Below are 72,089 nucleotides of genomic sequence, written 5' to 3'. Positions count from 1 at the left end.
AAGTAAAATATAAATGTACTCAATGTGTGTAAAATGTAAATAATAAAAGCAACAATAATGAAATGCTACTAATAATTATTATTGGTATAATAAAAGCAATAATATTAAAAATGCACGAATAATAATAATAATAATAATAATAATAATAATAATAATAATAATAATAATAATAATTCACAGTGGTGATTTAATCCAGTTCTCACAAATAATAAACAATAAACAAAAGCCCCGCCGCGCACGTGATATTATTAAACTGGGTCTAAAAGTCTCGTCCAGATCTTTAAGAGCTTTTAAAACGGAGGATGACCCGTGGGTGTGTATGCGCGCGCGCGTGTGTGTGTATGTATCTGCTGTGACTTTCAATGCTTTTGCTCTGATTTATTTCCACTCAAACTCTGAAAATCCATAAAGCTGCTGTTCAGCCTCATTGGCTCTTTGATCACTTCCACACCAATTAGGCCGCAGAACACAATAAACCTGCACATCACTGTTATTATTTCATTATTCCGCTGTTATTCCTGTCGGCTATCTGACAACATGAGCAACAACATAGTCTGAGAGCGGCTGGAGCTGCGGTGCTCTTCAAAACCGCGCAGAAATGAACCGTTAGGAATGAAAGGAGGGATCGCTTTTACATGATATCCAGTATGAATCTCTCTCTCTCTCTCTCTCTCTCTCTCTCTCTCTCTCTCTCTCTCTCTCTCCACTCTATGCCCACCGGAGTCTCCACAACCTACTGAGGGACCCTTCATATTATTTGACACTAAATGTAGAACTAATGCAATAAATCTGTCGCTGATCATTAAATGCTAAATTTTAAGGGGAAAATCATTAAATGACCCGGATGTTCGCCCTGATATGGACACAAACACCAAATTAAACCTCGCATTTAGTACAAACGCTAACAGGATGTTTGATTTTCCTCAAAGGAAGCACCAACTCCTCTCACTGATGGTCGAATGTGAATAATTATTGAACAACTGAACCATATTTATTTATAAAAGGCGGGAAAACTGGACTGAATTGGAGAGTTTGAGAGCTGAAGAGGCTGAGTAACTTCAGGATCATATCAGATAAATGAAACAGAATGAGGTGAAAGGAGAGAGAGAGAGAGAGAGAGAGAGAGAGAGAGAGAGAGAGAGAGAGGGAGGGAGAGAGAGAGACCTGCAACTGATAACAAGGAGGGAAAGACCATAGCTTATTTTAACCCTCTTTCATCAAACCTCTTTGTAATTCATAGGCCAAATTGGTCAAAAGCGCGCGGTTGTATTTTATTATCATTATATTTTTAATCTTACGTCGTCTGTCAACTTCGAATAACTCTGCGATAAATTATCCAGCAATAACACACTCAATCAAACCTGCCAGACCCCCCCAAAATCCTCGCATCTAAACCACCAGCAGCGTCATGCAGCCAAAGAGCAGCCGAGCTAATTTAGAAAAATCGCAGACTAATAAATAATAAAAACAGAAGTGCTCTTACCTGTTTGGTCATGGAGTCGATTAACCTCACATAGAGATCCTGCTCTGTTCGCACTCCTGAAATCAGAGAGACAGATAGAGTTGGATTGAGAGAAAGTGCACATTTATCACAACAACACACAGCACGTTAAAACAACATAAAAACAACATCCGTCAAAAATTACAGTTTCAGCACACGAGCGTCACTGACGCAATACAGTGCAATATTACTGAACTTTATCAGCTAACAGGAAGAAAAGCGAAGTATTGATATTATGTACATTAGACTGTCACATAAGAGATTAAACTTCTCTTCAATCTAACCAGATTGTGTTTGATTTTAATTCCGCTTCCTCGCTGTTTGCGTGTAATTAGAGCTTTGACTCACCGTTGCTGTATAAAAGTTGTAGTTTGTAATGAATCCCATTGTTAGTTTTTTCACTGTTTGGTTCCTGAAAATAAGCAGTGGGTAAAATCAGAACAGGACTGTCGACATTTTCAAAAAGAAAAAAAAAGGCATTTATAAAATTTTAAAACAGGCGCTTTTAGCCTTGTTTATTTTTTGTGGCCTTTTTCTGCGTTTCCGAGTGAGTTTCTGATAATTATGATGATAATAACAGCAATAAGACTAAGGCGATAATAATAACAATAATAATGAAAATAAGAACAACAATAGGCACATGTTATGCTTTCATAAATAACTGGGTGCTATAAATAAATAAATCGCCCAAAGTTTCTCATCTACCAACAATATCTCAAAGTCAGTGTCAAATGAATGATAATTAATAAGTACATAGTTGTTTTTTGTCAGCCGCGCGCCAGGTCATTGTTTTCTTATTTTTACCGTGATTAAGTGTTAATTTTTCAGCGGGTTTTGTACAGCATGTTTATGTTTAGCGCTTTAGCGTTTACAGATGAATAATAAATAATAAACAATGAATAATAGCTCTGTAAAAAACTCTAAAAGCACCACAGAGCCGTGGCTTACTTTCTCCTTCTCCACAAAGTCCACGAAGGCCGTCCTCTCGATCTCCACCGGCTGTCCCTGCCTGTCGTACAGCGCCAGCACGAAGTGGAAGAAATTGGACTTTCTCAGGTTGGACGGAGGCTGTTTCTCATAGTGCGCTCGCGCCAGACCAACTCCACTAGAAACGCACACAAAAAGGAATAAAATGAATAAAAATAAAATTTAAAACACGTGGAAAACGAGAAAAAAGCGAGTGGGTGTATTTGTGATGGGGAAAGAAAATGCAAAATGTAGTCGGTGGAAGCACATCGTTCTTTTTTTCCTTTCATTATTTTTCTTTTTTTTCTTTTTGTGTTAATTCTGTGGAGAATTCCTAAACGGTCCCTTAAACAGTTGGCCCGTGGAGAGATGCGTGTGGGAGTGTAACTGATACGCTGGCAGTAGTGCTGGGATTTGAGAAATGCATTTTTAGGAGAAAAATAAATAAATAAAGTAAGAACTGAAAAACGCAAAGCTCAAGGCCGTGTGTTTGGTACCTCTGCGCGGCCGTGTTGGCGTCCACCACCCCGGCCGTGTGCATCCAGGACCTGACCGGGTTCATCCCGCTGCCCAGCGGCTCCTCCTTCATACTCGTCCCTCCTCGCGGTATGTTGTCCTGAATCCCGAACATGAATGCAGGCGGCGCGGTGGAAACGACGAGGAGAAAAAAAAACACACACACACACACAAACACGCAAAGCCCTAGGATCCTCCGCGCGCGGACGGCGAGAGGAGAGAAAGAGCGAGGGATAGAGAAAGTTTTGCTCGTGTTCTGCTCGCGATGGAAAGGAAAAAAAGTAAGAAAAAATATACAGAATTAAAAGCCCAGTGCGCGAAGTCTCGGCTCCTCGGATCAGCGCAGCATCAACGATCCCGGTGCAGAAGTGAAAAGTGAAGGCGAACAAACAGCTCTGCTTGGCGATGTGGTTGTAGTAGTTGTTGTTGCTGCCGTTTTCTTTTCTTTACTTCTTCTTTCTCTTCTTTTCCTCAATGTTCAACTAAACATTTCTTGCAACTTTGCGCCGCGGCGATGCTCTCAGTCTCAGGCTCGCTCCATCGTGCACAGAACGCATCAACGGCAGCAGCATCCCCGAGTGGAAACAAGAACAGTATAAAAAACAATGCAAAATAATAAATACAAAATTTTGAAAAAGGTAAAAGATGCAGGAGTTGAGAAGCGCGCCGCTTTGCTGTAATGGAGCACTTCTGGCTCCCCCTTTAAAAAAAAAAAAGACAAATAAAGGCGCGCGGGATGGAGGGATTTTTTCGCCGCCGCTCGCGTTTTTTCCCGGCACGCGGGGAAGAAGAGAGGAGGAGGATGATGATGATGAGGGGCCTTCAGCGTCTCGCGGACTGGATGGAGGCGCACTAAACTCAGCCCTCTTTCCCCCAGGACTGCAACCTTTCCCGGGAGCCAAAACTCCAGACCCGCGGGAGCCGCGCTGTCAGAGGATGACGCGCGCAGGAGGCGGGGCTTTGACCGTATAAGGGAAGGGGGAGGGGGGAGGAGGGCTGGGGGGTAGGTAGAAGAGTTGGGGGGGTAGTTGAAGAGGAGGGGGGGGGTTGATGCTTCCTGTCGCACGAGTTACCCAGGAGGAGAGAGAGAGAGAGAGAGAGAGCAACTGTGATTGCAGCGTTTCTGATAAAACAACGTGTGGAGTTTAGAGTTAGAAAGAACAATAATAACAATAGACTGAATAATAATAATAATAATAATAATAATAATATAAAAGTTGGTAATTAGTAGGCCTTAATACTGTTTAATGCATGCAAAATATTGTTTTAAAAAGTACCAGTAAATTAACAGAAACTGCAAAAACAAAAAATGTAAATACAACGTAAATTTACAGCATGACGCCCAAAATTCTCAAATTTAAAAGTGATGCAATTAATTTACAAAGTGAAGTTGTTCTTTTCATTTTTTAAGTAAAAAACAACAAAAAAAAAGAAAAATAAAGGACTGACCACTGATGTGCTCAGAGGACTCTCACTGGCTGCTCGCGCGCGTCCGTGCTTTCTCTCCCGTTCAGAGTGAGATCATCACCGTCCATGCATCGCTATGGAAGCAGCAGCAGCAGCAGCAGCAAACATGTGGATTAGCTTCTCCAAAACGAGCCTCACATCTCCAAAAAACCGTCTGGCGTGTTTAAGAGCCTCCACTGCTTCATGCACGCGCAAAGTTGGAAGTGTGTGAAGCGCTGCAGCGGGCTACTCACACTCTCACACACACGCGCGCGCGCGAACACGCGCACACGCTCACTCACTCACTCACTCACGCACACGCACGCTCACGCACACGCACTCCTGGTTGCAAATCGTGATCTGAAAACTGCATTTGAAAAAAAAGAGGGAGAAAGAAAAAGAAAAGAAAGAAACTGGAAAGGCTCGTGGGATGCAGTGCGTCCACCCCACGAGCTCCAAACCAAACCGAGCCTGTCTGAAAATAAACAAGAGCTTTTTTAAGAAGAGTGGTTATTATTTTTGATACGGGGTAAGGTGATTCTCCTCCTTTTCTCTCTCTCTCTCTCTCTCTCTGTCTCTCTCTCTCTCTCTCTCTCTCTCTCTCTCTCTTAGCCAGTTGTCAGGGTGTGTGTTCATGTTAATCTTTGAATTAATGGGCGAAAATTGAACTCCGATGTGGGTTATCCAGGGACCCGGAGGGTGGGATGGAGGGATGGAGGGATGGAGGGAGGAGGAGGAGGTGTGGGGGGGACGGAGAAGATGTGAGAAGAGAGATGTGTTTTAGAGAGCAATCTGTTTGGCTGGTGTTGGGGGTTAATGACTATTGCCAAAGATAAAGTGAATTAGCAAAGCTGTTGCTCCTGCCTCGCCTCCTGAAAGCCATTACTCTGCCTGGCCGTCTAATTAAATACGTAAGTAATAAAATTATTACGTTTTATGACAATTTAAATCATAATGAGATTATTTATCTTTGACGCGCGTGGATTTGATTCAACTATATGATCGCTTTTAATTTTTATTTTCACGTTTTTAATGTAATATAAAGAGCTTGTAGGTTCATATTTCATGCTCGTCTACATGATCTCGATGTTGTGTTTTGTAAGTTGAACGTCTGATCCTTTCTGTGACTTTTGTCGTTATAAATAACGCAATTTGATAAGAAATGTTTCTTTAATTTAGCGTTGCGTTTTTCCAAATGTAAAATTCCCGGTATTTTACATTTAAATAAAATACACATTAAAACGTAACTTTTATACACATCAATAGTCCTCCTGGTTGCTTTCGTGTAACTGTAATCTACAGTATCTTTAATACAGATTACACACCAAAGCGATTTCAATCTGATTCCCAAATTAGGGTTTTAGAGTAAATCCCCTTAAAGCTGATACTGTTGACTAGAGATGGCGAGGTGAAGGGATGGAGGGATGGAGAGATGGAGGGATAGATGACGGAGAGAGGCAGGGAGGGAGGGGTTGTGGGTGTGTGGGGGGGAGAAAAGTTCAACAATCCCATCGCGTAGGTAACGATCCCGTCCTAAAAAGGGGGACTTTTAAACCTTATTTGACAACAAATGCAGCTGCCCCTCTATTTTGGAAGATATTAGGCGAAAATGAATGCAAATCTGTGTTGAGGAGCCATCTGGCCGGAGAGGGAGAATCAGCTGCTGCCGCTGCGCCTGAATCCATCTCAGCTCATTTTGCAGCCTCATCTGGCCCCGCAGCCAAAGCAGCGAAAAAAAAGAGATTTTTAATTCGCCAACTTTAGCCTTTTCCAAAATCTATGGGATTTTTTAAAAAAAAATTCTATTTCAAATTCGTTCGGGATTTATGATTAATGAGTTTTGAAAGATTTCTAATGTCAGAAAAAATTCATTTCTTGTAAAAAGGCAAAAAACTTTTGTATTGAAAGAAATTTGTCTTTAGTGAAATGTAAACAGTGTTTTGCTCTCAGGGACAGTATGAAAGAAGATACCTGCTAATTTAAAAACAAACCCATTAGTCCATAATTATAGCGATTGAATAATAATAATAATAATAATAATAATAATAATAATAATAAATGTCTTCTTTGTTTATACTGGTTCTTGAGGCAATAACTGGTTTGTTCTGGCTCTGTAAAGTGTGCTGTGGATTTAGTTGTCCTGCGCTAGATCTTATGTGGAAAGTGTGCTAACAGCGAGCAGCGGACAAAGAGAAAGTTAGTCATGCAGAAGGTGTGTGTACGTGTGTGTGTGTGTGTGTGGCTTTGAATAAGATTTGCTTGGTGTTTGCCCGAGACCTCCCGAAGAAACGCGCCTCCTCCTCCTCCTCCTCCTTCATTGTGCGCGAAGTGTTTCCTTTTGTGTGAATTTATACGGGCCGAGGCTTCAATGATCCCCTGCAAAATTTGCATTTAAATAGCGACATCAGCCCATTCGCGTGCCACACACCGGCGGCTTTCCCAGATGTCAAAGGCGAAGTCAGTGAGATGGCCAGTGCCCAGCTGTCCTCCTCCTTCTTCTCCTCCACCTCCTCCTCCTCCTTCTTTTCTCTTCTTCTTCCTCGTGCATGCCATACCCGCGTAAAAACACGCGGGGTCCTCCCCTATTTGCCCCCCCCACCACCTCGGCCCAGTCCAGCCAGTCCAGATGAGCCTCAGGTCTGCCTCTGTGGACTCTGGAGGAGCTCCAGAGCTCGAGCAAAGCGGAGGAGGAAGAGTGCTGGGGAGGTTTTTCATCTTCACGTTGAGACATGAAACTAAATCACAACTGCGCTTTTAGTCCTCCAATGAGGCTCTGAAACGGACTGCAGTCCAGAGCACGTCCTAACATCCTAACCGAGAGCAGGAAACGAGCGCAGCTGACCAAACGCGCACTTGACCACACTATAGATACGGTGGGATGGTTGCAAAATGCAAGTCGGTCAAGTTTGAGCTCAGGTTGGTTTGAGGATGGATGGGCAGGCTAGGTGACCCCGTGTGGACGCGCATCTATCAGCGCCACATGAGCAGTCAGCTATCACAGACTCAGGAAGGAGACTGGAGTTACAATAACGCATTTACTGAACATCCAAACAAACAAACATCCAAGCGCGCTTTTTTTAAAGTGGAAATGTTTGCGCTAAAATTTTGACGACAGTAGCGAATTTGTTGAGCGTATATAAAGCGTGCTCCCGTGTTGTTGGCACTGTTGGTCTCTGATAGATAAAAATCAGACGGTGGGCTCCAGCACATGCACTAAATCAATCATTCAGCAGTGTGCTTTAAACTGTTGCATTCAGTCTACGGCTTAATGACACCTAATGGCATCTGTAATAAAGAGCAGAGTGCAGGTACATAAACAGGTAATTATATTTGACCGTCATAATTCAAATTTATTATTATTATGGAAGGAAAACAAATGTATCAGTGACGAATTAATTGGCGTGCAAAAACAAACCAAATACATATACACGTTTTACATATCTAACAAAATAGTAGCTTTGAATTTAGTCAATTTTGAGTCATAGGGAAAATTATTAAATACACGAAAAGCAAAAAACAACACAAAATAAAACATAAAAAGCGAAAATTCAAGACTGAAAGTGAAACAGAGATACTTTTTGTTTTATCAGTGTTGTAAAATAGACTAAGACACCGAATCTCTGTTTTAAAGCTGTGAGCAGCGTTTGCAGTATAAGCTGAAAGGGGGGCAGAAAGCAGAGGGGCAGGTCTGCACGGTTCTTTTACCCCCCCACACCTCCACCCCTGCAGCCCCTTTCTGAAATTTGTTAAAGAGCGCCTCCTATCGTCCCGCTGGTGGAGTGCAGCCCACTTACAGCGCTTCTCTTTACCCAGTATTGTACACGCCTGGATCAGACTTCTGTTTCATTTTAGTCACTTTAGTGGATTCTCATCCGTTTACATGCGATAGCTTACATTATATTTCAAAATCTTTTGGAAATTTATCTCATATTAAACGAAACTGCCTTCTGAACGCAGATTTACGCGGGAAAAAAACGAACAGAAAGTTTAGAGGAATAAGATGTAATAGTAATTTTTCGTACTCATCATTTTCTTCTATAGCTCAGCAGATCAGCGCTGAATCTGCTCAAAGCCCGCGGTGCAAATAGAACAAATTATAGCCAATGAAAGACGCGAATGAACAGAGTAGCCTTTGGCGCAGAGACATGGATCAAATATCACATGTTAGATCGAGCAAAATAAACGCCGCGTGGAGCCAAAAGAAGCCCTCAGAAATATCAAACACCAAACTGCGGTCTTAAGTGCGGTATTTATTTCACTCCTGAACAGCAGGAGCTGAGGGCACCTTCACTGAAAAAAAGCAGGTTTCGATTAGGTCATTTCAGATATTGTAATTGGCTTTAATTAAACATGCATCGTGCTAATTAACTCAGATTTTTTTCCTCAGCCACTGGGACTTTAGCATTGCCTGCTTTGATACACTCAGTCCAGATGTCCCAACACAATTCAGGAGGCAATAAGTTCAGCTACACAGTCACTGGAAATAAGTTAGAGGTCTTTGGTAAGCCATAGCAGTCTGAACAGATGTTGCTTTGAATGAGGAAATTGCATCTGGAGAAGTGTCTGAGTGCTTAACAGTAAACTACAGCCTGATGTAAACTGACAGTACAATAATAACACAGTGAATAAAAACAAGACCCACAAATAGGACACAAACACCTGAAAAGACCCAGAGATGCTTCAGAGGGAGTTTTATTCAAAGGGAGATTTGAGCTTCTATGTTATTATTATTATTATTATTATTATTAGTAGTAGTAGTAGTAGTAGTAGTAGTAGTAGAATAATGCTGATTATTATTACAATAACTAATATTACTGTTGTTGTTGCTGTATATTGTTATTGTTCGTTGTGAAAGTGATATAAATATTGTTATGTTGACTATAATTATATATTATTATTATTGATTGTGAATTTGATTATAATAATGATTATAATTGCTTTTGTTATTATATCACTGCTGCTGCTGGTGGTAATAAAAATAATTATTATTATTATTGTTATTATTATTGTTATTGTTGTTGTTGGTGGTGGTGGTAATATTATAGTTATTATGACATTATTAATGTTACTATTACCCCATTATTATCAGTAATACCTTTAAATATTAACAATAACAACAACACAAATTATAATAATATGATATACTACTAACTATAATACACCCTAATAATATGCTAATACTATATACTAACACTGTTATATATACTAATAATCATTATTATTATTATTATTATTATTATTATTATAAGTAGTGGTAGTAGTAATAATAGTAGTAGTACTTTTGTTGATATAGAATATTTGTGCTGTTATCATTATTATAGACAATGTGTTAAACAGATAATCTGTCTCAGTGTGTCAGAATATCCTTCCTGAGTCTCCTTTGTGTGGCAGTGTGTGAGCAGGAGAAGTATGAAGTGTGATGTGAAGTGAAAGTAGGGAACATGTGAGAATGGTGAGTTATATGTGAAGGGCCTCTGCTGCCATGTAATTAGCATTTTCATTCTGCTCCTCAAATGAAGAGAGGAGCTGGGGCGGTTGGGGGGCCTGCGGGCCAGCCTCGGGCTACAGCAGACAGAGAAAGAGGAGGAAAAAAAGACATGAATAAAGAAACCGAGACCCATTCGAGACAATTAACATGTAAAATATCCGGTGGAAATGGGGAGTGAACGGAGAGCGCGACGGTCAGCTCCACCTCACTCCAGATATGTGGGCTAAAGTCCGGGATTAAAAAGTTTTTTAGCCCAGTAATTAAAGGATCGAGGGCGAGACGAGTGTGTGTCTGCGCGTGTGACTTCCACGGAGCGCTCTCACACACACTTACACACACACCACCACACACACACACTCTGCCACCTCCGAGTCTGATAAGTTTGGTCTCCATCACGTCCTTGATGAGATGCCGCTGACCCACTTTCTCTCAGCCCTGTTCACTAATCACACTCGGCTCGGAAGGGAAACCATCTGACCAACAGGAAGAGCCGCTTGTGTGAGCGTGCGTGCGCGCGCGCTGGCCCTTTGTACAGGATCAGTCTCGTGGCCTGTAGGTGAGCAGTGTTGGGGTCTTGTGCGGTGGCAGTGCCCCACCTACAGGCTGAAGGAGGAAGAGCCTGGGAGGAACTCGGGGGTCCCTTCCGTATAAACAGACTGCAGTGGACAATCATTATTACCCTGAAGATTTATTAATACAGGGATGATCTTATTGTATAAGTCATGTTTTCACTACAGCTCTTCATAGAAGAGGAAAATAAGAAGCTACAATTTTGATAAACACCCAAAAGAAATACTAACAATGATAACCAAAAGAACATGAATAATTATCATATAATAATAATAATAATAATAATAATAATAATAATAATAATAATAATTAAACATATTATCTAATGTGGCATGTGTAATATTCTTAATGCATATTCAGTGTTTAGGACTGGCAGCCTCAAAACGTCTGATTAGTTTCAAAGCATGTTGAGTTAACTTTCCCTATTTAAACAAACATAAAGCATCAGTTGAGCTCATTAAATGTTTTCCTACAAAAACAACTAATGCAAATAATATTATGACTCATATCATTGTAGTCTGCAATCCAACATTATACAAATATACATTTCATCATTGTCCGAAGAAAAACACGTCCCCTTATTTTATTTTTTTGCTTCTGCATCATCTGAACATGGCAGGTGTCATTTACATTATGTGGAATTTCCATGGTGGATAGACCAATAGAAATGCTCCAAAAATCACTTGGAATAAAACCTTTGTACACTGACCTACATTTAAAGTTAAGAACATATTTGTGTTCTCCTGCAAAGTTACTATTTGGGACATACATGTTTTTCTTTGGACAGTGACAGTTTGTATGTGATGCAACATTCATATTTCTCCAGTAAGCCAAAGTAACTGGTACATTTCTGCAAAGTAAAATTTCATTGTTTGAAGAGGTTTGCGTTCAGGTATGACAGTCCGGAATCCCTCTTAGACCTGGCAGAAATCACCAGCATCAGGGTCTGTACATATGAGTTTTGACCACAACTCATTATTTCTAAAGGCTTTTTTTATATAGATGTAAGAATTAATAGCACAATTTGGTAGTTGAAATTGTTATTTGATTACATATTGTGCTCAGTGAATGTGTGAATATTCATCACCACACAGAGTAGGATTTGAAAGATCTAGCAAGTACAAAGATACTCTTACAATCAAATTAAGACACAAATCTTGCAGCCATTTGTTTACATTATACTTACAAGAATATCAAGTCTGTCACGTATACTAATGTCTTAAAACTACCTGAACTGTCTGCCTATGAACAGACAGCAGGAGAAGCAGGTTAGTGTGGGGCGATACAGATAAGAAGGGTAAAGGAGAATATCAACCTACAAAGCATGTTTGGTAATAATCACATATTTTCTACTGCATTGCGAACAGAAGTACTCTAATTTAGGCTGAAATTTTCATAAAAAAGGAAACAAACAAGCAAACAAACCACATTAAAAAGGAAGCATACAAAGAAACTGAACCACATCAGTCATCATGTGAGATGTTTTTGTTAGTTTAACCACATCAGCAAATCAACCAATTAGGTTTTGAGTGTTTGGGTAGCTGAACAGATTATGTGTGTCCTAAACATTCCATCAAATTATGGGTAATGAGTTTCAGGTCAGTAAATCTGAGCAGATCTGTTTGAAATATTTCACCATCTTGGCCATCTAGGTCATAGTTATCAAAAAGGAATTGTAACATTATTTTGATAGACACAAAACAGCCCAAAGGTTTATATTTTAGATAAAGTCTAATGTCCAAATTAGACAGACAGAATGTTGAGTAGTCTTAGCAAAGCTGCATGTTTTCACTGTGAATAAAAAATACATTTTGATTCTGTGTCCAGATCCAGGGCAGCCGCTCCTAGTAACGGTTGGTGAATGTTGTGCATTTTGCCCATGGGCCACAGCTATTTTGCCAGTTGAGTATGATGATGCTTGGCCAACACAAGTGATGGCAGCAGACATCTGTTAGCCAACAGATGTGACACTAGCCAGTTATCTAATGTAGGCTCGCTAACTTGGCAAGCCAAGACCAAAGAATTTGTAGTGCAGCAAAACAATCTCAACCATGTGACTTGGGATATCAACACATAACTGAGCTGGGTAGTTAATGACAGAATAATAGAACCATCACTGTTCTGCCATGCTGAAATATAAATTTGCCATTTTATTGCGTGATGTAATTAATTCACATACAGTGATGATATTTGTAATTTAAATACGCATAAAATGGTTGAGCTACTTTTGCAAGTTCACCTTATTCGCATTCTGATGAGTCAGAAAAGAAGCAATGTTTGTTTTAGTTTTTAGTTCTCATGAAAACAAGTTTTTCTGAAATAAGTGCAAATGTGTTCATATTTATTAAACCTTATTCATTTGCTTAAGCCTAGATGAGAGTGTCCTAAATCTGTGGCATTATGGGGAGATTAATGTAGACAATCAGCACACAATAATTTGAAAAAATATTAGGAAAAAAAAATGTTGAAATGTGTTATTTTTGAAGAAAATGTGCTGTTTGTTTTTTATTTGCATTTGCTTTTGTATTGATTATGCATGACTCAAAATCTGATAAACAAATGTAACACTAGCCTGTTACATAAAAGAATTGGTCCAGCAGCAATTGCACAATTTCCCCTTTTCCCCAAATGTAGTCAATCATCACAACATGTTTGGTATCTGAAGTTTACTTGCACTGGACCTACGTGGCAAATGTAGCTAAAAAGTCTGTCTTTTATCTAAAATCTTTATTAGCCTCACAGGTCCAGTGCAAAAAAGAAGGAAACTTCAGAAACTAAACATGCCTTGGTGGATCAACTATACTTGAGGAAAGGGGAATAGGTTCCAACTTTCACTTTTTGGTGAATTACTCCTTTCATATAGGTTAGTTACCTTTACAAGTCAAAACCAAAGCCTTTAAAGGGGAATTCCATCAAGTAGATGGTGGGTTAAAAACTTCATTCTGGAGAAACTTGCCTGATTCAGAATTTGTCTCAGAGTAAAGCAAAGTAGTCCCCAAAGAAAACTTATTTTTTCAGATTTTCCAGTATTTTTCCACCACTGGTGGTTTTGGAGAGTAAATAAAATGACTAAATTTGTGTTGTAGGCATGGAAATCTCTGGTTCCTAGTAACGCCACTGTAAAGAAAATCTGAGTCAGTAAATTACCCTATAATAAACCATTTCACAAAAAGTAGTCCGAATGATGTCATTTACAACTCGATGGCTGAATTACACAGAATTCTTTTTTTAATTGTTGTAATTCTTTTTTAAGCTGATAGTAGTTTAACATCATTATGCAGTTTAGAGACTGAGGCTGAATTACAGATATAGTTGTAGGTAAACAGAAATGTGCTGTATCATTTTATATGATTTTCTCTTTTCTCCCTTCAGAACACCACAACACACCTGACAATGCCAAACAGAGTCAGCATCTGAAATGGAAATGATGACGAAGAGAGATTGAAAATGTGAGAAATTACAATTATGAAGCCGGTCTATTAGTGGCTGTCCTGCTGCATCTAAATGAAATTCCCCAGCTGCACTACTGGGAGTGTTTGGGGAGGGGGGGTATTGGGGTCAAAGTTCACTCGTCCCTCTATTGCATTATTACGTTGTAGTTCATATCCCACTGGCTCTGACACGAGGGCAGAAGCGCTGAAATCACTTAGAGACCTGTATTACACGACCATTATATCAGGCCCGAATGTAATGATGTGCATTATGGGGTCATAAATGATTAATTAAATAACCTTTGTATATATGCAACCTTCAGTAATTACAGCACCCAATAATTATTTGTTGAATGCATTAATTGCATACCATGCCTCAACTGCTCACACACTGTTGCTCCGATTTACATCATTCCCACCCAAAAGGAGTTGATTTTTTTTTTATTATATTATTTATGTATTCATTTTTTTTATTTTTTTTTTTATTTCTTTATCCCACAAGTGAATTACAGTGCAGTTTTAAAATCCATCAGAGGAAGCAGAAGTATATGGGTTGTTGAATGGGCTGGTGTTGTGTAGTTGCTGGCTGGAAACTGCCTGCTGGACTGCCAGGTCCCTTAGCTGTAGTAAAGAGGAGGTTTTCTGATGGAGGTAAGGGTTACACCATGCTTGTGCTCTCATAGGGGGATTACTCTGTGTTCAGACCACTAAAGACTCCAGCAGAACGACAACAAAAATGCATTAAAGGATGCACAGCATGTGAGCATCGAGTTATGACAGCATTATGTGCAGTTGTGACTGTTTCCTGAAGCTTTGAAAAACATTTGAACAGTTTAAATGGTTAATTTAAAACCATCCAGTCAATATAGTAACAAATCCTGCTTAGCTTGTCTTTCATAACAAAACCTTGTACCTCTAAAATGGTGCCTCTATAGGTGAAGCAAAACATGTCCTAAACTTTAAAGCAATCATCGAAATGAGATTTTGTTTAGTAACTTAAATTACTTAATTAAAGATCATTTTACTTGGTCAGTCTGTCATGAAATAGTCCCAAAATGCAAATGGAAAAGGTCAGCTGGCATTTTCAAATAATGTAAACAATAAATACAGGAAAAAAAGTTTGACTTCATACAACAGTGACAAAATTCATTTTCCCTATAAGCTGTTATCATATAATGAAATATATTAAAATGAACATGAGCCATGGTCAGTTCAGACACTTAACTATTTCTGTTAAGTGTCTGTTAAGTTCCCCTTATCTGCATTCTGGTGGGAAAACAGACACTGAAATGCATGCAAAAAAGTGTAAAAGACTAAACATATTCATACTTACACACCACAGTTAACACATACTGATCTGGACAAGCACAGTTAAGAGTGACCCCAAATAGTAGTACTTTATTAGATTCAAACCACCTCATGGAACTGGCTAGTAACTCATTCACTCACTCACTTATGTTTAGCAGGATGAATCTTCCAGTGGGGGCGCTATTAGCAGTCAAATAGATTTTTCACAAGAGCAGTGCTTCTTATGAGTAGCCAGATTTCCATCAAGCTGTTGAATTAAATTCAATTACTGAAATGTCACAATAATTTATGTGAATTAGTTTATTAGCTCTGTACAGCTGATTTTTGTATTGTTTGATTAGATAATGTTTTAATTGCTATGCCCACCAGTAACTGTTGCCTTTTGTCATATTTTGTTATTATAAGCAAAAAAGACCTGATATAACTTATGCTTTTGCATTGGTATTAATGTTACTTTATTCAGAAAATGTTTCCATCATAATTTATCATTTTTTCCTCATAAAAAAAGATTAATCTCAAGCAACCATGCAAAACGTCTATGTAAAATCGATAGTCGCCATATCCATTAAGTCTTTTTCACTTGATATGCCAAAATGCAGATAAAATATGCTGATGGAAAAGCAGCAAGAAACACTATGTGTCTTTTTTAAATGTTAGTATGATCAAACCAGCACACAATAGCACTGGAAATATAACTACAGTTTTGAAATGTGCAATTTCTACAGAAAGAGTGACTTACATTTTCCCTGCATTAGTATCAAATGAATTTTCTATTGTATTCTATTCTATTCTATTCTATTTAACAACACCTCTTTAAATTGTTTATACTTGATTCTAAAGCCACTTTACTAGGAAAAGCACAATTATTACAGTGAGTGGGGCAGATGAGGTTTGGTATTGAAGAATTCTACTCTACAAGAAATCAAACACTGAGGATTAAAGATTGGTATATTGTATCTTACGTATGCAGGTGAATCTGCTTGTGGTCATGTAGCATTGTGAGATGCACTCCTTTCATGCTACCTGAGCATCTTCCCGCTAAGAAACTATCAATCTGAGGCGGCAAAACCCTCCACTTGAGTATTTGAACAATGGAAAACTAATTCTGATGTGTGAATCCTACATTATTAACACAGAGAGAGAAGAAGAGAGTTTCCTGTGAAAAAAAGCCAAGCAAAAGCTAAAAATAATCACTGCCAGCTTTGCACAGCGGCGTGGCGAGTGGCTGGGGACCACCGAGGTGGCAAAGCAGTGAGGAAGAGGGGGAAAAAAGCTGGGAGAATGTTTAAATTAAACAGTGAAATTCAACATCTGCGTTCCAAAGCCTTTACCCTCAATTTCACATCTATTGTTGTCTTGGGCGTGCGTGTGTGTGTTTGTGAGCATGTGTTATCTGAGAGATTTTAGGCACTCATTCGCACTAATCTCCATTTACTCTGATTTCAGCGTCTCAGAGATGAACTGTGGCATGAGCGTGGTGCTGAAAGCATCACCCGTGCACAGAGCTGTCCCACTTTCATACTTGGAGGGAGGTAGCGTGTTGGAAAAAAGCATATGGACCGCATATTCATTAGTGCGCTGCTGATAAATAGATTAATTGGCTAGATTAGGCAACCAAGGCTTTGATCACAGGGACCGAGCCAAGAATGTGTTTGTTGTTTATTGTGATTTTGTTCATTCAGAGGGAAACACAGCGCTGAAAACCTTGCTGTGCAGGCGTTTACGGGATTTATTTCCAGTTAGTGTTAAGAGGAGAGTATAAACACATAAACAACCGAACAGCAATGAAGGCTAATGAGTATGTGGGTGTGTACACATGTAAATAAAAGTAAAAAAAAAATAACAACAAGAACTGTAATGAGGGTTGTAAAATTAGTCTACTGATGTTGGCTAAATCCTTTCAATGACTATACTATACAGAATGCAGTTTCACTGGATTTCATCATCTGTGCAGTTCTGTCACAATGTCACTCCATTAGGATGAGGTTTTAAAAATGCTGCACCTGACAGGTCAGTTTTTGTTATTGCTACACCAACGCTTTCAAATGACAACAAAGCAGCCACCATTACGAACAATAAGCACGTTTACTGGGCTCTCAGATATCTGTGGTCTTCAGATGGTGATGGTAAAGCTCCTCATTGAAGCACTAATCTGTGGGTGAAACGTTTGAAATAGCACCTACTGTGGTTTATTTTCCTGAAGTTTTAAAATTTTTTTAGTACCTTTCCAATAATGTCATTCCCACTGTATGCCACTTGTTTGCTTCTCGACTGAGAATCAGATTGAATATAGCTGGTATCAGACAAAGGGACAGTTGATCTTGTCTGGTTCAATTCATAAATATGTTGCAACATTCAGTAATGCATGATTTCATTCAATGACAATGACATTATATTACAAATAAATGTGCAGTGTTCTTCTTTTATTTCTGGATGTAGTGTAGCGTTGGTGGACAGCTGCACACTGAATCATGGTGTATGACAATAGAGATAAAAGTTACAGGCAAGATAAAGTTATATACAAAATGAATATAAGATAAAGTCATGCACAGTACTGTCTTAATATTAAGTATGTTTTTGCCAGCAAAAACACCAAAAAACAGAATATGTACAAGTAAATTTATAATTTAACACATTTTTAAAAATCAAAATGTTATTGACATAATAGAAGAACACAGCTTAAAGAATACTAGTTTGGATCCTGATGTCTTTGTGCACAACATCGCATGGATTTGTTAAATTACATCTGCAGCACATCTGATTTGATTTAACAAAAGACTGATTAGTTAAAATAGGTGTTGGATGTTGACTGTTAATAATGGGTTTTCTTGAGAAAATCTTGGGAAAGTTTGAAGATAATGTAATTGCACACATCAAGTCACAGTGTATTGTAGTGTAAGTTACTCTAATGTTAGTTAGTTCTGTTTTTTTTGGACAGATAAATGCTTCCTGCTGAGATAAATGAGTATTATTATTATTATGTTTTTTAATTTTTTATTATTTATTTTTTTTTGCAGATGTTTAGGACTTTAGCACAAAATTTAGCATTTCTATTTCAGTCCATATTTTTCATGTATGATTAGGTTTGAGTCATTCCCACGGGCAACTCCAGCTATCTATAAGTCCTGAATCCTCCTGGTTTTGCTGTCTATTTTCTTAAAATAAATAAATAAATAAGTAAATAAAATCTTACACTTACAGTACAGATTTCACAACACTTATTTTGTGACGAATCTGATTGGCTGCCTGGCTCAGTCCATTTCCTTAGGCTTTTTTTTTGGCGTTTATATGTCCTCTAACTTTCAGCATGTTAAACCAATTATCAGAAACATCATCGTATGTAATTCTGATGACCTTTGGACGCTGCTGGTAAGTTCTAGCTGCTCAGAGTGAGCTGAATGAAGCTGATGAAGTGGGAGACGCCTGTATGAATTGACAGGAGTGTGAAGTTTCCTCTGCAGCTCAAGAGGACGTGTCTTAATTCTCTTTGCCCTTAGCTGTCTCCCAGGGGAGCCCCTCTTTAACGGGGGTTTGATTTAACCTTTAAAAGCAAGGTGTGCGCCGTTCTCCTTGGTAAACACATCCAAACACCTTTACGATGGGAAAAAAGAGGACTGCCAGATACAAACAAGTCGTGAGGCCACGCGTGAATGCTGCTAGCATTATTAATTCATAATATGCTTACTGTTCTTTATGGGGGGGTGGGGTGTGAAAGGAGATGAAACGCATGTGCAAGAGCTTTCTTCAAACCCGGCTGCTCTTCTGACACACAACCTGGCGTTAAACAGTTTCAGGAAAGGGCCTTTTGTGTGTGTGTATGTGTGTGTATGTGTGTGTGTGCACCTTAACACTTTCAACAGCGCAGCCATTAGCGCAGGCCTGCTGCTGACTGACAGGTCGACATGGCAGTCCTCCTTTCATGGCTTCATGTATGTTGCGCAGGTCTGTGGGGATTGCTTTGAGCGTCAGGAGAGCTCCGAGCACTGTCAAGGCTCAGGGAGAGAGCCAGAGAGGTGATCCAGCTAAGTAAATAACCTTAAAATATACTGGCATCAGTCCTCCTGCCATTGTTTTCCAGCGAGGAAAGAAATAAAATATTAAAAATAAAAGGTCTCGCTGAAGTCTCGGTATGCTCCCGGGAGAAAAAATGATACTGTAAAGAGGTGGTGCTAGAAAATATTTTTACATGATTTGATGTCTGTTTCACTTTAACATGTAGAAAAAGAAAAGAAGCTACAGATTTGTGGGCCCTGCTGGACTGTGATTTGTTTGCAATAACAAATGCAAACCAGGTGCATTAAAAAAAAAAACATCATTAACGTCTATTGAACTTCAGTGAAGTTCACTTGGACACGAACATTGCACTGCAAAAAAAGGTATCTTGTCAAGTGAAATGATCTTAAATCTAGTCGATATATCTAACATTACCCATTTTGAGATGGTTATGCACTTATTATAAGACTATCTAGCTTATTACCAGGAATTTTAAACTTGTTTTAGGACATTTTTTATTAAGCAAAAATTATCTCACTATACTGGCAGATACAAATTGCTGGTTTCAAGCAAGTGTTTTTTCAAAACGAGCAAAATGATCTGCCAATATATCTATATAGACAATTTTACTTGATAAAATGACTTAAAACAAATAAAACATATCTAGAAATAAGTTAAATAATCTAATATTATGCTTACAACAATCTCAAAAGGAGGAAATGTTAGATTTCTTAACCATAAGATCATTTTACTTGACAACATACCATTTATGGCAGTGTGTAAAAGTGAATTCAACACTACACCCTGAAAAAAGCACTGATTCAATAGTGTTTGTCATTTTCATGTGAATAAAATACATCGACACACTTATTGCCAAAAGTAACAAAAGAGAAAGACATAACAGCTAAATATGACATCACATTTTAAGTATGTAGTGTGTCCACTCTTTGCCTTTATTACAGCCTCCATTCTTTTCAGAAGACTTGCTTTCATTGTTTTCAAAGAAATCTGCAGGCATATTTTTTCCACCCCTCCAAAGTTCAGTCTTAGAAGTTGGTTGTATTTCCTTCTCCTCCTGATCCAAGTAACCCTGGGTGTTCAGTCCATTGTTCTGAGAACACCAGCAGATTTACAGATTTTCTTCTTTTCTGTTTATTTCCTTTTCTCAGCTTCTTGACAGCTGCACAGCCCTTCAGACCCATTAGATTGAGTTGTCTTCTCTGAAGCAAGAGTGGACCTCGATTTTCTCCTGTATCCCAAAGATGAAAGCTTTAAGTACTGATTATCTGATTGTGACTTTGGTAACTTTTTTTTTAACCTATTTTCCTTTAATTGAACATGCTAAGTGTAAGCTCTTAAAAAGCTGATTTGCATTGTTACATTTTTATTCCATTAAAGAAATGTTAGTTATTATATTTTGCAGAAGTCACATTGGCCACTGACCTTGACACCTCATCAAGCATCATTTCATTATGTTTACAAGATACACAATTACATGATGCAATTATGTCATTGCATCAGTGCATAAGCTACAAGTCAAATTCGTTATGCATCTTGTTTAAAGATTCACCTATCCAGCATTGTGCCATCACAAAGGAAACATTCAGAACCTGAGACGACTAGTATGCTTCTGCATTATTAGGGTTTTACATTGGGTTGAATATGCATATACAGTACCATGTAAAATCCCTAGTCACCTGAGAAAATGATGTTTCAAAAGCAATTTAGTAATTTTTTTTCTCAGACAAATACTTAAGTAGTGATTTTATGTATATTAGGGTTTTTGTTTGACCATTTCCAAACAGTCTTAAGTGTAGTTATCATCCAATCTCAGGTTTGACTAATGGAACAAAAGGGTACGAAACTGTCACTGGGGCAGAACCACTCTTGTCACTGGGGTGGTACCCTCAAGGGTACATTTCAGGGTACATAGTCAGGGAACATAATTGTACTATAATCCATTGAAATTATATATCCACACACCCCATCTCGTCTCCAGGCTTTTTATTTTATTGCTCTGTTTAAAAACATTAGGTTATGAAAATGTACAAATATGTACTTTTCACCTGGAAAAACTTATGTAACGTACACAATTGGACCTTAAAACCACTGTTGTACCTTCGAGGGAACATTTACATTGTTTATACCTTGATGAATGAAAAATGTACCACACAGAACCTTCATTTCTAACAGTGAAGATTCATAAAATTAAGTCAGATGTGCTGGTGGTGGAATTGAACAAATCTATGCAATGACTGGGATAAATAAATATTTTACACAGTTTGCTTAGGTATCTAAGACTTTTGCATTGCACTATATGCAGAGTCCAAAATGCTGTATATCCATTTGGAACAAGAAAAGGCTTGGAAAGATATGACATATTTTGTCACAAGAAAATCTTCAGGAAAGATGGTAATAATTATAATACATGCACTGATATTTTTTATTTGTGTAAAGGCCATTTCCAACAGCATATATGACAAATATTGAAAAAATATTGAAAAATTGAAAGTGGTGTTTAATGTGTTTGAAATGGTTTTCTACAATGTGTTTGTTGTATTGCCTTTTTATTGCTCATAAAATTTTGCTCATAAAACAAGACATGGCACTGTATTCTTTTGTAAATAAGGTTTTGATTCCAGCAAAGTGCAATTTCTAGACCTTACATTCAGGCATTTAAAAATCACTGCTGCTGGAAGAAAAACTTGTATCTCTGTTTTTGCCATTTTTCAGTTTTCGACATAATTTAAAAATGCCTGTTGCCCTTTACATTGTGTGTAAACTTCATGAAGAGCGGACCCAAAGAAACGACTTAAAATAACTTAGAAAAAAGTCTGGTTCCATTGGCTTACATTAACAGTAACAGTACATTAGCAGTTTTTTCCTTTTCCTGTAAAGTTATCATTTTTCGAGATACAAGGTTTTCTTTCACAAATGCAATTTAACAGTACCAAGAAACTTGTTATTGAATATATAGGGACATTTAATATCAAAGATCTACATTTCTGAAAATGGGTCAAAGGGCTTTTGAGCTTGAATGATCTGGTTCCAAGTGCACAATGTATCACTAAAACACATTCACTAGGCTGGACTTCTCTTGAACAGACAAAATGTACGCACATCTATAAGCCTTTATTCAAAGTCACAATAAGAAGACATTCAGTGAGGCGATACACACGGTAAAGAGTCACTTACAATAGCTACCTATTCATAATGAAGACCAGAAGATCTTCATCAATTACAGCAGCTCCCCTCATGTGTTACAGATGACAGTTTGCGACATTATCTGGAATCAATCGATTACACACATTTCTGAGGATCACACAAGCTCATGATTACATGACAAAATCTGCTAATGTATCTTTAAGCGAACACCGAGGCAGCATCTGAAAGGGAGAGCAAATTTGACTCATTAAAGGAGCATAAAATTGTGTCTTTGTGCGTGACCTTTTGTTCAGCATCTTTGGAGAATTCTGTTACTAAAGAGACTAGTTTTTTTGAGTGGAGCGAGGGAAGGCTCCACGGGTATTGGGTTCCTATAGGGAACAATGCCGATAGGTTCACCTTGCAGAGCATGGGTGTAACTTAGCCTGGAATATTGTGGATCAAAGCCTCATAAACAAAGTAGGTGGAAACGCTGTAAGAGTATATGGGATACGGCAAAGGACACAGGCATGAAAGAAGCAGGCCGTACTTTAGGAAGCGTAGGAGGCAAAACTGATTTTGTCATTCTGCTGTGTTTCCTTCACTCTTTTTCATTGGGAACCTTTAAACTGGTAAGAGAAAGTACACAAAGCTGAGCACAGTGAGCTACTTAACTGAGCCTATTCATTTATTCTATAGTCAGTGTAATACTTGTGTGATTATATACATGGCTATATGAGCTATATGACAATTATGACTATACATAATCAAATACATATGCATTGCCTGTCAAAAGTTGTGACACACACAGAGAAGGGCGTTCTTTATTTTAACTATGTTCTACATTTTAGTAACAACCATGAAATACACATATGAAATTACACAATAGTGTTAAACAAACTTCAATTCAACTTCAAACAACTTCCATTTTATATTCTTCAAAGCAGCGCTCTTCTGCCTTTATGTAGCTTTTCACTCTGTCGGTGTTCGCTCAACAGCCACCTGAGACGCGTTTCCAACAGGACTGAAAAACAGGACTGAAGAAGAAGTCACTCTCCGGACAAAAACTTACAACTACCTTTTCCTTTTTTTTTTTAATTATTTATTTACTTATTTTTGCGAACACTGACTGTCATGTACATTGTGTGACAATTTCATGATGAATGGACCAACAGTCATGCTAAAATTATTGGATAATTTCTTGTTCAGTTCATTTCATTCAAAGTTAAGAAGGTTTTTTCCTTCTACTGTAAAGTTACCATTTTGGAGATTGGAAGTTTTGTTCCAACGGCACTGAGATTTGCTGCTGAGCAGTACTGTAAAAAATGACTGGTAAATGGATTATTCCAAACAGTATATTTGTAAAATTAAACATTTTTTAAAGTAAATTCATACATGAACTTTGGTATTTATATTTTTCTTCAAAATCAAAAGGCAAATATTTCAAGCATTTAAGTATACACCTTTCAACCATAAAGTCTATCTATCTATCTATCTATCTATCTATCTATCTGTCTGTCTGTCTGTCTGTCTGTCTGTCTATCTATCTATCTATCTATCTATCTATCTATCTATCTATCTATCTATCTATCACATATCTGCATAAAGGGCCCATATTCTGTCTGGCATCTTACTTTTCCCTCTGGTTCAATTACAACATTTGTGCAGGGTTTATGGACCAAAAACAGATGTCAGGCTATTTTCGTCACTGTGTCTTTAAGGCTGACACATGTAAAAGGATATATTTTCTAATTGGCTGCTGCGTTTTATGATTCATTTAAAAAGAAGTCAAGACTGAAACACTCTGTATCACTTCAGCATGAATGGGAGGGGCTGTATAAACAGATATATGTAAATACATTGTTACGTTACGTATACGTTGTTTTGGTAACATTTGGTAACATTATAAATTAAAAGAAAGAAAACGTTTTTACACTATTTCTAGTTCACTATTACAGTTTTGGTAACATTGTGACATTGCAGGAAAGTTTAGTTTTATTTTACTCTTATCTCCTCTACTGAAACTTGTGTTCAGACATCTCTCAGGTGGAGCTGATCTTCTCATCAGATGCTTTTGCACAAACTTGTCATGTTCAGCTTGAGTGCACGCTCTCATTACAGCATACCAAATATGAAGAAATTCTGAAATTCATGTAGGTGTTTCAGATTCTACTTCGACTTTCACTCAAATTATCTTGATAATTTATACTGTTATGAAAACCTTTGTATTAAATCAGAAAAGAGTGCAAAATATAAGCAATTTCAGTAGAGGGGACCTTAAGACCCCACTGCTCTATGTGTGCATATATATATATATATATATATATATATATATGTATGCATGTATGCATAATGGGACAATTCTGAATACTTCATGATTTTCATCATCTTGGCTATGACTGGAAAACTACAAGAGCGGAAATGTTCTCTTTGTGTGTGCAGCATGCTCTGTGACCTGCTGATCTCCACAATAAAGCCATAATAGCCCCTCACCTCCCCAAGGAGCACCCCAGCAACCTGGCCCTCTTATGGAAGCAGCAGGTCACCACGAGTGCGCATGGAGAGCTGCGAGAGAAAGAAAATGCTGATACGTCTTTATGAGGCCAAAGGACTGACATCAAAATAAACAGATGTGCACCTGTCATAAACCTTCAGAGGGGATTCACATACAGCCCTTATTCATATCCAACATGTCAAATGGCAATTGTCAAGCTTGACCAGCATGAAAAGCTCTGGCTCTGCCTCAAGCCCCCACTCAACATCTCATCACTGTCCTTATGAAGTGTTCTTATGGGCCACACAGCCAAGCTTGATCTCCAAATATGAGTTTGGAAGATGAGGGTTTTTTTTCTCCCCTCTTTTTTTCCCTCATGCTCGCTGCCTCCTTTATTAGTAGCTAAGCTCTTTACACTTGTAGCATATTGCAGCAGGTTAGGAGCCTAAGCCTTATTGTCCCACATTATTGAAAATCTAGGCTGTGAGAGTCAGCCCCTGGAGGTCAAGCTTTGTCTGAGCGTACTCTCGCTCTCATTTCTCAGGCGACAAGAGGCAACACTGGGGGAGGACAGACAAGATTGAGCTGGTAATACACTTAAATCCATCTTGGTTGACTTACCACAAACTTCCACCTATCCCCACGGCTTCTCGTGAGCTGAAATAATTCCTTTATAACTTACAAGAGCAGAAACTATGACTTATGAATTCATAGCAACACAGGCAGTATTATAAGTCTGTCGAAGTCGAGGGCTGTTTTATGAGGTAGTCTGAATAGGCCGGTACTTGTCACAGTAAACTGGAGGAAAGATGCTCATGTCAAATTGAGGAGCTCCTCTGAGGTTTCAGATACAGATACAGATAAACAGCCATCCTTGCCTTTCATTAGCGCCATAATAAAGTCACACTTATGTGGTCTATTCAAAGCCTAGTTTCTTCTATGTGTTTATGAACAGAATTCATCATTACACATTATGTATGAATCCAAAACAAGGCAGGTTATTTCACAGAGGCTACTGTTTTTCTCAGCAGTAAAAATTGACCCTTTATTTGTTAACATATGTAATTTTGCAATTATGCATCAAATCACGCAATAAGGTCCTGAGATCAATGTGCCAATGTAATGCGGCACATCTCAGTGTGCAGGTGCAGTACAGAGTGGCACAGCACCACCTGCTGTTCACTGAAGAAAGTACTACACACTTAATCAATATAAATTAAAGCACCAAGACAGTCTTACTCAAATTAGACTTTATGTAAAATGTTACATAATTGTATCCGGTTAAAAGATGAGGTCATTACAACAAGAGGCTACTGACCCACCCCTTCCTTCTCACAAGGAACACTTCACATGGCAGAACTTAAAAGGGAAAGAAAAGAATATGAAAGAAGATAAATCTACAATATCTTCTTACGGAGTCTGTTGATAAAAGATATAAAAAGCTGAAAGAGGGTTTTACATTCTTGGTTTGAACTGAAAATATTTGTACATTACAGGTCCATAACAACAATTTGTCATTTACTTTAATAACAATAATGTGAAAAAACAATTTGATAAATCAACAATAGACCAAATAAATCTGTGAAAAAAACAAAAGAAATCATACTCGAAAAAGGTACAGGAATCTACAAAATCACCTACAAAAGGATCATTGTGTTTTGTAAAGGCATGGTAAACCTCTCAAACACACAATTGCATTTAATCTGTACTAAATAAAAAAGGAATAAGTCCCTTAGGCCAAGCAGTAGTATATGGCTTTTCATAAATCATACTGGTGGCATTTCCCTCAAACTACACTGTAGTAGTATCCAAATTACCATTCATATTGAATGTTAGAATATGAAATTAGTACTAATGTCCTGTGGTCAGCCCTTCCATTAACTGTGCAGTCAATCGGGTGCTAATATAAGCTACAGGTGACATTACCGTAATACAGTACTTCTGAGCAATAAACAAGGATAAACAAGGCACAACGTGTGCTGTGATAAGCGCTGGACAAAGTGCAGGCTACTCCTCCTCTCACTGGCCTGTTCCCTTCAGTCTCCTTCCTTATTCATCCTCTGCAGGACCCGCCTGACCTTGTGATCAATACCTCTGCATGATATGATTTATATGGCCCTGAGAGACACACATGGAGAAAACATTGATGTGACACAGGTCACCTTTCCGCAGCGCCAATGTCATTTCACACATAATGTTCATTAACCCTTCGCAAATTGATATTCATATATGCTGACTTCTGCTAAGGTGGATCTAAAGAGCCCAGCGGTGAGATCGGCCGTTAGCTGCCCCCGCCTCCAGGTAAACCGTTCGAAACGTGTATTTCTTTATCATCAGAAACATGTATTGATTTGCTAAAAGTGAGACATTTCCAAAGGCAATCTCACTGCAGTCAATAATGCTGTGGGGCATATGGATGCGCATGCTGAAAGCATACAGTTCCCAAATAAAGTATAAAGTTTGCAGCGAGTATGTGTGCATACAATTTGTGGTTATCATCAGACTGTATCATCATAACACTGCAATATTATGCAAGTATTGCGGCCTCTGGCCTTGTAAATGAGCTCAGAGAGATAAGTAAACTAGAAAGACAGCACTTTATATCTCACCGGTTCTCCTGCCATGCATCTGGGGCAACACTGTTGAGCACCGCCATTCTGAGTTGCCAGAACCTGTTAAAAAGCCCACACATATACAATTCAACATAGTATACGCACATGCACATGCACATACAATTCAAAGTCAATATGATAATGAATTCAGCTATAGGTTCTACATCCAATTGCACAAGTTGAACTTCTTCTTATAGAGCCATATCCTCAAAAGTAGACATGCACAGATCGTGAATTTTTTTGGCCTCCGATTCAGATTTCTTTACAGGCAAACTGCTAATTTTTATTATCCTTTCTTTCACTCGAACATACAGGGCCTTATTCATCAAAACTGTGTATAATCAAATCTGATAAATTTCACAATTGGACAGTTTTGGTATTTTTCACTTTCATCTCTTTAGCATATCTGTACAATCAAACTCACGTCCTGTGAGAGTGTGCGTAAATTTGAGTGTAATAATTTAGTAACCTGAAAAAAATGCTTGATTTGCAGTTAATTAACCAAAATTATTATCAACATCATCGATAATACCAATGACAAGAATAAAAATAGAAAGAACAATAATACTAATAGACTGTGCACATGGTACTCCAGTACAACTAACGCAACTGCTCCATGTTCCATTTAAAGACATATGACACTGCACTTTTATTTTATATTACTGACACCAACCAAAAAATAAAAAAGTACAACACAGCTAGTGCAGAAGCATTTAATACACTATGTAATAACAGTGTTCATATGTAATTTTAGGAAAATAAACACACTACACAATCACATCGCTCTACTGTCTTAGAAAAATGAAAATGCTTTGTTTATTTTACAATTTATTCTTTCCAGTGGTTGTACTTTTAACATTATAAAGGTTTGGTCAGTTGGGGTACCCTCAAACTCTGCCTAGGAGCACAGCTATGAGCTCACACGCTACTTAATGCTGTCATTTTTACTGGCTACCTAATGAAACATCTGCATGCTTCAAGCAAATGATATGTAAATGAAATGCTTTTAAGGTGGCGCTTGATTTCACACTCATTTGCACACAATTCACAATTTCCACTTGTTTCAACGTTGTACAAAAGTTTCATGAATCAGATGCAGAGAAGTTTGTACGTTGGTAAAGGCAGTCAAATTTGCACTCTTCTAACAGAACTTGTGAATAAGGGTCACCATGTGGGCCAAATGAACACATAAAACAGACCAACACATTTCCAGTACTCTCTATCTTACAAGCCACAATATAAATAACATTATTTGCTCTTTAATGGGCCAAACTGGCTTAACTGACACTTCCTTCTGGTAAAAGATTCAAGGCCATCAAAACCAGCACAACCAGACATGCTAACAGCTTTTCTCCCAGTGCTGTAGCGCTCATTTTCCACAGTGGACACCTTCCACTTTAAACTTCCACTAAACCAAACAAACCTCCTTATTTTATTACAGTAACTCTTCTGTAACATCATGCTTATTAGCACAACGGTACAGATATTGAATTTGCAAATGTTCATATCATTCTGTAATATTCTGTATATCGATCTCCATTTTTGTTGTTTTTCAGTTTTTGACATAATTTAAAGGTGCCTGTTACCCTTTACATTGTGTGTCAATTTCACGGTGAATGGACCAAAAGAAATGGCCAAAAATGAGACAGAAAAAAGACTTGTTCCACTGACTTACATTAAAAGCGTTTTTTTCAAAAAAGGTTTTGTTTTTTTACAAAAAAAGGTTTTTTCCTTCTCCTGTAAAGTTATCATGTTGGAGATACGAGGTTTTGTTCCGATATAACAGTTTTTATAGTATCTTCTACTCAGACCTGCATAGGTACAGATATTCATATCGGCATATGTACAGATATTCACACATCTCTTTAGCTCCTTTTACATGGCTCTTTTGTTATTCTTCATAGTTTATTTCTCATTCTTTATACTTTTTATTGTATTTTTATTTTAAACGTTCCCTTAGTATGTTATATGTCATACATGTGTGCAAAATTTCTTGTATGTATAACATACTTGGCAAAATAAAGCGCTACAGTGCTACATCGAAAGTAAGAGGGAACTGGCTATTCAGCACAATGAGTCATGCAAAATTACGCTGCAAGGTTTTGGTAAAGGCGTAGCAGCAGAATTCAAATACACGGCAAGAGCACATACCTGCCTCAAATCATTCATGTCATAAACTACAACACAAATCGGCCAAAATCAAAACAAAAAATTGACCAATTGTCAATTGCAGGTTTGAAGCAAAAACATTCACCAATTCCGATGCACCCCTGCTGAAAAGCATACAGTATGTTGCAGTGCAGTGCGAAGCAAAGTGAAGCTACTTTCTTCAAAACGGGCGCTGTTTAGTAACCAAAAGTCAACCCTTTAATAACATGCCAAATGAGTGACTAATTCTGCCTCTTAATCTCCTCCTCTCCAACAATAACATTATTTCTCAGTGCTGTGGTCATATTTGCTTTGATGTAAAAAGAACATCACCTAACAAAGACAAAATCCTATATTCTTCACTTTTCAGTCACTTTTTACTGTTAACCTGGTTTAAAAAGTCAACATTAAGCATTTCTTAAGTGATGTGAATTCAGTTGTGAATGTGTGTGCGCACACTTGCTCAGAAACGATTAGTGTCCTAGTATACAAGCAGCACTGTGCTTCTTTTTCTTCTATGATCAGGTTAAGTAAGTCTTAGCATGATGTTAACCTGTTAACATCCAGGTAATTAAACCAGTCTAGTACAATCTAGTTCAGTCACCCAGAGTGGGATAAGTTCACTGATGATTCCCTTATCTGCTTGCTATATAAAAACACTGTAATTACAAACAATGCACTCTTTTTTAGAGGGGCACTCTAGAGAGAAGATGATGAATCTGTTTCACAGTTTCACCAAACAAACTTCAGGTAGCTTTTAAACTGTTTTCCTTTTCTTCATAACTCTTGTGCCACTGAGCTTGCAAAAAACATCCGTTGTTTACCAAAGTTATTTATTACCTTTTCCAACCCTCTAAAATTAGGTTAGGGAATTTGAAATTACTACTGGGGAACTGTCTGCATGCATACTGCAAGGCATTCCACTGTGCAAGACATTCATCTCCTCCTACAATCAGTCCGCAGTGTCCTACTAGACGAGCCTGGATTTTTTAGTAGTGTCATACTATAAAATTATCCTAAAAAGAAAAAAAAAAATGTGCAAAAGTACTCAGAAAAAATACTTTTATGTTAAGCATGTGGCTATACTGCCCTAATGAATCTAAACCCCTGGCTAACGGAAAACTCCAAAAGTGGAGAATTACAACACTTTTACAGTTTGGTCTGAATTTTAGTGTGCTGAATTTTATCATGCACTTCACACCAATCTGGCACTCAGGCTTCAGTAATAGTACTAGGAGGTTCTAGACTACTGTGAGTAGAATACCAGCTTATGACCTTGAGAATGGTACCACTGGGTTAGCTCAGACCTTTGCTCACCAACATTTTGTTTTTCTCTTGTTTAAGAACAATTGTGGCAAGTAAGTGCAGCCCAACTACAATATTTTGTCCTTGGCCTGTGAATTACTAACCTTGCCTATCCTCATAGCACCATCAGAGGACTCTGTGGATGTGATATATGCCACAGTGGGATCACTTAAGCTTTGAACATGTTTTCAGCTTCCTAGCCATTTTTTAGTTCCTCACTATATTTCACTCTACATGGTCCTTAATATTATATTCCCTAAACACTGATCACGGTGATCATGAGATGTCATTTTCTGTTGATCAAATTCATCAACATCATCAATCAAGGCAATGTGTTCATAAAGAGAAACAATCAATATTTAATTATATTTTACATATTTTATGTTTTAAACAGGCTTTGATTCTACAGAGATCTGTTTATATACACTGCATAATACTCAGATGAATAAAAGTTCACATAAAAAACTTTTTCAGTGCTTGTTGTGTCTAGGGGTGCAACGATTAATTGACTTAGTTGACTAAAATCGAGGACCAAGTTAGTTGCCAACTAATTTAATAGTCGATTAGTTGGTGACATCATCCCACGTGTTTCTAGTGCTAACTAGGAATGTTTTGACATGACTGCTTACTGGAGAGTGAACAAAAACACGAGGATAGCCTCAAGAACAAAGTGTGGGAGCATTTCACGCTTAACTCTGAAAAAAATGTTGTTAGTTGTGCCGTTTGTAAAGCCGTCCTTAGCTGGCACTGGATCACATCCTCCATGTTGGAGCATCTGAAGAGGAAACGTGTCGGCTCACTGGGTGAAGAAGATTCATCTCAGTAAGATAGTTAGCTAATGTTAATATTAAAAGTCATCCTACTTCATGTTATGAGCTGTAATATTTTCTATTTCGAAATGCGTGTTCTCTGACACTTTTTTGGGGCGGTCAACATCGCTGCTGGACTGCATTCAGCTCCATTACAGAGCTGCAGTTTAAGAAAGTTATTGTCCAACATTATACTATTTCAATAATATTGCACTCAGAAAGCAGGATATGATTATATAATGGAGAGAACACAGAGATCCACGCTCATGTTTGTGTGTTGTTTATTGTTTGTGTGATGTTTGTGTACAGATATGGCTGCGTGGTTGGTGAAGCACAGAGAACCTGTTGGCGTGATTAAGGGAAAACTGATTTAGTTTTGTTGCATGTTATTGCTGCACATCATGAAAAAAAATGTTGTTTTATTTGTCTTCTGTATTAGCAGAAAAGTTCATTAAATCAGTGAATTTTTAAATAAGGTATTCATCTTTATTGTCTTCACTGTTAGTTAGCGATGGATAAAACAACCTCAAGCTAAATTTTAAAAGTGATAGCTACATAAGAGTTATTTGGTAACTGAGCGATTCATAATCCGAATTATTTGTTTCGATAATCAATAGATTATTCGACTTCAAAATAGTCATTTGTTGCAGCTCTAGTCATGTCAGCCCTCTTATGAAAACAAACTTTGCCAGAAATTGCCAGAATTTATAGAATTCATAAGTGCCTTTAGAAAAAGTCCAGCCTTTTGAGTATTAGTGTGCACACACTCCTCCCCTCCCACTTTTCTCTGATAGGATGCACCCAGAAGCCTAGCTTTGATGAGTATGGTTTCTATGAAAGATGACAAATAAAAGACCCTCAGAAGAGACCACCAGGCATATGAGATACTATTACTGTATTGAAATCATTACAACCAAATCATTCACTACTCCCTACACCAGGAGCATCCAATCTTACTCACAAAGCACTGCTGTGGCAGAAGCACAGGTGATTCTACTGGTTTAATCGGCTAGTCTTTAACAACTCATGTGTTCTTTTGCTTTGTTGTAATAAAAACTTGAGGCCACATCAACCCTTTGTAGATAAGATTAGACACTGCTGTCTTACAGAAGTTCCCTTTAAAGTGAACATTTTCACTCCCTACAGTGTGTAATCTTTCTTAACATGTCTGAATAACATGTATAGGGAACTACTGGGTACCCTCTGTAACTTGTGCACTCTGAGTGCACTTTGTGCCAGTGACTCAGAGTTGCTGGAGTGCACTCTGACTATCAAAAAACAGGTGGTAAGGAAACAAGCCAAGGTCAAGAATTCTACCTTAGTGGACACGTGGTGGTTGTTGATTGTGTCCTTCAGAGGGTTGACCTGCTGGGTCTCCCAGGTGTCCATTGGGCTCTCGGTCAAGGTGCCATATTCAACCTGGACACAGCTTTCCAGTCCATTGCACACTCTTTTCTGACAAATTCAGGGAAAGAAGACAGCCTTGTGTGTTTATATTCGAAAACAAGGATTGATTGAGTGATGAGCAAACAGTATTGTATGGGCTACAGCAGCGTAGGCCCTCCATCTATAACTTACATAACTTATTTCTGCTAATAATAGCTTTGTCAGAGAGCCATTACCATCAAGGGCAGTGCAGTATCTGGGCAGACGTGAAACCAACCAGAATAAATGACCTCTGACAACGATGTTGGCTAATGCTACACGCTTAAAAAAAGCTGGCTCTTCAAGGGTTCCTTAGTAAAGGCAATGGTTCTGATGGTTCTCTGTAGAACTATTTAATGCTTAAATGTTTTTTTTTATGGCAAAATGGTTCTTCAGATTGATGGAGAATTTGTTGTATATGGGTACATATAGCATCAATTGTTTGTTACAATCTTGACATCGAAACAATACAAGAACCCTTTTTGGTGCTATATAGAACCATTTTCAAAAAAGGTTCTATATAAAACAATATACAACACATTCTCCATCAATCTGAAGAACCATGCAAAGATCCATTTAGGCATGAAATGGTTCTGTATAGATCTCCTGGTTCTAAACAGAACCCCTGCCTTTACTAAAGAGCCCTTGCAGAACCATCTTTTTTAAGCGTGTAGGTGTAACGCTTTTAAGGAGACTAAGGTTCAAAACAGAGCCTTTATTTACCGCCTGGAAGTCCCACTCTTCTTCTTCATCTCCCTCTCGGCCTCTCTTGTTCTTCAGTAGTGGGCTTATATAATCCATCGACATGACGAGCGGATTTCTTGCGCTCTCAAAGGTCTTATCAAGGACGAGTTAGTTCAGTAAAACTACCTAACAGCTTCTAATAAAGGCGAGAAACGCTGGAATTCAGTCCGGGTAATGTATCATCATGTAAACAGTCGAGGAATTAAAAAAAGGTTACCATGCACTTCGTTTTAAATCGTGAAAAAGTTTGTATGAAAAGGCACCGTAGATTAAATAAAAACACCTCAAAATTATATTTGCTCCAAGTCAGTAATAAAAAAGAAACGTGGACGGACCCAAATCGGTGCTTTCCGCCGCTGAGAAGTTTCCTCCGTTTTCTCCTGTTTAATTTTTCCTGTTGTGCTCGTGTTTCATGACAGACCGTCTGTTTAGCCAATGGGGTGCGAGTGTAGTCCATTAGAGGCGGGATCACTGAGAATACGGCATTTTGATTGGCTAAAGGGACTTTTAGCGCGAAAGCGCGACCTATCATCTTCAAAGTCACTGATAGCCGGGTTAATTTTAACAGCACGTGCATTATAACTATAATGTCCATTTACAGGGATTATTTCCGTGAGGGAAATTGGAAAGATAGAACAGTTTAATCAACAGTTCGACGTCGCATTAGATCATTTCTATACAATTTCTTTTGATTCATATTATCTTGCATGGTATGGTTTGTCTGAAATGTAATATTGTAAAATATCTCACATTTTGCCAGCAAAAATACACAGATAACTGTGAAGAAAAAAGGTCACGCTTTTGTGCATTATAGATCACAATCACGATGACCCTTGATGTGATATAACCAGAGGGGGGTAGAGTAGCCATACCCACACACAAGCAAAAGTACTGGTACTTCAATTGAAAATAACTCAAGTGAAACTAACAATAAAAGTAGAAGTACCAACACATCAGATGAGAAAACTTCTTAAGCACCGAGTAACTTATTGATCTGCAGTGGGATCTCTTAGTACATCCAGCATCTATCAGCATGAGCATTCAGGTTTATTTAGTTCTACTCTTCTCTTTTTAGACCCTTTTGGTCTAAAATTATCTGATAAAGCCACAAAGTGAGAGATGCGACCAGTCACAAAGTACAAGATGTCACCAGCAGAACATGTCAGAAAAAATAGAAAAAGGGAATTACTATTAGCTACAAACATCAATGACAAAAAAATGTTAAATGCATAAAGGCTGACCACTGATTTAAAGAAATATAATATTCTATATTATCATATAGTGTAAAACATGACAAAACATTGCTGTAAAGATATACATATAGAAAAACACAAACAATCACCAATTCTTTTTAGGTTAACCAGACATTAAACGGAAATAAATTTGGTTTCACTTTACTAAGAAGACGTTTCGTAGATTGATTAGTAATGCCTTCACGGGCGAAAACCAGTGAATAGGTACGCGGCTACATTTGCCTGCAGTCATGGCGAACTTGACGGACGTAGCGACGCCGCAGCAGTTTGAGGAGCTACTAAAAAAGGCCGGCAGGTGTGTAAAAATACCGTCCTCTTACTCAGTCTCAGTAAAAACAGACAACCAGCCTCTAAACCGTCGGACAAAGCAACAAAAATGACAACAGATAATGTAACTGTCGTTAGCTTAAATGAGGCTACCGGTTAGCTTAGCTGGTCGCAGATTAGGAGCATGTTGGTTAGTTAGCTGTGCTAGCTCGCGTTTATATGAACTGAAACCACAATAATATTAATCATTATCATTCACCTTTTATTTACGTTAATAATAATGTGGTGACGATGTTATATGAGTGCATGTAAGTGACAGTGCTATGACACAAGTTGATATGAAGTGTTTTTGTAAGTTAACACTTTTCATAGAAGGGAATGCAGCTCGATTTGCTCGGCTTGCTTCACTTCAAGCTGGTGGAACAGCCACAAATGAAACAATGCCACAAAAAAGGATAAAAACAAAAAATATTTTAAAGCTAAGGATGCTAAAGTTGGCTGAGCAGCAGACAGTCGGGTGTAATAAAAGGGAATTCCACCATTTTTCAAAATTTCTGAATAATTCAGGCCTTGAGATGTCAACAGGGTCATTCAGAGTGGTTTGATGTGAAGTGGTTCATTGAAGAGAAACTCACAGACTCCTTTCTTAACAGTGGTGGAGATGGGAACCAGAGATCGCTATGTTTACAACACAAATATAGCCGTTTTGTTTACTAGCCAAAACCACCAGTGAACCTACACGTGTCTTATGTCAAAATAAAAAATAAATAAATCTTAAGGTTTTTTTTTGGGGACTAACTACTTTGCCGTACAGTGTCCTGCATGTATCCCTCTGCCATTAATGTATTAAAATAAATAGATTAAAATACTTTCTAGTAAAAAGTATCATAAAAATGTGTCCGGCACCATATATCTAACTGTTTCTTATATTAACTTTCCGTGAGGGAGCTTTCAGAGACATTAAACTATTCAGATGGCTGGTTTCCGTCACCACCACTGTGAACAGTTCTGGCTCAACAAGTTTCTTTAGAACAGAGCATTTCACACGAAAGCACTCTGAACCATTTAATTTTGTGTAATTTTTGTAAATTCGGTAGAGTCCACATTACTGCTGTTGGTAGACTTTAATCTTGAGTAGGCTTTGCTATCTTAACTAGAGAGTAACTTATTTCCCATGTCATTTATATCAGAAGGTATATTTCCAATTTGAAAGCACATTTTATGTTTAGGTGACTGATATGCCTCTCCCCTCACCCTTGTTGTGCTACATTTTGGTTTTACGGCTGCTCTTCCTGCTTTTCTGTCTACTTGTCTAGACTTGTTTCTCTTGGCTGAATTGCTGGACATGAACTTTGTGCTTAATTATATAAACTGTGCCTGTTAGTAATTAGTAGTCTTAAAGGGTCATCCCAAAACAGTGTCTCTTTTTTCCTGTTTTTTCTTATCGTATTACGTCCACATGCCTAACCTGCTGTACTCTACAGCACAGAACTTCTTATATTAGTAGATCCCTTTGGTGGGTTTTGCTGTGTGGCTCAACATATTTTCTCAGAAAATTTTTGATCATGTAATAGTACATGTATAATGATAAACATTTTTTCAATGATTTTCAATTCAAGGAAGATTCAGTTAAATTTTTGAGATTTTATGTTAAATTGTCTCGAAACACACTGAAAACTGTTTGGGCACAGTGTTAGACTTACAGTATTCCCTACATGAGTTCCTAAGTAGAGCTTTTTTGTGTGCCAGCCCCCTGATGAAGTAAGCCATATGGCTGGAATGGCTGCAGGTCTTCTTTCTTACAAAGTAGGAGCACACTGGATATTATGAATCACTTGTTTTAAGACTAAGACCAGCTGATTAAACAATTGGAATCAAGTATGTTTCTGCTCAATTGAAATGAAAACCTGCAGCCACATCAGCCCTTTGTGGCCCCAGCACTATTTGATCATAAACTGAAATTAATTAGCAGGTAGACCGTTAAGATAAGTTCAATTTTAGTAGCCATAATACTGTGCAGACCAGAAGGCAATGTTAAATGACATGACACTTGGTCAGTCTGCTCTATGCAGCGGTTTATTCCCAGTATCGTTCAGCTGATGAAGTAATGATTTCAATCAAGAGTGGAGCAAAGAAAATGTGTAACTGTGTAGCACTGCACACAGTTTTTCATGCTTTTACATGCTTGACCAAACTGACAAAGGTCTTGATATTATATGTGTGGGAGCATGTGTATGAGATCCCAGGAATAGGATTGAGAACCATGAAACCATGATTTTAATCTTAAGTATCTTCATTTAGAGCTGTAAATGTTTGGCTAATTACTAAGCCCTTTATGAGTTGAACGTAGCTTTCCAAGAATGTTTATCCTGCACCAACAGACCTGATTCAGCTTATCACATAATTAACAGGACTTTCCTGAGTGTGTTATGGGAAAACGCTAAATGTGCAAGACAGGACTACTCCAGGACCAGAACTGAGAACCACTGATTTAGAGTGAGGCTTTAAGTGTTTACCATGATGTAATCCACTATAAATGGTAACCAGTGGAGTCCTTGGACATGAATGCAGTGTAAAAAGAAGAAGCAAGTTTACCTGCTGCTGTATTAGTTGTAGGCATATTGTATTTTGTTCACCACTAAACTATATGCATGGCTTAGTAATTAAGCATGGTGAGTGTGAAAGTGTGAAATATGGTAGTTATTCAGAACATTACTTTGTGAAGCTCTCACAGCAGCACGTGTTGTTGCATGATGTAGCTTAGATGTAGGATCATTATTGTAGTAACATTTCCCTTTTCTCTCTGTTGTTGTTAGGTCTCTCACAGTTGTCCATTTCCATGCACCATGGGCTCCACAGTGCTCTCAGATGAACGATGTGATGGAGGAGTTAGCCAAGGAGCACAAACATACCATGTTTGTCAAGGTAGGTTCACTAGTATTCTCCATTTGTGCCATCTTGAAGGTACAAAATGCCTGTAGGTTTGATTGAATACTTAATGATGGTTTCAGGTTGGCATTTAAAAGAAGTAAATTTAAGGAGCACCACAGTATGCCTTTCAACCTTCCCTAATATATAATGCCCACTCTGTGTATTTTGAAAGCCCTTTCTTAAAACATATAACTGTTAAGTATGTGTTTGAGTAACTGTAAACGTCTCAACAGTTCCATCCATTATGGATTCCACAATGATTTAATATGGTGTAATATTCCTGCGGAGCTGGGCCAAGTGGTTACTCATGCTTTGATTTATTTTATTTATTTGATTCACTGCAGTAAACTAACTTCAGATTTAGACTCTGATTCATCGTCCAGCATTGAACAGTTTGTTTAAAGATATTTAGAAATCTATACATACAATAAAAGTCTCTGAAATGTAGAAATCTACAATAAAAGTACATCAGTTCCTGATTAGTTAAAACTGGTTGAAGAACTAAATGCAGACATTATAATATGAAGAAAACTGTGTCTGCCTGAGGAATGGACTGAGAAAACAAGTACTTCTATGTTTTTCTGTGTCTCATGAGATTTGTTATGTGATTTTGCAAGAAGGTGCACCACTTAGTATTAGGCTAAAATGCTTTTTTTCATGAATATGTTACTGTTGGAGATTCCTTAGCTTCTTTATTACTTTTTGTTTTTTAATAAATACTGTTCAATTATCTGTTTTATATCATAATAAACGCAGCTTGGAAGGTAAACCTCTATACAGCCTTATGACCTTAATAAAGATGGTGTGATTGAATGATTGCTTTTTTCCTTTTAAATTAGACTAAGATGTAAGATTTTAAATGAACCCATTTTACTCCTTTAATTTTAAACTCACACATACCTTCTAGGTTGCACAGGCTTTCTTATTGTCAAAGGACTGTGCGGACTGTTAAATTGCCCAAGGCTTTGTGTGACCTTGACTGCCATGTGTCCCAAAGACCACTAGAGGGCTCTAGAGAGACCTCTAATAAGTCAGTATCGGTCAATATTACCTTTGTTCTAGGAAGTTATAGATTATTTCATCCAAAAGCCACATTCATAACTTTGGTCTTACTGAGTCACTGGATTTAGAACATGTAGCTAAGCTTTCTGCATTAGAGAATTCCTGAATGAGCAGTTTTAGTGTAATCTCATCTGCTGTGCATGCATTAGTTTGTTTGTGGTTTGTCTCTCATTAATTGCTACAGTGTTTCATCATGGGATTATTTTTAATAAATGCTATTTGTATTGGAATGCAGTACACATAAATGCTTGCAGTGGGACCACACAGGGCTGTTTTGGAGTGCTGTCCCTATTTATGTCCTAATTTGACCAGCCAGTCCCTAGTCAAGGCTTGTCAACTATGATCCTCCAGCTCATTGCTCTTGTCAGAAGCCCAAACTGCAGTATTAGCCTGGGGCGGAGGGTAACTACTGCAATCATGACATAACCTGGGTCAGTGATTTATGGATTTCAATATCTGGTGGCTAAATATGACTGGAAATTTACCAGGTCAGTAGTGCGTCAAGGTTTTCTCCCGTTCACTTTGCCTTTGTCTCTCTCTCTCTCTCTCTCTCTCTCTCACTCTCTCTCACAGCTGGAGGCTGAAGCAGTCCCTGAGGTGTCTGAGAAATATGAGATCAGCTCAGTTCCTACGTTCCTCTTTTTCAAGGTATGATTTTACTCCTATAGAGCACTTCAAGCTTATATTCACAAATGGTCCCCCAAACTATAAGCTATTATAAATCATTGCTATCCGAAATGTCAGGAAAATATTCCACCTGATTTAAAATGTTGTCCTGCCTTTTTACCCCCCACATAAAGTTGGAAGATTGCTGACTAAATGTAGCTTCATAATTATAGACAGCGCTGTCAGTGCAACAAAGCTGTGGTTTTTCGAAGCATAGTTTTGCATGAGCTTATATGAGTTTCATGCTCCACTTTGCCCTGTTTTGTAAGCAGGATTTAATCCAAGAATTAACCAGTGAAGTGACAGTGAAATTTTATTTAAGTTAAACAATAGTCTGTGAATCTGATAGCCAGCTGAATGTGAGTATGTGCTTAGGATTGTTAAAACAGGTGCTGATGAACATCTTCAGCAGCAAAATAAACTACTGTGTTTCTCTTTAAAGTCTTTCATTGTGAGTTCCATCCATCTTAGGTCATGTCCCACATACTGTCACTGTCATAATGAAACCTTTGTAGGGGAGAGCAGGACACAAACCAACACAGGGTAAAATGTAACTTGCATATTTTATGTAGTTAAATAGATTCAAAGTCAAATGTGCTTTTAGACATGTTGCTACGAAAATTTGAGAATGCCATCTGCAAATTTTGACAGCAATTAGACAGTACTTCCCAGGATTCACAATGAAGACTTTAACCATAAAAGTTCTTTTTCATCCTAACTGTTACTGAGTTGTTATATAAGTCACAGAATACACACTTTATTTTAGCCACTCTCTTGATGGCTGTAAGATGTGAATAACATGCAGTGAGAACTAGGCAGGCTAAATTACAGCCTTCACACCGTGATCACAGTTAGTTTTCACTAAGCCTCTTATATTGTGTATATTTTTTTAGGTTTTTATGCACAGTTCATCAGAAATGTACTATAGATTGCATAGAAAATATATTTAATCTTGCTGATATTTTTGCTGCTCTTCTTAGTGGTCATAAATAAATGTACCACATTCTACACAGCCACTTTTTACTGATCTTATTTATTTTTACGTGTATATTTTACATTTTTTATATATATATATATATATATATATATATATATATATATATATATATATATATATATATATATATAATTTTTTTTGGGGGGGGGTGTGGGTAAGGCAGGATGGTGACATATAATTTCAAGTGTACACACAGATCAAAGATAGGACAAAGGCAGTACAAAACAAACAACCAGACAATGAAGAGTGCATAATCCAGTGGGAAACTAGATTTCTTGAATAGAGTCATATGAATTCTCCCTGTTACTAATTGTTGAATGCTTTGCTTTGTTAAGCTTAGTTGTAAGATGTTCCCTTCAAATTAGATTTTGATAGCTAGATATCCAGAATTTCATAGCTGGAAACTGTGGGGTAGTATACAAAGTTGTAAGACCATTTTTGGTAGCTGTAAAACTTGCTTTTAGCATCCTTGTGTCAAAGAAAACTGAAGGGTTGAGTCATCATTTAAGAGACATAAATGCTGTGACAGAGGCGTACTGAGATCAAGTAATTTACATAATATATCTACTGTAGGGGTCCATATGTCTGTTACTTTAGAACATTCCCAGAACACTTGCATAAATGTACCAGATGCAGAGTTACAAATATTGTAGGAGTAACTAGAAATAGGTTTCATTTGATATCTCCTGTAAGGTGTTTTATATGGTCTGTGAATTATTTTATAGTGGATAAACTCATGAGCCAAATATTTAGCGGTTTGTCTTAAATTAGACTGTGTAGTATTTCAGTTTAAAGCAGGACCGGTAGAGAAAAGCTTTTGCTCCCAGTGTTGTTCAACTGCCAACGGCTTAATATGATAGTATACCAGAGTACTGTATATAAGCAATACTCTGCCCTGTAGATTGACCAAAGGCCTTATCCAGTCTGCCAGTGAGACTTGGCAGTACTGTCCCAGCATGACTCCATACGCTTGAAGACAAAGTATGAAGAAGGGAGGATGTTGAAAAGCATCTGAAGATCCTGAAATGACAACAGACCACTCTCGCTACATGTCTCCTGTTTATTTTACCTTGAGAGGATCAAAATGAGTTACAGAATGGTTTACCCCCAATCAAAAACTTGAAATTATTCCATAGACAGATTTACCAGACTTTTTGGCGACTGTTACTACTAGCCCATCTGTCTGTTACAGTTAAGCTCGCCTTTGGGGTTAGTTGTAATGTTTGCACTCAGTTTGCTTTCATATTTATGGGTCATAAATAGTAGATACTGGTAACTTTATATTAGAAAGAAAAAAAACTTTAAAGTTATTGTAAATTGAATTTTATTCACTGTAATTATTCAGAATTTTTGTTCATTTGGTTCATTTGTCATGAAAAGCTGACAATATAAAGAGCAGCTGGGTTTTGAAATTGGGGGGAAAATGTACTCGTGAGGTTTTGATATGATAGAAAAAAATGACATTGTTCATTAATGTAGCCTTAGTCTTTAGTTTAATCCCAAAACAAGTAAAGCATGAATTTTACCTCAGCCCACACACAGTAAGTTTTTTGCATGAAAGTGATTTTTATTGCATCTCTGTGATGCTGTTATGAAAAGGCTCAGAGTACAGCCCGTAGAGCCCAGTGAATGAGTTTAACGATTAAGCTTTTAGAGGTAAAGACCAACATGATGTCAGGATCAATCAGCTGAGAAATAATCAGAGGTTAACCCCCCACATCACACTGCTCAGCTAGACTTTCACTCACAGCTTAACATGCCAAAGAGCTAGAGGTGCCTAGGGCCCCTCTCTCTCTCTCTCTCTCTCTCTCTCTCTCTCTCTCTCTTTCTCTCCCTCCCTCTCCTTCCCTCCCTCCCTCTCTCTCCCCCTCCCTTCTTCTGTTTCCCCACCAAACTATCTAAACTAACAAACAGGCTAACACTCTGAAAAATTAATGGTGTAGTGTGCCCCCACCTCCTCCCCCCTGCAAACCTACACCCCCAAATCTTGTGCTTATGGTGTGTTGGTGTTTATTTATTTATTTATTTTTTGGACGGGCCTTAGGGCGGCGAGAAGATTGACAGGCTGGATGGCGCACATGCCCCTGAGCTGACCAATAAGGTGCAGCGGCTGGCGTCCAGTGGGGGAGGGCCTGCCGGGGTGGGGGACGTCCCTAAAGAGGAGCTTAACGAGAGACTGAAGAAACTCATCAACGCTGCGCCCTGCATGCTGTTCATGAAGGGATCGCCGCAGGAGCCACGTTGCGGTAAACACGTACACACACACACACAAACACACACACACACACACACTCACAAACAAGCCACAAGAGGGTCCAGGTAAAAGGAGGGAGTGTGTATCTGTGTGTGTGTGACTTTGTGTTTGAACGTATATGACGGAGAGTGTAGTGCTAAGAAAGAATGAAGGTGTGCTAGAGTAACTGAAAAGGTGAGCTGTAGAATAAAGCACAGGTTCCTAACCCTGGTCCTGGAGTATGTGCACATTTGTCTTTTTAGCTTGGGAATGGCTTGTTAACGAGCTGATTATTTGGACTAGGTGTGTTTGTAACAGGGAAAAACTTAAAGGTGCAGGGTAAGGGGTACAGGACGAGGGTCGGGAACCACTGTTATAAGGTAATCGTGCCCTGACCTCTCTGAGGAGTGGTATTAGGTTGTTTGGGTGAGTGACTCATTCTCTTATCGATGTACATGAACACTTAATTCAAACCGGATGTAAACCAAAAATGCACACCACAGTTACTTGAATGCTGTAGTTAGTCTTCAGAAACCTCGTGTGTGATACAGAACTGTCACAATTACTTCATTAAATTATTTGATGAAGAAATAAAATGTTATTTTATGTTCTTATTTTTAAAGCCTTCCTTTATTTCTTTTTCAATAAAGTATTCTGAAGTCCTTGAAATGTCCTGTATAGTGTGCAGTTGTTCAGTTAAGCCTATTTTTATTGTTTGGTTTTGAAAACAAGCATAAAAATAATCTGCAGATTACTGGATTATTAATATATCACTGTAAGGATCACAGGACCATTTGGTAGCTTTCCTAACTTGGCTCACTTGATAGAATTCATGCATTTACATTTCTTGAAAATGGGATAGTTGTGTCTGCAGAACTCAAGCCAAAATTGGATCCTAATATTATTGAAAGTGTGCTCTGTTAGCTTGCTAATAATGGTGAGACATGTGTGTTTGGTGACAGTAGTTGCAACGAAATGGCTTCATCTTGACTTAACATTAACATTTTGTAATGCAGATCAACTTGCGGTGGTGTTTTCAGATGTAAAGTGCATGTATCAGAGAAAATCAAACCTAATTTATTTATTTTTAGTCAGATTAGAACAGTTGTGGATGTAGGTATGAAAGCACCATGTGCCTCATAAAGCACTTTTCAACTGCAGCCACTTATGGCAGCACAGTATTGCACAGAGGAAGTTAACAGGTCCTCTTATGAATTCTGCATATATGTCCATCGCCAGCAGAAACGAAAGCAGACTGTAATTCAGTATTAATTATTTCTCTCTGCGGATTCTAAACTTTCAGTTGAGACCATGATTGTTTTAAGTACAAGATGTTTTATTTTGCATACAGAAATATTTTTGCCACATTTTTGGCCTTTTTTTGACATAAACAGATGTAAAAAGTTGGAAGTCTTTGCGTAATTACGTTTGAACAGTATAGCAAAACAAAAATAAAATCTCTCAACTTTTAGGATTACGAATATCCACAGTGTGGACTGGACTTGTTTTTGCATGTCTCACAGTTTGTACGCTTAACAGCTTTGAATTTTCTTGTTTGCCCTTTAGTCCAGAGAAGATCTTAAACACAATTAGGAAGAACTTAGAGAAGTGATTGTGATGTATGTAAAGTACAGAGAGGAAGTATTTCAGCTGCGTTATATACAAGAAACTTTATAAAAAAACTATATAAAAGAAACTTTGCATATGTTTGTATAGGACAAATGTATTCATTATTCATTTACATTCAGTTCAGATTTTCAAAACATGTTTACATTAAGATTTATTATTTTTTGCTCTCCACATCTACCAAAGTTCAAAATACATATTTCATAATGGACTGAGGCAGACTAAAGAATTACCATGTGGACCACGGAAAGAGTCAAGTGAAGAAAGTACAGGTCTGCCGTACACGTTCTCTTTCTCCGAGCCGATCACAGAAGCCTTCAGCTCGCGGGTCCCGCAGCCGTAGTCTTGTAGGCAGGCTCGCTCTTTCATGTGCTGCCAGTTCCTCTAGCCCTGTTTTATATGAAAAGGATCTGCTGCATTTATTCATTTGTGACATCCAAGCCAGAACCTGTTGCTAAGTGCAGCCGTGTTATTTAAAGCTGGACCAGGTGTCAGTAGGTGGGTCGGAGTCGGAGGAATTTTTAATGTTGTAAGTGATTGAAGTTCCCACTCGCTTGGCTTCTGTCCAAATCAGTGAGATTTCACAGCGACCGCAAGTCACTCCTGTTGAGACTAAAGTGTGGTGTTTAAGCTTTAGAGGCAGATTTAACACACACACACTCTCCTTCCCTGTATGCACAGAGCTAACTGACAAAGCTCTCAGCAAACACGCTTGAAATGTGCCTCCCCATCTCGAATTAAAAGGTTACCTGCTCCCATGTCAAGCTCATATATATAAATACTCTCTCCCTCTGTTTGCATACTAAGATAGCTCTCCTCGCAGGGAGAAAGTGAGACTTTAATGTTGCCTGGCTCCTGGAGCAGAGTCGGGCCTAGCGAGCGCTTGTCTGTCCCTACAGGGAGGAATAAAAGTGGGGGAAAGACCTCAGCAATCAATCCAGCGTGTCTGGTGGAGGTAGCCTGGAGCCAGAGAAGGCAGCTGGACCGCGTGTTTGCCTGCTCTAATAGAAACAAGTTAATATAGTGCCAACTGCATGAGCATTAGTGAGCCGCCTCCAGCTGTTTTATAATGAATTCCCACGTGAGTGGGGAAAAATCAGAATGGGTATTTTACTGCAGGGGGTTACACAAACCCAGCACATCACCTTATACACATCTCTCTCTTTTGCCTTCTCTCACTTTCTCACTTGCTCTCTTTCTTTCTTTCTGCTTGTATCCAGTCTGCCTCCCTCTCTTGTTGCTTTTTTTCCTCTCATCCCTGCTTCTCTTCTTCTGTATCTCCTTAACCCCTGTCCAACAAACCTTCATTGACATTTGAAGATTGAAAGAAAATATGATTGTGACTATTAAAGTATTAGATGTTAAGTATATGTACTTTTTGAAGGTACACTACATAGTCAAAAGTATGTGGACATCCAAACGTCAGTAGTGAGTGTGGCTGAAATAGCCAATCCTGCTTATTAAGTGTCCACATATTTTTGGCCAAGTGTGGGTTGAATACTCAAATGCAGTCTTACTAATCAGTGCCTAAAATCAAGGGCATTTATTATTATTAATTATTAATTATTATTATTTATCTTTACTCAGTACAGTATGCTTTAGCCATCAGACAGTTAAGATTAAGCATATTTGTATCTATCTGCTTAGCTTGCAGCTTAATTAGCTTAGCTGTGTCCTAGAGATCTAACTCAACATACCCACCTTTAACACTTTAATTTGTTAGCTCATAAGCTGTGAGAATTTCTTTTGTGGATCAGCTTACCAAGAGGCTATCACTACCAGTCCCTCTTCTCACCTCTTTGAGCAAAGATGCCTGCCAGAGCATGCTCTAAGCGCTTGTCCAGTTAAAAATAAAATGGAAAAGGGCATAAACAGTGAATTCTGTTAGAATGGGAAAACTGACTGAGTGGTGCACGCAGGATTGTCAGGTTTAATAAAGACTTTTTGTCCATTTGAATTCTGCCAGCTCAGTGTGACTTGGTTATTTGGCCTCCTTTTCACTAACTCTGTCCAATTAACCGTTGTGTCCTTTTGGTAGAACTTGAATGAATGCATGAATGAATACCACTTTTAGATGCTGTTCGCCTAGATTTTCTAACATTCTGAGATTGGTCATACACCAATGCATATAAATGTACTATTTATAGCAACACACCTGCAGTGTAATTAAAGGAAGCCGTTCATCATTGCAGAACTGGTTAGGTTCATAAAAGGTAGGTTGCAGATCTCTACTAGGTGAATCTTTTGAATCACAGTGATAGTCAAACAGACAGTAGGGAAAGCTTCAGTCCAATTCAGTGTTTCTGTAACTGAAATGATTTTGAATAAAGAATCAGTTCAGATAAAACCTGTTTGTGTGCAGGTCTTTTGATAGCTGTTGTCTTTTGGGGTTGCAGGCTTCAGCAGGCAGATAGTGCAGATTCTGAAGGACCACAACATCCAGTACAGCAGCTTTGATATCCTATCTGACGAGGAGGTTCGGCAGGGGCTGAAGACCTACTCCAACTGGCCCACCTACCCTCAGGTGTATGTTAGTGGAGAGCTGGTTGGAGGGCTGGACATTGTCAAGGTGAGAGGAGTCACCCTGTTTCTGTGGCTGTTTACTGCACTAGCCCAGTGTAGTGTTCTACCTTAAATCTAGTTTATATGATGATGAAAATAATGTGAGTTTATTTAAGCAGTTAATTTAAATCATTAAAAAAGTAATTAAAAATCATTTTAAATCATTAAAAAATGCTAAGAAACACTGTCAAAAATAATTTCTCAAAAGATTATGGTCACTAACACCAAAAATGAAAAGTTCTGATGTTTTTGTATGCAGCGATGAGATATTTAATATAAATATAAAATATATTTTCATGTGTTAAAACATCTTAGAAGGTATGAATTTATAGGAGACCTCGCTCAGCATTTATCAGGCTTCATATGCTCACGGATGTTTCTGAACGAGTACTCAATCATTCTCAATTAAAAGTATTATTTATATTCATTTGGTTTTATTTAAAATATTCCCATTTTTGATTTGTAATATATAGTTACACATTATTGCATTCTTTTCTGTGGTGGACTTTCCAAAGATGCCATGAGATAAATGTGCTATAATGTTATGTCAGATAAGAAGTTGACATATTGTGACTTAACAAAGTCTTTCTGGATTTCTGCCTAATTAGCTAGCGGCCTAAGAGAAGCTCAGTCTTTTAAAATCTTTATTTAGCATTGTGTTTCCATAGTCAGTTTAGCTGGTTTACTGAATGGATAGCCAAGGTCATATTCCATTGCTAACTTAGTGGTCCTAGTTCACTTCCATTGTGAGTGAAATAACTTTCCAGATGCTTTTAAAACTGCTTTGATGAAGCCTCTGCTAAAGAAGAGTAGCATGGATCCTTCCATACTAAAATTTTTTTTAGATGAATTTCAAACCTACTTTTTTTAAGTAAAGTCTTAGAAAAAGTTGTTTTATATGTTTTTCTATGTTGTCTAATATCAAGCAAGTTATATGAGAAGTTTGTCAGGTTTTCGTTCTAACCATACTACTGAGACAGCATTGGTTTGCGCTGTGAACAACCTCAGAGTCAGCGCTGATGCACAAAATCCTTCTATTCTGGTTTTATTAGATCTTAGTGCAGCTTTTGATACCTTTGATCCCAAGATTTTCATCCAACATCTTCAATGCTGAGTCAGCCTCTTGGGCGCATATTTAGGTAATAGGCAGTTCATGGTTTCAATGGAAAATCATTCATCAAAAAGATTTGGCATTTCTTGTGGAGTCCCTCAAGGTTCAGTTTTAGGGCCTTTGCTTTTCTCTTTGTACATGCTACCTCTAGGCGATGTCATTAGGAAACATAATATACATTTTCATAGCTATGCTGATGACACCCAGTTATACATTCCCATTCCTTCTGATGATCAAGACTGTAGACAGACTGATCAGCTGTGCGTCAGATATTTCTTGGTGGTTGGAGCAACATTTTCTACACAATTCATATAGATGCTACAGCTAAAGCTGCTCATATCTTTAATCAACCAAACAGATTAGCTAGCCTGCTGTCTCAGTCTCGGTCTCTCAGATGCTTGGCAGCAAAACTAATTGAGATTAATACCAACATAACAAATAATACTCGAGTATTTGAATTGTTCAGGGCAGCCCTATTTAAAGGCATTTACTTAACCTCCCCAAACTAATTTAAAGAGTCTTAATCCTTTTAGAAAATAATGAACTTTATCAGCCAACGTGTACATTCTAATAATGTGTCTTGGATTAAAGGTTTTGTTAGAGTTAGAGTTCTTATACCAGCATTCTCAACTTTTCCAACGGTTACACTGGTCTTTGGCTCAGTTTTGTTGAAGAAAGTTCAGATTAAAGGTCTTTCTCTGTGAGCAGACTTAAGTATTGAGGATGGTCTGTTCTTATGGATGGTCTGAGACTCTGTGTGTGTGTGTGTTCTTGTTCTCTGCTTGTTGTTTTTAGCTTCAGTGTGGTGCGTCTACAGTCCCTTCGAGCTCATTCTGCTTAAAGCAAGCACAGCGCCCCTGCTGTGAGAGGTGATATAGATTAGCCAACAACAGACTCCTTCGTTTATTCATTCTCTCTCCTGCTCGTGGAGAAGTACCCCTCCTTCATTAAAAGAGTCAGTTCACCTGCACAGCATGGTAAAAGAACTCTGCAGGGTGCCGGTTAGCTGGGGTAGAGTGTGCGTGTGTGCGTTCAGCAACAGAGGGATGAAAGTGTGTGCGATTGTGCAGTGTGTGAGCTGCAGTTTCAGAGATATCTCTTCTGTATCTGCTTCTGTACCTACTGTAGGAGCTGGTTGCATCTGGCGAGATTGAGAATACCTTCCCCAAGACTGTCACACTGGAACACAGGTAACACACACACACACACATATGCAGACTTGCACAATTAAATTAAAGAAAAAAAAACAATGTTCTCTTTCAACAGGTTGAAATCTCTCATAAACAAATGTCCTGTCATGCTCTTTATGAAAGGAAATAAAGAGGTGAGTGGCTTTTAGTGTGCTTATTTCAAATCTTAAAATCTCTCTCACATACTCACTGTCTCTTGTTCTCTCTCTCTCTCTCTCTCTCTCTCTCTCTCTCTCTCTCTCTGTGTGTGTATATGAGCTGAAAACCTGTTTCTGTCTTGGACTTTTGACTAAAATCTCTTTTGCATAACTCAAAAATGATAGCCAGTGCATGACTAGCAAACACAGCTTTGAACAGTTGTACACACACAATCATATTTTTCACTAAAACACAAAGTTTACTTAATTGCAGAAAACGTGTTTCGGTAGTGACAACTCTTGATGTTCCAGACTTTGGGACACATTTACTTCAAAACTGAGTAGAAGATGTCAATTTGTAAATATGCTTATTTACTGTATAGTTAAAAACGTCATAAGATGAACAGTGAAGAAGAGAAAAATGAAGTGTGTGTGTGTGTTTAAATTACTCTGTTAAGAAGATGCCACAAAGGGTTCTTTGAGCAATGCCATAGAAGAACCACTTTTGGTTCCCTAAAGAACCATGTTTGAAAAAGAGATTTATAACAGCTAAAAACCATTTAATAGCTTTACTTAATATTAATGTTGTTTATCTATTAAAGGGTATTTTCATAGAACCTTCACATTATGTGTTCTTTAAACTTCAATAAGGTTCTTCACATGTCCTTTCTTATCTCCTTTTCTCTAAAGAACCATCCATTGAAAGGTTTCTTTATGGCATGATGCAAAGAACCCTTTATTTCTTAAGAGTGTAGTTCTCTTGCGCACTCGTCTTAGAAACATGAATTAAAAACAGAAACGAAATGCATTAACATACATTTAGAGAGGCTGTTCAGAAAGCAGGCCATACAGGAAATCAATGTTGTGTGCCTGAAAGAGTGGAGAGAGCTGGAGTTCTCCATCTTTAATGGGGGAGAAAGACCCCTCACCTCTCTCTTCATATCACTATTGATTTCTGCAGCTCACACATGAAAGCAGTTCTTTGGAGTAGTTTTAAACCTGTTCTCCTGAGATCCCTCCCTCTCTCCCTCCCTCTCTCTATCCTCATCATGCTTGTGCTTGCCCCCCCCCACCCCCCCCTTCCTTCTTTTTCTTGTTGATAAGGATCTTACTTCTCTCGCGGTGGAGACAGTTCTGAAGTGTAGACTTTACAGACAGGAGTGGTTGTACGTTGCTAAATGAAAGCCGGGTTTGGTACCAGCCTGTGGTCTGAAGAGCTAGCGATGGCTGGCTGTGAAAATCCGCAGTGCCGAGTTTCCTTTGAGCTTCCAACAGACTCAGAGAGTGGAGTGGCTCTTCAGGGAGAGTTTTGAAGACTAAATCCCTGCTTCCTCTGATTGCACTCATTCCACTCCTCTGCACTCTGCAAACATGTGCTTGTTCTACCTTCCCTAATGTGTGTTTATGGATTTAGGTCGCCAAATGCGGATTCAGCCGTCAGATTCTTGAAATAATGAACAGCGTGGGGTAAAACCTTTGACATCTTATTTCATTTACTTCATATATGTCTACATAAGGTGAATTATGTAAATCACTTTTCATTAGCATGTGGGTTGTGAAAATCCAAGAGATTGTGTGTTATTAGTCAGCTTGTTTGATTTATGTATAAATTATTCAGAGCTATTATTTTTTTTCTTTTTTGCAGAGTTGAATATGACACCTTTGATATTCTTCAGGATGAAGAGGTAAAACACAGTTGTGAAGTCTCTCTGAATGTCTCCACATTTACTGTAGAGTTTTCTGTTAGAATAGCAGTATATATGTAAAATAGGGCAATTCCCATGTTGAGCTTAAAATACTGTGATTACACTGGTACGTTTCTCAACCTAGAGATTTTAGTCTGTGTTCTGATGATGGTTTGTGCTAATGGTCTCACTTGCATGACAACTGGTCAGACACATATAGTATAAGATACTGAAGTTAACGCTGAAGAAATGGTCTATCATATGATTCTAATGGAAATAATTGTGTTTATAAGTAACTATGTTCATGGCTGAATGCGCTTAATGTAGGCTACTTCCAGAATTCCACTGATCACGTGTTGGTTTTAATGAGATGTGACTTCATTCATTGCTTTACTCTGCATTACTCAAATTACTGTTATGTCTGTTCCCTCAGGTTAGGCAGGGCCTAAAGGCGTATTCCAACTGGCCAACATATCCACAGCTTTATGTAAAAGGGGAACTCATCGGAGGCCTGGATATCATCAAGGTGACAGCCACATTAGCCAATGACACTAACCTACACTTAAACAAACATATCTTTAATGATCATTAATCAGCTAAGCTGTATCGTATATGGAGCTATCAGATTCAGGCAGAAATGATTTAAAAGTTATGCAGGTGACAAATACTTGTTCAGCACATTCAAAGGCTAGTGAGCCTCAGTATTGCTGTTTCTCATGAGCATGAAGAGATGATTAGCCCTTTGTGAACTACAAAATGAGTTCATATAAAAAAAATAGCTGTTTTGTTTTATGGTTGGAGTTAATTGATATAACAATATTTTTTGTTGAATATGACTTTTGACCTTCAGTTGAAATGGGCACACTTTTCATATTCAATATAGATTATTAAAATCAACCAAATATATTAAAAATGCCTAATCACTGTATTATCAAGCTCTTCATGAGCTAAATCAAGTGTGGTGCTGCAGGGAAGAGTTGAAACGTTGGAGGGCTGTGGTTTCCTATCTAGATCCTTTACATTATACCACAGGGGTGAAACTGGGGTGAAACACAGCTCTACAGAAAATAGCCTTTACCCTTTTCTAACACTCTGAGTTCAACTCATGAAGATGATGCTAATTAGCTCAAGTTGAATCAGTTGTGTTTAATAAGGAGTAAGACTGCAGTGCTGTCCTCCGGATGGAACCCCATTTGACACACCAGGAATATATAATCCCTAATGGACCATGGTCATTTATACATGACACACATTTTATAGGCATTTATCTCAAAACCTCTCAAAGAAGAACATATTTATTGACATTTGGTGGTATGTAAATACTTTATCCTCAGTAAATATACTTACTATGATGTGCTTTGACCATGTATTCACCAAAGAAACCAAAGATCTTGCTTACAACAGAAAATAAAAGTAAGATTGGGCAGATTTTCTGCAAGTGAAATGCAATTGGTATTTATTTTTTTTTTTTAATAATAAAACTACCTGATTTTCTTGGTAGTTTTAAAATGACATCAGCAGATTGAGAATTAATTATTCGTTACATTTTGTTTGATAGAGGCATTATTCATGTTTTAATAGAACTCTTTTTCTTGTATTCTGTGAACCACTTCTCTACATACAAACACTTCCTGCAGTATCAGTACTTGTCCATAAGAGGGCATAAAAATCACACATATGCAAGCACTTTAAGGCTCACCAAAACACTCAGCAATAAAGAACCATCTTTGTGCTTGTTAGGATGTGTCTCTCAGTAAGTGAGGCATGCGTGCTTGGTTTTGAGACAAAAGGAAACCAGTGGAGTTTCACAATGCAGCTAGCTTTAACATTCACACCATTGCAAATACCCTCAAGATTACAAATACCACTTTATCAGGAACCCCTGCCTTGCGTTTCCACTCTCTGGCCACTTTGGTCAACAGATACAATAGGTTCTAACAATTGAAGATGTACACCATCTTACAGCGTACGCTGGTACGTTTCTCAGCCTAGAGATTTTAGTCTGTGTTCTGATGATGATGGTTTGTGCTAATGGTCTCACTTGCATGACAATAGTTCAATAGTTTACATATAGATCAATACTTAAAGTTAATGCTGAAGAAACGGTCTATCATTTGATCCTAATGGAAATAATTGTGTATAAGTAACCAAGTTCATGACTGAATGTACTTCAATGTAGGCTACTTCCAAAATTCCACTGCTTTGTTTATGTCAATGAGATGTGACTTCATTTATTGCATTACTCGGTTTACTGTTTCGTGTGTTCTCTCAGTTAAGGCAGGGCCTAAAGATGTATTCACAGCTTTATGTAAAAGGGTAACTCATCGGAAACGTACATATTCCAAGGCATGCACGCTTGGTTTAGAGACAAATAGAAATCAGTGGAGTCTCACAATGCAGCTAGCTTCAACATTCACACAATTACAAATACACTCATTAAGATTATAAATACCAGGTTTACAAATTATCAGGAACCCCTGCCTTGCGTTTCCACTCTCTGGCCACTTTGTCAATGTATAGGTATAACAATTGAAGACTACACCATCTTGTTGTCATACGCAATCATCATTGGTCAGTTTTTCATCACAGGACCACTTTTGACCAGATATTATTTGTGATATTTGGTGGACCATTCTCAACATCACAGTGAGACTGACATGGTAGTGGTATGCTGATGTGTGGCGCACTGGTGCGAGTGTCACTGCGGGGTTGAGAGTGGTCCACCACTAAAAATATTCTGCCAAGAGCAGCTCAATGGTTAGAAAATGACCTCTGATGAAGGGTTAGAGAATAGCTAACACAAATTATGCATCAACAAATGGGCTGCAGTTTCTAACTTGGGTGATGGTATGCTGTATTTAGAGCAACCACAGTGATGGAATCTGCATGCAGAAACAAAAGGCCTTCTTTATTCCCACATAACGGAGCTGTGTTGTGCTTCAACAGGAGCTGAAAGAGAACGGTGAGCTGGAGTCAGTGCTCAGAGGAGAGAACTAAGAGAAGAGATGGGAACAAAGTTACGCCAAAAGTCTCTGCTGCTGTAATCAGAGGCATCCTAGAGGTCACAGGGGGACAACCCGTTGTATTCCAGCCAGTTTATTTCTTTTTGGAGATAAGATGAACTAATGTGGAGATGCAGTGTTGTTGTGCAGGATCCACCAGTGAATTGAGAAATGATTGCTGCAAATCTAATAAAGCCATTGCCTCTGTTAGAAGTGAACATTTGTTGGCTTTCTTGGTCCGTCTTATACAAACCTACTTATACAATTCCAAAAATGTAGGGACAGTATGTGAAATACGAATAAACAGTTTCTCAAAGTATTCCCAAACCCATATGGTGATATTCATCACAAAAAAACATGCTGGTTTTTAAGGTAGTCCTGTCTGACTTCTCTGGATTTCCTGAATCTTTTGATGATAGCGCGCACTGTGGAGGGTAAAATTATGGTTGCCGAGAAGACCCAACAAACTGCAAATAAAAACGAGCAGCAAATGCAGAAAACACTTTAATCAAAATGACAACATGGGTACTTTGTTTTACAAATGTGCTGCAAATTTGTAGACATTCTGTAAACTCAGAAAACGCTTTCCTTAAAATGACGACACTGACGCTACATTTCACAAACACCCTGCAAATACAGAAAACACATGCAAATACAGAAACGCTGATAAGCCAGTCACAACACAACGGAGGTGTTTCTGGAGGACACTCGGAGAGGACGGCGCCATTCAGACTTTTAAATTCTATGCAGCATAAGTATAAAAGCATAAGCAGAAGTAAGCTGTTTTATTTGAGCAGGTTACTGACATCACTGTATTGTAATGTGAATTAGCTGTTAAACTAGTAATACCAGAGAACAACCACAGCACAGCTACTACATGTCAGATAGCAAAACTAACCAGCTGAGATTAACCATGAACTTTGGATGTGAGTATCTGTGGTCTTACTTACTTCTGTTAGTGATTTTCCACCATAGCTATTCCATCCCCTTTGAGTCTTCGAGAAACTTTTCCGTTGTGTTGTGGCTGACTTCTGGTTTTGCAGCGTTTGTGACGTTGCCTGTGTTTTCCGTGCTTACAGTGCGTTTGTGAAATATAGTTCAGGTGTAGTCATTCAGATGGAAGTGTTTTCTGTGTTTGCAGCGTGTTTATGACTTTGCAAAGTATTTTTAATCGTACTATGAATAGGGTCTTGTCAGCCACCGTATAAAATATCTAAAATACTGCAATTGCTTTCTGAGGAACGTTGTTCTTAAAGTTTTTTCACTGATGCATTTTGGCTGGGTAGCGTGGCTTGACCCATCCTTGCTCATAAAGGACTAGCCTTTCCTGGATTCTTCTATATCCTCATGATTGTGTTTAAGATGTTTTTTGAATATTTCAAGTTTCTTGTCCTAAAATGCTCCTATCCCAACCTTTTTGGAATGTGCTGCAGGCATAAACGTTAGAATGAGCATATATTTGCAAAGAAACAGCAAATTTGGTTTGGAATAACATTAAACACCTTAGCTTTGTAATGTGGATTTACAAATCACTGCTGTTTTCACTGTGTGTTTCTCATGCTGCCCCACCGTTATTTTGGAATTGAGGTTTATACTTCTGTAACTTGGTGTTCTGAAAAAAGGCTTGCAGTTTTCCCTCAGAATAGAGTGACCTTAACACTACATAAAGGGTCTGAGTGTATGTGTGTGGAATCACAAAAATGTCAGATGCCCCTCAGTATTCATCTGATGCGCACACACCGCAAGCTACTGTGATCAGATGTGACCGCTGCACCATCCTCACCTGCTCAAATTGCAGTCGGCTTCAGCATGTGCTGGAGAAAGATGCGACCCCGTTATTATGAATAAACAAATCATAAATATTTATCAACAGGCGGTTGCGAGGTCTGCTCTCACCTCGGCTGGCTCTGAGCCGGGAGCACAGAGCAGCCATTAGCCCCCTGCTCTTCTACACACACGCACACCTGTGGCTTTATGGGTAATTACTGCACTCCCACTGATGCCCTGGCTGTGCTGAAGAGGAGACTGTTTGAACGCTGCAGTACACCACACGCTCAGATATTCAGTCATTATTTCTTGTATGCACAGAAGTACAGTTACTTATGTTTTATCATACACAGAAAAGCTCCACTAGGACCGTCCTCTTATGCATACATACACACACATACAGCTGGGTTGCTACAAGCGTGCTTTAGAGTATTGCCCAAAGCACTGCATGCAGATCTTACTCTCTTTTCTCATCAATATTCAAATTCATTTTAATGTGTTCCACATGCTTTAGTGTTTTCTCAAAAGGAGACCATTCTCATTTTAATGGCTATTGTATTTGAATTTGGAGGCTACCTATGTCAAATTGATTTATAATTTCAATCTAAAGGGAATATAATACTTTAGAAAAATTGCATATGTAATGTTTATTCAAATAAGCAAGAATATTTTAGATATTTACATGTTTAGTTTACCATTTATTATACATTTGGTAAATTGTGTCCTATTTTGTCCTCCAAAGATTTGGAGGTAAAAAGTAATTTATTGTTGTTTACTTAGGAATAAAGAGGAAAAGGCATCACTTCTTAATTTTTCATATTAGTGACATTAAGTATTGTGCCGTTTTGCAATAGTGGCATGAATTAAGTCCCCCATTTTAGACTATTTTAGGCCGTTTCTGTAGTCAGTCATTGCGTGGAGGGGTTTATGACTTCAATCTCCTTTTCATCAGTAAGTAAAGTCCAAACGTTTCCCTTGTTTACTTTGATAGTATGCTTTGTGAACGTGCCTTGCAGGGGCATAACCAGAACGTTTTCATTGGGGTGGCCAGGTTAGTCCCACCAATTTCATTGGGGTGGCAAAGAAGCTTGGGGAAGGAAGTGTGCAGTAATATGAGAGAATAACATTTGGCTGGGTAACAACATAACCTACTTTATCCTTCACAGTGCACTCACAGTGTCCCTATAACAAGCACCCAACTGTAAAAAGTGTTTAGCTTACATGATAAACGATAGATGTTACTATACGATGGTCAATGTTGTTAGTTACTCATTTCTGATAGTTACCTCATCTTACCATCGTATAATATAGCCCACAGAGCAGAACTGGGCTAGTTATAAGTGTGGTCTAGAAAGACTAGCAAAATAATATTGTTATTAACTGGTTAATCATGTTTTTACATACAGTTACTCTCTGGAAAATACAGTGATTTTCTCATGCTTTCTAAGTTCCCTGTACTGTTTCTTCTCTGTGCTGATATTAACCCTAACTCTGATGTAGAGATTTATTTAAGTGCTTTTAAATGCTTTGCTAATGTAGAAGGCCAGTGTCAGCTGCTTTCTCATGCAAAATGAACAAGAATAATGTTAATGTTTTGAGCCGTGTTCAGTTGCTTGTCTGATACGCTGATTATTGAGTGCAGCGTCAGAGCACAACTGGTTGGTAATGGCCCTGATGGCAGATTTTCATCATAAAACTGTTCACATAAAGTGGTAGAACTCCTTTATGGTGACCTTTTTATTGATGCTAACTGTCTGTCTTACTTCGTTTAACTGGGGTGGCCAGAAGAGTGGCCACTCTTCACAGGAGAAGCTTTAAGCTTTTTCAGTTATTTTTAAGCTTTCTGCAGTATTCAATTAAGATGTAAACAAAGTTATCCAGAGTGCTTTGATGAAAAACAGTGTTTTGTAGAGAAATTTAGGTTCTCTTTACCATAGTAGTGAGAGGGTTGAAGGATTGCTATGTCTACAGTGCAAATATTGACATTTTATTTACTATCCAAAATGACCAGTGAACCTGTATGTGTCTTCTGAGTTTTATATGTAAAGTTGATAATGCTGAACTAGTGATGCATTTTTCTTTCTACAACACATTGCGTGTATTTTAACAATACATTTTGGTCAAATCCTTGTCTCAAGCATTGGGCAACATTTCCCCAACCATTTAATGTAATAGCTTTCTGTGAGGTAGCTGTTAAAGGCATTACATTTACATTCATGGCATTTGGCAGACGCTCTTATCCAGAGCGACTTACAATTTGATCATTTTTACACTGGTAGGCAAAGGTAGTGTTAGGAGTCTTGCCCAAGGACTCTTATTGGTATAGTGTAGGGTGCTTGCCCAGGCAGGGGATTGAACCCCAGTCTACAGTGTAGAAGGCAAGAGGTGTTAACAACTACACTACACCAATATGGAACAGTTTGGCAAAAAGTCAAATTGACATGACTTACCACTTACCCCAAATGCGGTCCACCAGCCAAGACACGTTTAGTGTCCAATTTTTTTGTTGTTGGAGCTGCTAGGCTAACAGTGCTCACAAACACTGGAAGTCAGTAGTCACCATAACTGTTTCCACACATTAATGCCAAAATCTTCATATATTTCAAATCAAGCCAATAAGCTACATAAACTAGTTTAAAGAATGACAGTAAAATGACAAAAGACCTTATTTAAACATTTAAGCTAAAATTGGAACTAAATTATCATCCTCATTGCGTCCTTACAAGGAGGGTCTTCAGCGGAATATTCCAAAAACTAAGCTGTACCGAGTAAATTTTGCAGGTCACATCTCAAAGAAGTAAATCTAAGGTTGTTTACTTTTTCTACGTCTTGTCCACTTACTGTCATGCCGAGTCTTTAGAATGCCTCATTTTACATCAAACCATTCCGAATGACTTTATTTGCAGGTATTTAGAAAAATCTGTGAAATTCCCTTTTATCTTTCCTCCTGTTGTTAATTAAACAACCCACAGAACTCAGCAAAACAATAAATTACACCATATTTCATTAATGAAGGCACTTAAGCATAGAGCAATCATTATATTGTCTTTAGAAGGTGCTGCAGCTCATGGTCAAGTGTGAGTCAAGATGGAAGCCTGTGGGATCTTTTTGAGCTTCTTTTTCATCCCCCACAATCACATTTCACCATGTTGTATCATAAGTTCTCGCAGCTAGTAATTAACCAGCTTCAAAACCATTGTTCTGAATGAATAATCAATATGCCACTATGTGCTCGAAATTGAGAAAAGTTATCAAGGCTGTCTCAAAGTTCGCTTATTAGCTGCTCATCAATATGAGACAAAGCATGACTATTTGAGGCAGCGAACTTGGTCATCTTTGTCTTCTTTCTTCTTCCTTACACCCCTCCTCCCCTCCCACCGTTTTATCTTATCCTTTCCTCCTCCGAGTAACACGTACACACACAAGGACCTTTGCTAATGAGGGCCAGTTTTTGTTTTCTGTATGTATACGAACCCGTCTCTCTCCGAGCTAACGCTTACTGCTTGATATGCATTCACCTCCCCAGCGCTAAAAGCCCAGTGTCAATCTATTCCTCTTCCCTCTAGCGTTTTAGCATTCCACATTGAGACTGGCGTAACTTTCCCTATGCTTTTTTTTTTCCCTTCCCCTCTTCCTTTCATTCTCTCTCACCCTCTTGACTCAAGGGGTGGAGGATTATTAAGATGCATTGCAAATGATCACAGCTCGAGTGTTTGAAGTGAGCGTGTCTTGTGGTTGCCGAGGCCAGATCTGGGGGACAGAGGGGCTTGTTTTTTGGGAAAGGAGGGAGGGATAGAGAGATGGAGAAGAGGGCCAAGAGCAGATTGCAGTAACCTTGCTCCGTCTTTGCTCTCAGCTTCTTCAGTGGGCCTCGTTAAAGCGGATGTGAGATGAAATGCAGTTTAATATTCTTCTGTCGGAGAAGCAATAAGCAGCCAGTCAGCGGTGCACATGGAGACGGAGAGCTTCTCCGGGTGTTTCTGTATCTTGCATCCTTCTCTTTTTTGTCTCTCTCTTTCATTCTCCGACATCCATCATTCAGCACTCTTGATCGCAGGTTCGGAAGCGACAGTTACACATGCATATTTGATGGCAGCTCTTTCTCCTCCTTCTCCTCTCCATCTTGCTCTGCTTCTCTTTTTCCCCCTCGGAGGAATATTTGACCTTGGTCAGTTGCAGCGTGGGTCATATGTTTATGAAATAGGGGAAGGAGTACGGAGGAAGAAATCACCAGAGACGGCCTGGATCAATGCGTCCCTTCTCCTCGCCTACAGAAAAATATAAAGCACGTTATATGGTGTTTCATCTCCTCAGCTGCACTGACTACACCTCCCTTTCATTTCCCTTATGATAGAAGGAGAACCCATTTATGTTGAACCTGGTGTAATCGTAATTAGATCATTTCTAACATCCTTAATTCCGTTTTGTACTTGTTCTGAGGACGAACAGAAGCTTCAAGTGTGCTTCATCAATAAAAGCATTGAAGGTCAGGAGATTGTTCTGTGGAATAGTAGTGGCGTAGCTGGCCATGTAATGAGAGCTCAGCGCAGTGGTCAGAAGAGCAGTGGCTTTGAAGTTGAAAGGCCAGAGAGGCAGGAGGATCCAAGCGGAACGTGCAAAGGCTCTCAGCCTATAATGATATCTGAGTCCAAGAAGACCCTTTTATGTCCCTAAAGCACAAGAGAGCCTAGAGCGAACAACTACAGCAGGGTTTGTTCCTCAATTTGTACCATTAATCTGAGTCATATTTTATTGGTCCATTTTGCAAAGGAAATCCATCATTTCACTGCTGAAAGGCTGACCCAACAAATACAAACAAGCTCAAGAGCCATGTACGATCTCGTGATGAGATGGAATGGAAAGGGCGACTCTACAGATTCAGGAAATGATTGAACCATATTTTTGCGCTGTGTTATCACAAAGATAGAGAAACATATATAGAAACATCAAATTTAAAGCGCAGGTGTTTGTTGATCCCATTTCCATGAGGACATGTTAGTATGAACAGGTAAAGAACTCAACAAAGCATAAGGCAGTTGTTCACACTGTTCTAGAATGTTCTTCCCAATTCACATTGTTCTAGAATGTTCTCCCATTCACATAGTTCTAGAACATTCTCCTCCTATTCACAGAAATCCTGGTCTAAGCCCCCAGTGAGCAAACCAAGCACGACATTTAGAAAATATATGCGAGAATGACAGTTCTAGGGGCATTTTCTTGTTTTTTGCAAATCTTTCTTCTTCCATTTAGTGTGTTGTATAATGTTCTCATTCACACTGTTCTACAATGTTCTACTCTCATTCATATTGTTTTAGAATGTTATCCTCATTTAGCCTATTCCAAAATGTTCTTCCTCTATTTACAGCTTTGTATAATGTTTTCCCATTCACACTGTTCTACAATGTTCTCCTCCATTCACACTATTCTACAATGTTCTCCTCCATTCACACTGCTCTAGAATGTTCTCCTCTATTCACACTGCTCTAGAATGCCCTAGAATGTTCTCCTCCCATTCACACAAATCCAGACCCAAGCCCCTTGTGAGCAGTCCAAGCAAGACATTGGCAGGAAAACCTCCCTAAGAGCAGGAGGAAGTAACCTTGAAAGAAACCAAGACTCCTAAGGGGAACTCATCCGTCTCTGTTTGACATTGGAAAGCAAGCAATAACACAATGATAGCAATAAGAGTTGTAATCAACAGTGAACAGAAGAATGATGAATAAAGAAATAACTAATGAATATGCATTACTGAATAATGAACAGTAAATATTGAGTAAAGAAACTAAGCCAGCCTATTTATACCACAGACATGTTCAGATTAACCAGTGACTGGTCTTAGAAGTCTACCAGAGATGATCTAAAAAAAACTGAGAATCAGAATTAAATCTATGATTGCTGTGATGACCAGGTAGGATGACCAGATAAAGAACTCAGTGTAACATGAGGCTTGTGTTGTACATTCACACTCTTCTAGAATGTTCTCCCTCATTCACACTGTTGTAGATTGTCCCAGGTTCACATTGTTCTAGAATGTTCAAACCCCCATCCATACAATTCTAGCATATTCGCACTCATTCACACTTTTCTAGAATGTTCATCTCTATTCATAATGTTCTTGAATGTACACAGTTCTAGGATGTTTTCCTCATTTACACTGTTCTAGAATGTTCCCTTCATTTACACTGTTCTAGAATATCTCCCTGTCAGTCCTGGCATTAAAACCAGTGATCCAACATTATGCCTTCAACTATCAAGGGCACACAGTGTCACTGATGTGATTGATGGCTCAGTTGATTAATTAGTCGAGTCAGACACAGTTGATAAGTGCATCTCCCTACATTTTCGTATGTGACTGTGGAAATCACACCCTTTTAGACAAGATTTTGCTTCCTGTTAATCATCGAGTTAATGGAAAGTTACTGTAAGCAGTGATTTGTTTAATTTTAAAAAAGAAGTAATTATTAGTATTTTTTAACAAAATGTCTATTGTTTGCTTTTGATTGGTTGCTTGCCTCTTTAAACCTAGCAGTACAACCCCATTTTCGAAAAAGTTGAGACACTGTGCAAAATGTAAATACAAATAGAATGCAAATGATGTATATTCTATATTTAGTTGAAAATACTACAAAAACATCAAATGTTATCAAATTGTGTTTAAAAAAATGAAGAAAAAAACATTTTTGAAAAATATGTCAAATCTGAATTTGATGCCTGCAGCATGTTTCAAAAAAGTAGGAGCGAGAGCATATTTATCTCTGTTGCTATACCTCTTCTTTTAATAACACTCTGTAAACGTTTGGGAACTGAGGAGACCAATTGCTCTAGTTTTAAAAGTGAAATGTTTTCCTGTTCCTGCTTGAAGTAGGCGTTCAGCTGCTGAACAGTTCAGGGTCAAAGTTGCCGTATTTTTTGTTTGTAATACACTAAATGTGTTCAGTGGGTAACAGGTCTAGACTGCAGATAGGCCAATTTAACACCCGGACTCTTTTAATATGGAGCAATCCTGTTGTAATACTGAATGTGGTTTGAAAAAGACGTCGTCTGGATGGCAGCACATGTTGCCAAAACCTGTATATATCATTCAGCATTAATGGTGCCTTCACAGATGTCACATGCCATGTGCACAAATGCACCCCCACACCATCACGGATGCTGGCTTTTAAACAGTGCGCTGATAACAAGCCGGGTAGTCTTTAGCCCAGAGTACGCAGTGTCCATGATTTCCAAAAAGAACTACATTTTGATTGGTCGGACCATAGGACACTATTCCACTTCACCTAAGTCTATCATAAGTGAGCTTAGTCTTAATCTCTACTTCTGAAAGACTCAGCCTCTCTTGCCCCTGTTCAAAATTTTTTGAAAATGCTGTGCCATGGAATAGCTTGACAGACATTAATAATGAAGAAATACATGTGTGTAACTGTAGATCATCAGAGTACATTGAGTTCTTGAGGAAGAATATTCTGTTAAAATTTATTTTAAATCAAAAAAGATACTCCATGGCTGAAAAAGAGGCTTTAACACACTCCCTCCCTCTGTGTTTGGTATGCTGAATGAGCTACCCCTCTAAAACCACTGAGATAACCTCAATTGAATCTCCTTTCTTTTTGCCACACTTGCTTGTTTCTCAGAGGATATTGGAATTGCCTTGCAAATGGGGGAGGAAGGGTCTAAATTGAACATGTAGCCTATTTCTTTGTAGTAATGAAACTGGCAATGTTCAACTGGAAAGCTTAAAAGCAGATCGGGCCTGTTTCCTTTTTCCTCTGTCAAATTGAACTGGCATGAAGCCCATAATCTGTTCTTTGTTTTTCTTTTTTCCCTTAATTCTTAGCATTTGATGTGACTGGGTGAGGGAGGTGCAGCTCCACTGTGTGGCGCCAGAGACTGATGTATTTGTTTAGCTGTAATACCAATTACATCCTCCAGGAGGTAGTGATTACAAACGGTGGCATATTTTCCATGAGATAGGTTACAGCCAATGCATCACAGTAAACAATAATGATAATAAAGGTGGACATTTTATGTTACAATAAAGTTTTAATTCCCACAATAAACACTCAAAATAAAACTTAAATTGATGGTGGGAAAACTCAGTGTACTGGAACTTGATACATTGTTTAGCCAAAAGTGACAATCACACCTATATGAGCTTGTTGGACAACCCATAATATGGAGCATCCACCTGTTTCACAATCAATATTTCAATTCATTTCAAAAGGTGTTTAGTGGGGTTGAGGTCAGGGCTCTGTTCAGGCCACTGGAGTTCCTCCACAACAAAATTAACAAACCATGTCTTTATAGCCCTTATGGACAAGAGGACAGTCATGCTAGAACAGAAAGGACCTTCCACAAAAAAGGAAGCTTATAACTGTCTAAATGTGTTTGCATAGCATTAACATTACCCCACACTGGAACTAAGGGGCCCAAACCTTAAAAAAAACAGCCCCAGAGTCGACCTCCCCCCTCTATCAAACCTTTATAGTTGGCACTATGCATTCCTGTAGGTAGCATTTTCCTGGCATCCGCCAAACCCAGACTCATCCATCAGACTGCCAAATAGGGAAGTGTGATTCATCGCTCAAGAGAACACAGTTCCACTGCTCCAGAGTCCAGTGGTGGCTGACATTTGGTATCGTGCATAGTGACCCCAGGCTTGGGTGCATTTGCTCGGCCATGGAAACCCATTTCATGAAACTCCTGGCGTACAGTTCTTGTGTTGATGTTGCTTCCAGAAGCAGTTTGAAACTCTGTAGTGAGTGATGCAACACAGCACAGGCAATTTTTATGTGCTACATGCTTCAGCACTCTGCAGCCCCGCTATGTGAGTTGAGCTGTTGTTGCTAGATGCTTTCCTTTCACAATGATAGCATTTACAGTTGACCAGGGCAGATCTAGCATAAATGCCATGAACTGATTTGAGGCAAAGGTGGCAGTGCCACATGTAAAGTAACTGAGCTTTTCAGAACAACCCAATGTTTGTCTTTGAAGACTTCATGGCCATGTGCTTGACTTTATCTACCTCTCAGCAAAGGGTATGGCTGAAATACCTGAACTCAATAATTAGGAAGAGCATCCACATATGTTTAGTGTAGAAATAATGGAGCTACTAGGCTTCTGGCTGGGAACAGATCTTTCTTTCTTTCTGAACAAGCCAAAAAAATTAAGCCAAAAATTCCTAGTTATTACAAAATTACTGATTTAGCTTATTCTGTGTAGTGCAGCTCAAAACTTCCTATGATTTTCAGTTTTTTTAGTGATACATAACCAGTCTCAGTCCTGTCTGTGACTTTGATTAGATAACACTACATATGATCATCTTATAAGCAGAACTATTAGTCAAACCAGACAGACAAGTGTGCTAGGCTGCTCAAGAATGAGTGGATGCAGTACTGTCATCTGGACATCAGTTTTTCATTTTTCAGCACCATTTAGCAGCAAATGGAGAGATGCTGTATGTCATGTATGTATCAGCCTGAAATATTTCCATCCACAAATGATGTAGTCATGTAGTTTGGCTCAATATGGAAATCTGAGTGCTTGAATGTAGAATAAACCCTGCTTCTTTTAAAGTGACTCAACAAGTTGCAAACGTAAATCTGAAAGTGGGATGAATCAGCGAAACAGAGAATCAAAAGAGAGAAACATGAAAACAACTTGAGAGAGTGCAAAATAAATAAAGAAAGCACAAATCAAAGATACTGAATAATTTCCAGAAAAAACAACTGAAGGAAGGAGACATAAATTGTTTTGTGTAGTGAACACAAAAACAGACTACCAATCAGTATGCCAGATACTTGGGGGCCTTATTTCCAGTATTCAACCACAGCCAACAATGCTGCCTCTAAGAATTCTAGAATAATGATGTTACCATATTAAACTCAATAAAAGAGCCAGGGTCATGGATAAGCCAGTTTGCACCTTGCAATTAACATTCAGCAGGCTTGCTATAAGACTAGCAAAAGGGGTTTAAGGCTTCTGTCTTGCAAAAGCTGTTTTCTGAAGTGCTACATCTCTTGTAACGGAGACTTATGATGTCAATATGCAACTGCTTTGCAATTTGTGGTTGATGTGGCATTTTGGTGATTTGTTCTTTATTTCTACATTTCATGGCTTGTATTTTATTGGCCATTTTGTTTCAGAGATTTATTTGCACACATTCCGATACAGGACTGTGCTTTGTGACTCGTAGAGCCCACTTGATTGTGTTGTATTCCTCTTTGTTATGCTTTAGAGAGGAATGGCTCCTCAAACAGATTTCATTTTTGAGATTACAGACAACTTTTTCAAGCGAATTTGAATGGTAAACATTTTCTTTTTCAAAGAATGCAATTTAGTATCGGCTAAAAAGTAGTTCTTGTCCAACAAACAGCACACATGCAGCAACAAGCTGTCTTACTTCCATGTCCAAAGTCCAGACCCCTCTTGTAATTATTGCATTCAGCTACTTTAAGGTGCACCCATTGCTGACACAGGCATTCAGCTGTGCACATCGTTTGTATGCCATCCATAGAAATGCATTGCCAATAGAATGGGACGCTCTGGAGCAGCCACATGTGAGCATCGGCTAGAGACTCCCCAATATTGGCCCGTGGAGCATTGGAGATGATGGAGTGATGGAGCTCCATCCAATACCTTAGGAATGAGTTAGAGTTTGTAATCCAGACCTATTTGTCCCAGATGAACACCTGGCCTCACTTATTGTGGCTGAGTGCAATCAAATCCTCACAGCAAAAGTTCCAACATCTAGTGTAAATCTTTTTCAGAAGAACAGAGGCTGTTGCTGCAGCAAAGGGGGACACACTCCTTATTAATACCCTTTATTTCAGAAGGAAGCTGGTATCTACAAACTTTTAGATATATAGGGATAATTTCCCAGACAAGGATTCAGCAAAGTCATGATCTATATTTCCCTTTCAATGGAAAATCTCCATTCAAAACCCTGTGTAGTCCAGGACTAGGCTTAATCCCTGTCTGGGAAACTGGCTTGTAGTGTATACTGAGTTATGCTAGGCACAGCACCTATTAAGCTTACAAGGAGTTTTCATAGTCTCTGTTGTGGTAAGGAAGGTTGAGGAAGTTCTTTGACAAACTTTGCGAATTTTTACCTAAATAATTAGCTTTTTTCCACCTCCCAGCTATAACTCCCAGGATAAACTCTGATGGGAGGTATTGACTGATCTAAGCAGACTGATGGCTTTCTTACCCACCACACCAAAAGGTTTGTTTGAGAGTGTTCAGAATGAATAACCAAGCACAAAGGCCCCAGTGGCAAAACACAATAGAAAAACCTCCATTTTGTCAGTCCTCTAGAGCTTTCTGATTAAACCCAACATTCACTATCAACAGCATGAGGACTGGGACCAGGGTTAGGTTTAGGTTTTGGGTTAAGGTTAAAATGAGTGTCGGCTGCATCAGAATAACTAAATTAAACTTTCTTTTCAGTCTGCTTTCTTTGATTTTGCCTGATTGGAGGCCATGGCCTCTCTAACTATGATAGCAGAGCTCACTATCATGTGGATCCACATGGCTACCAGATCAAGCAAAATCTAGGAAAGCAGTTGATGGTGTAGCTTCAGTAATTCCATGTTTGACAAAAATGTGCTGCATACATATAGATTCTGGCTCGAATTGCATGTAAGCAGACTTTTTTTAGTTTTGCTGCCCTTTTTTCAGGCCTGTGTCAATCCACGGCAGCCTGGCCTTTTATTTCCACATACTTCATACCTCTGTTCACCCTCATTTGACTAAAAGCAAAATAATGTATCTGACTGTCTGAGCTGCCCCCTCTGTATAATGTATAGGAAGTTAGGAGTCAAAACGGGAGAAGTGCCTCTGTGTCTCTGTGAGGGAGGAAAGCAGATCTTAAGTAATATTCAAAGCATGTTTTGAATAATCCTGTATGACATGTCCCACTGGCCAAACGTACTTACCTTTCTAGCTTGTGCTGCCTAGATTGTAAACTTGATAGTTTGAAGGGTCTATTTAAGTCTTGCATTAACACTTCTACGGATGCATGTACATTTATTGTGGCACTGGTTTTTAAAGCAACTTGTACATCCAGTCTTTATGCACTGAAAAAGTAATTTAAAATGAATTTATTCTGTATAATTAAATGGTTACAATGTAAACAAAGTCGTTTAGAGTGGTTTGCTGTGAAATTCTCCGTTGTAGAGATTTATAGAGAATTGTTCACAGCGGTGGTGATGGGAACCAGGCGTCTGAGAGATGAATGCTTCTGAAAGCTACACCACAGACAATAGTCTTTATAATAGTTCTGCCAGAAAGACTCAGGTGGCAAGAGTGAAGGAAGACAATTCTTTTTATATCCTCAATGGAATTTTAAAAGTTGAAAGATAACAGTTCACTAGAAATTAAAAAGTCTGCTGGTGGTGGTGGCGGTGGAGGAAGGAGGGGAATGTCAAAACATAGACACCTGAAAGCAACAGAATTGGTAAGTCGAGTCACTTTAAAGACAAGTGAAGGCCCGTGATTGGTCAGGAATAATGAATGAATAAATGACGTAACATTCTAGTCTTCCTGGCAGAACTTTCGCTAAAGTTTCCATTTTTAGAAGACTTTGGCCTAAAATGTATTTTTTAAAATCCTTTCAGGGCATTTCAAACAAATTAGTCCCCAAAGAAACCTTGCCTTTAGATTCTCCACTATTGTACCATCATGAACATGGCATATAAAAATTCAGAAGACACATGTAGGTTCACTGGTGGTTTCGGATATGAACTAAAAATGACTATATTTTTGTTGTAGATATTGTGAACCTTGGTTTCTACCAGCATGGTAAAGAAACAACTAAACTATGGAGAAAGTTTTCCTCTTCAAACCCTTTCAATGGTTCTGACGCAGGACACAAAGGCATTTGTCATGTGATCTGGCCAATCTAAGTTCATTAAGTGAAGTACACTTATGGAGAGTAACAGTGTTTTCTATTTTGACCACAAACTTATAGCACCAGCTTGTAGAACTTTAATTTCCCTTAGAAATCTCCAGTGGTTCCAACAAAAAAGAATACCTGAAAGGAGATGATAGGAATCGTGGTTATGCAAAGAAATAGAGCTAATGTTTTCTCTTTTTTTTTGAAGGCACACCGTTGTCCTGAAGCTTTTTTGGCATGACTAGTGTGGTGCAACCTCATTGGCTGAGCAGAGTTGTACTAATTAAATTGAACTCACCTGGTGTGGATTAGCCAGTTTTCAAAAAACCTGCCATTTTACTCAGCAAGGCTGGCAAAGAGGTACAAACTCACTCTTGTTTGGCTTCTCTTGCCCAAAAGCCACAGGTTTTTATAGAAAAAATGCACTTTATAAAAGACACAAAGTAACAGAAAAGAGACAAACACATCAAAACTACAAGTTGAGAGAGAAAAAAGAAAAACGAGATGCGAGATAGAGATGGTGGAAATATAAGCTGCATGCTCTTCTCTCTGCCCCTGCATTCATCTCCCCCATTTAGTTGTGGGAGCACAGACAAAGCATCTTTCTTTCCTATTGTAGCTTGCTTTTTTGTTTGCTTGTTTTTCCTCTGTTGAAGAAATTGTTAAAATTGCAGGTTAAAGTGACACGAAACATGACGGCCCTGAATGCAAAGTAAACTGAATAAACAACACTGCACATTACCTTTATATGTATGTATGGCTCATTTTGATGCAGTGTTAAAGGGGTTTGTGGTGGAGTGAGCAGACTGCCTCAGGCTTTTTGTCTGTAGCCCTGGGGTGTATTTGAGTTTCTTAACATTTATGTGTGGGTGCTAAAACTGTTTAATCACTGATGGCACAGAAAAGTGAGATGCATTCTAGTCTTCTCAGAATAGGCTTCTGAGCCACCTTGTGATCCTGTAATGTTTGCTAAAGAATCAATTTGATAAATTATGTATAAACATATTGGAGATCTTCAGTGCTGGCCTAATGTCAGAGACCACCCTCTTGTTTATTTAATTTCCAGTCAAAACAGCCCTTACGTACACTATTAATTTTTAGCATCAAAAAATGAAAACTTATTTGACAGAAAATGGCAAAATCTAGAGTTACTGCTGTGTTCTCCCTCTCAAAGGAATCACTGACACTGTTCCTCTTCAAAAAGACACTAACATTTACACAAACAACTACCTGAACGCACCTCAGCTGCCTTGAGCACTTCTTTCTCATTGTTCATCTAAAATGGTTAAAATGGATATTTCTAAAGAGACTGGATAATAAAAAATCCACGTACATTAGGAATCGGAAATTGGGTGAAAGACATGAGTATCCAACACTTTAGTTAACACAAAATGTAATAGATATAGAAAAAGTGACACTTCTAACAATCGAGCAAGAGCTGGTAGACCATTAAAATAATACTTCAAGCTTTCATCTTTGAGAGAGAGCTGCTTCTGAAAAGAAAAATCACAGGTGTTTATGAATCCTTCCACTGTGAAAAGACCACACAGCACTATGGGTCTGAAAGTCAGTGCATATTACCCGGAAGTATGTATCCACCATAGACTTTGGGGGATACTACGAAATGGTAACCTAGGTACACTTAAATTTCCTTTTCAATTCCACCTACAATAAAGGCATAATCAGTCCTGTGCACATAGGTGATCTTTCATCAAAATGGAATTTCAACTATGTCACCAAGTCCTTGTTCAGATTATCAGGCCAAATCCAAATTTGATAGATTTTTGAGCAAAATACCACATGAAATCCTTTTTTTCCCCCAAAACTGTTCCAAACTATATTTGGAAGTGGTTTAAAATGTGATTCCAATCAGATTTTTACAGATGCATCTCTGAATGCTCTGAATGTTCAAATTGGATTTCTATTGCATTTCTTGCAATGCAACAAACAATAACTGTCAAATCCAGAGTGATGGAAGTGCTGGAGGTTACAGAAGAAGGAAAAAAATACTTTTAATGTAAATCAGTGGAGCCAAACTTTTTTTCCAAAGTATATTTAGACCATTTGATTGTTGGTCCATTCTTCATGAAATTTACAATTTTCAAATTCTGTCAAAAACTGAAAAACAACAAAAATGGAGATACAAGGTTTTGTATAGAGCTGCTGTCTGAGCACCCACACACACGCGCACACACACACACACACACACACACACACAGCAGCCATCTTGTGTGCCTGTCCAGGAAGGGTCTCTAGTGCTGCCTGCTCTAAAACAGATTAATGAGTTTAGAAATCCAGGGGAGACTGAACTGAGGGAGAGTAGGAGGTGTGTGAGGAGCTGAAGGTGTTGATTAGTGAAGCTCATTAGCCGTGGCCTTTTTCCAGTCTCGTCTGTCACATGATGTCTTCAGAATGCCCAGTGGCCAACCCCCTGCTCCAAACCACACGTGTGATTACACTGACAGAGTGGCAGCTGATCGCATAAGAGCTTAATGATGCGTAATTATAGATCTGTCAGTTATTGCGTCATCATTCTGAGAATCGAGGCTGAGAAATAGCCACCAGATCAAAACTGTGAATGCGAAGACCATATTTGTCTCAAATTCACGTGTAGTTTAAGGACTTACCCAGTAATAAGAACAGAGGAGTAGATTTATCCATTACGAAGAAAACAGCCATTTGTACAACAAAAGAAGTTCTTTTGCAATTACTGTAGACTAAAATTGTAGACTTTAATGGAAAAATCCAGCTGTGCACAAGTGTGGCAAAATTTCCTTTTCATTTCCACCTACAATAAAGGCATAATCA

At 38.4% G+C, this 72,089-nt stretch overlaps 3 protein-coding genes across 22 annotated transcripts in view; 1 reads left to right on the top strand and 2 right to left on the bottom strand.

Moving 5' to 3' along the window:
* ebf3a (EBF transcription factor 3a) overlaps window positions 1–3,970 on the bottom strand; it is a 115,568-nt gene extending 111,598 nt beyond the window's left edge. For all 20 annotated transcript variants that reach the window (XM_036572055.1, XM_036572068.1, XM_036572074.1 and 17 more), the window contains exons 1-4: window positions 2,965–3,970; window positions 2,450–2,606; window positions 1,850–1,913; window positions 1,484–1,539 (exon numbers count right to left, since the gene is read on the bottom strand). In XM_036572055.1, the coding sequence (XP_036427948.1) occupies window positions 1,484–1,539; window positions 1,850–1,913; window positions 2,450–2,606; window positions 2,965–3,098 (411 nt within the window). In that variant the 5' untranslated portion in view covers window positions 3,099–3,970. The remainder of the gene's footprint in view (window positions 1–1,483; window positions 1,540–1,849; window positions 1,914–2,449; window positions 2,607–2,964) is intronic.
* A 22,122-nt stretch (window positions 3,971–26,092) lies between these two features.
* On the bottom strand, window positions 26,093–34,304 carry si:ch211-221j21.3. Its single transcript, XM_036572054.1, has 4 exons — window positions 33,880–34,304; window positions 33,049–33,186; window positions 27,467–27,529; window positions 26,093–26,975 (listed from the first exon to the last, which is right to left on the bottom strand). The coding sequence occupies exons 1-4, from the start codon at window positions 33,961–33,963 to the stop codon at window positions 26,943–26,945; spliced, it is 318 nt and encodes a 105-aa protein (XP_036427947.1). The 5' UTR covers window positions 33,964–34,304; the 3' UTR covers window positions 26,093–26,942.
* Window positions 34,305–35,339: 1,035 nt separating this feature from the next.
* On the top strand, window positions 35,340–54,840 carry glrx3 (glutaredoxin 3). The gene is made up of 11 exons (XM_036572053.1): window positions 35,340–35,448; window positions 38,237–38,345; window positions 39,987–40,061; window positions 43,121–43,322; window positions 47,332–47,504; window positions 49,737–49,798; window positions 49,875–49,932; window positions 51,350–51,402; window positions 51,581–51,620; window positions 52,054–52,146; window positions 54,567–54,840. The coding sequence occupies exons 1-11, from the start codon at window positions 35,384–35,386 to the stop codon at window positions 54,615–54,617; spliced, it is 981 nt and encodes a 326-aa protein (XP_036427946.1). The 5' UTR covers window positions 35,340–35,383; the 3' UTR covers window positions 54,618–54,840.
* The last annotated feature ends 17,249 nt before the right edge of the window (window positions 54,841–72,089 follow it).

The sequence above is a fragment of the Colossoma macropomum genome, unplaced genomic scaffold, assembly GCF_904425465.1.
Source record: "Colossoma macropomum unplaced genomic scaffold, Colossoma_macropomum, whole genome shotgun sequence".
Lineage (NCBI taxonomy): Eukaryota > Metazoa > Chordata > Actinopteri > Characiformes > Serrasalmidae > Colossoma > Colossoma macropomum.
Note: the sequence above shows the minus strand (reverse complement) of the source record. Positions and strands in the feature narration are given on the sequence as shown.

Excerpts from the sequence above, each read along its gene's own strand:
- si:ch211-221j21.3 (XM_036572054.1), bottom strand. The coding sequence starts at position 33,963 with ATGTCGATGGATTATATAAGCCCACTACTGAAGAACAAGAGAGGCCGA. Across the intron at positions 27,530-33,048 it reads ACCACCACGTGTCCACTAAG|GTTCTGGCAACTCAGAATGG; the intron begins GTAGAATTCTTG and ends GCTTTTTAACAG. Across the intron at positions 26,976-27,466 it reads GATGCATGGCAGGAGAACCG|GGCCATATAAATCATATCAT; the intron begins GTGAGATATAAA and ends TGTGTCTCTCAG.
- glrx3 (XM_036572053.1), top strand. The coding sequence starts at position 35,384 with ATGGCGAACTTGACGGACGTAGCGACGCCGCAGCAGTTTGAGGAGCTA. Across the intron at positions 35,449-38,236 it reads CTACTAAAAAAGGCCGGCAG|GTCTCTCACAGTTGTCCATT; the intron begins GTGTGTAAAAAT and ends TGTTGTTGTTAG. Across the intron at positions 43,323-47,331 it reads GCCGCAGGAGCCACGTTGCG|GCTTCAGCAGGCAGATAGTG; the intron begins GTAAACACGTAC and ends TTGGGGTTGCAG.